Source organism: Lactuca virosa, chromosome 4, assembly GCF_052849685.1.
Source record: "Lactuca virosa cultivar CGN04683 chromosome 4, Lactuca_virosa_CGN04683_v6, whole genome shotgun sequence".
NCBI classification, from domain to species: domain Eukaryota; kingdom Viridiplantae; phylum Streptophyta; class Magnoliopsida; order Asterales; family Asteraceae; genus Lactuca; species Lactuca virosa.
In genome coordinates this window covers 135,848,821-135,920,909 of record NC_136429.1, presented here as the reverse complement: position 1 = coordinate 135,920,909, position 72,089 = coordinate 135,848,821, and the positions used below count along the sequence as shown (strand labels likewise).

At 35.7% G+C, this 72,089-nt stretch overlaps 3 protein-coding genes across 3 annotated transcripts; 1 reads left to right on the top strand and 2 right to left on the bottom strand.

The window, feature by feature from the left end:
- Positions 1-20,485: 20,485 nt before the first annotated feature.
- LOC145107440 (endoglucanase 24-like) lies at positions 20,486-23,822 on the top strand. Its single transcript, XM_079044336.1, has 4 exons — positions 20,486-20,994; positions 22,278-22,577; positions 22,658-22,819; positions 22,918-23,822. The coding sequence occupies exons 1-4, from the start codon at positions 20,566-20,568 to the stop codon at positions 23,524-23,526; spliced, it is 1,500 nt and encodes a 499-aa protein (XP_078900462.1). The 5' UTR covers positions 20,486-20,565; the 3' UTR covers positions 23,527-23,822.
- Positions 23,823-24,506: 684 nt separating this feature from the next.
- Positions 24,507-25,017, bottom strand: LOC145168512 (30S ribosomal protein S31). The gene has a single exon (XM_079087307.1). The coding sequence runs from the start codon at positions 24,944-24,946 to the stop codon at positions 24,662-24,664; it is 285 nt and encodes a 94-aa protein (XP_078943433.1). The 5' UTR covers positions 24,947-25,017; the 3' UTR covers positions 24,507-24,661.
- A 28,011-nt stretch (positions 25,018-53,028) lies between these two features.
- On the bottom strand, positions 53,029-55,705 carry LOC145107439 (ubiquitin fusion degradation protein 1 B-like). The gene is made up of 10 exons (XM_079044335.1): positions 55,582-55,705; positions 55,273-55,329; positions 54,876-54,953; positions 54,717-54,741; positions 54,588-54,620; positions 54,333-54,454; positions 54,096-54,226; positions 53,793-54,016; positions 53,454-53,713; positions 53,029-53,373 (listed from the first exon to the last, which is right to left on the bottom strand). Exons 2-10 carry the CDS (start codon positions 55,273-55,275, stop codon positions 53,278-53,280), a joined length of 972 nt encoding a protein of 323 aa, XP_078900461.1. The 5' UTR covers positions 55,276-55,329; positions 55,582-55,705; the 3' UTR covers positions 53,029-53,277.
- Between the last annotated feature and the right edge of the window lie 16,384 nt (positions 55,706-72,089).

Genomic DNA, 72,089 nt, shown 5'->3' with positions numbered 1-72,089 from the left:
AGAGTAAATTACACGAATGTTTCCTATGGTTTGGGGTAATTTGTATGTTTGGTCCCTAATTTAATTTTTTAACTCGGAAGGTCTATATTGTTTGTTTTTTGTGGTTTGGGTAATTTGTACGTTTGGTCCCTAACTTAATTTTCTAACTCGGAAGGTTTATATTGTTTGTTTTTGTTGTGCGTTTGGTCTCTGTCTTACCTAAAAACACTATTTTGTCATTGATTTTTTAATTTAATTAAATAAACACTCTCTCAACCCCACTTCCACCTCACCTTACCTTACCTTACCTACCCCATTTTATTTAAATAAATTAAAAAAATCAAGGGCAAAATAGTTTTTTTAGGTAAGACAGAAAGACCTTCCAAGTTAAAAAAATAAGTTAGGGACCAAACGTACAAATTATCTCAAACCATAGGGACCATTCTTGTAATTTACTCTAAAATAAAAATAAATTTATTATGGGTAACTGTAGCAGTAAAAGTGGTGGGTCCTTTAGCAGTTTATTGTGTTGCATGTGATTTTTAACTGTTCATCACCGGTTTGTCCGTTGTCGGCACTTATTTTCCCACTCTCCCGTGAGACTTTGTAAACTTTGGTTTAGACTCTCTAACTATGACCAAATATCGAATTCCCCCCTTAACTTTTACAAAACAATGTATTAAACCCCAAATGCTATTTTATTGATCATGCATGGTGTATTGTAACTATGTTTTGCATCTTATTAAAGTCACTAACGAAAAATAAACAATAGGATTGATCTTGACGGTGGTTTTAGCTGTAAAAAAACAATTCATAAAGTATTTTTTAGGTTTAAACTTTGATATCGTATTTTTTGTTATGATAAAATTATAATTTATCTTATGTATGTTGATAATGAAACCAATTGATGGTAATATCCAGCATTAAGAGTAATCATCTGAGATAAAGTTTGCATCTAAATTTAGAAAATATCGTATTTCATTTTCCAAAATATACTAGGTTATACTCGCAAACAAGTGATAGTTTAGGGGGCTATGTTAAAGATATATCTGCTGTCTCTCCCGTGAATCGTAGCAACTATCAAGTATAAAGTGTAACAAAAATAAAAAATGCAATATTAACTTTTAATATTCACAATAATACTATATATATATATAAAAGTTTAGGTTATTTTGTTTTTACTAACTATTGTACGCCAGAATGTACAGATCTGTACCACGGGATAGAATAAAATCAAAGGTCATGATCTGAGGGTTTATGATATTACAATAGGGTAACATGTACCATATAATCACACAAATTTCAGCATAAGGGCATTTTAGTCAATTAACCTATATTAAAAAGGAAATTTTCGAATTTTTAGGGATAATTAATTCCTTTATTTTTAAAAATCTGAATATTTTAAATTAATTCAAATTAAAAAATCCGATTTTATTCTATCAGAATGACAGAATGCCAACCATAAACTAGTAAATATATTTTCGATTTTATTCTTGCAGAATATATTTCCAATGCAGATATTTTTGATAATTAACCTGATTTAAGAATTTTAGATTATTATTCATATACATCTAAGTTGGGTCTATGATTTTATTCTTAATACACATCTGAAATAAAATACAAATTCATACATATTCTTACAAACTAATATCCTTATACATTTTAATATATTTATAAATATTCTAACAAAATATCATCAAAAATGAATAAAATTCTTAAAAAATAGCATTCTTGGATATACAATTATTGAACAAATACACTTGATCTTCTGCAGTGGTCCATATAATCCAATTTATCTTCACATATATACTTGTTGTTGAACTCGATTCCAAATATTTCTCTTGTATGATCAATATTGAATTCATTCTCCATGCAATTCTGAAAGAATAAGATACATTACTCGTTAGTATTAGCAGTTAAACAAAAATACTTGTTGTTAACAAACATTCTCAAAAGACATTCTAACAGAATGCATATATATATAAATAAATTCTAACAGAATACATTACAAAATGCACTTAAATCATAGTCTTTTTTTCTATATGCATAAACATTCTAAAGCATGTATAAATGTATTCTGTCAGAATTACTAGCAACACATGTTTTATGTAATATTTATATTCTCATAGAATGAACATATGTTTGCATTCTAATATGAAAAAAATCTCCAACTTAACCCTTTTCATGCAAATTCTGACAGAATGTCAGCTTAACCCTTTTCATCAAAGACTAATGACATGTACCACTACAGTTAGAATAATTCTTATACAGTGCAATTGACACATTCTTTTTTGAACAATATAACCAAATTCTTAAAGAATGGTGAACAAGAATTTTTACAATTCAAAAAGAATATGAATCACATTGCAGCGTAGAAAGGTAAAAGAATATCCAACGTATTTCTTAAACAATCTTTCACTATATACAAAAAAATATAATTCTCATTTTATTTTCTACTAAAAGAGGCCCTTAGACAAACTTCTAAAAGAATTCCCAATATATGCAATAACATGATGTGTTTCACTAACTCTACAAGCACATAGTCTGGAAAAAAACATTCTTTAACTTTTAAGATATTTGAAATCAAAATAATGGCTCCTTATTTATAAAAACTGAATTCCATGATTTTCTTTAATAAATAGAGATCACATTATAAGTACGAGCTGGATTATTCTATTTTGAAAGTAAACATTCAAAACACATAATAATACATGTTTCCAGTGATATTGTTGATACTTCCAACAAAACAAATTCTAAAGTACCAAATTCAAAAGAACTACTGACATTAAAAAAAATCATCGTTCATATTAATAAGAACTACTGACATTAAAAGAACTACTGATTGCCCTTCATTCAATACGGGCTGTTCAACAGGTATCGTAGTTTCTTCCCTATTCTGTTGTAGTAATCGTCTGGTCTCCTCCATTTGGCGATCTAACATCATATGCATCATTGCTTGTACCCCAGCCATCGTCATTGGCTCAGGTGCAGCTCCTACAACAGGTACTTGCTCAACTACTTGAGGTTGAGGCTGTTGATCCCTATTTCCGTTTGCATTTGCAACTCCACTACGAGTTCTTACCATTACAATCTATATACCGAATAAGGCGAATTTAGGTCTTTACCCTCGATAGGTATTTAAATTCCCTTATCACTCCGAAACGTTTACATGTTAGTTCTAATATCGTAATCGTACGCTTAGAATCCTACACACATAAGGTTTCCAAATCCGGTCGGCAACAGACCATAGATCCGAACAAATAATGGCATATATGGCAAACATATAGCATTTAGCACATAAAAACATTTTAGGCATTTTTCCTAAAATAAACTAGTGCTCGTGTCTAAAATATGGTAGACACTCATCTCACAATCATCACTTAGCATTCTAAGTTTAAGTCTAGAAATCCTACAATTTCTTAGTTCGCTTAAACTAATGCTCTGATACCAACTATGACATCCCCTAATTTCTCGGCCAGAAAAGACCGATTTCGTTTATGCTTTTTAAAATAAAATCAGAGTAATCCTTTTAAAAGGTGTTGCGGAATTTGTTTCCATAAAAACATGATAATTATATTATCAAATCATTTCTGAAGAAATGTATTTTATTCACTTAAACCATTGGGATGTCATCGTCAATACAGAAACATAAGCATAAACAAAACTTACCAACTATGACATCCCCTAATTTCTCGGCCAGAAAAGACCGATTTCGTTTATGCTTTTTAAAATAAAATCAGAGTAATCCTTTTAAAAGGTGTTGCGGAATTTGTTTCCATAAAAACATGATAATTATATTATCAAATCATTTCTGAAGAAATGTATTTTATTCACTTAAACCATTGGGATGTCATCGTCAATACAGAAACATAAGCATAAACAGAACTTACACTAGTGATCTACATCTCTTTTAATCTCTCAGTGTAAAGTAACTTCGTATCGATACCTGTGATACAAACAAACTGAGTGGGTCAGGCTTGGGAGCCTGGTGAGCATATAGGGTTTTCAACCCACAATAAATAATTTATTATGCTTAAGCATCAAACAATCAACCCAATTACCCAATCCCCATTATCTTATTTATTTCTTAAGGATTTACCCTAAGAATCAAATCTCACTCATTCCTAAGGATTCATCCTAAGGAATAGGCACGAAGTCCATCGCTGCCCAAGGTTCATACAACAAGCACTAACAAACGTCGATCAAGAATCGACTATCCTTCATCCAATCATTCCTCAGGATTGACCTAAGGAATTTATCCAAAGTCCATTGCTACTAAGGTTCATACAACAGGCACTACATCACATAGTCGCCAGGGATTTTATACAATAGGCACTACGTCTCATAGTCGCCAGGGTTTATACAATAGGCACTACGTCTCATAGTCGCCAGGGTTTATCTAATAGGCACTACGTCTCATAGTCGCCAGGGTTTATCTAATAGGCACTACGTCTCATAGCTGCCAACGTACTAAATACATAGCTACCAACGTACATCTATACTGTACTAAATTCATAGCTACCAACGTACATCTATACTATACTTTTATCCCTCATACTTTATCTACTCATGTTTTACCCAACATATTTGAAGATAAAATATATATACATTTTAAATCATTTTAAACATGTATAAAACATTCATTCAACATCCATCTCAAATAAACAAACAACATATATACACGTATCACGTATTTTATATAAAATACTTCATATCTATGTGTAAGATGAAAGTGACTATACACTCACCTGATTTAATGAAAATCGGGCAGCAATTCGTTTCCTAAAACGATCGTTTCTAATAAAACCGGGAGTTTTATTGAGAAACCGGGCTCTGCGAAAGGTCGGGCTTCAAAACCTAAAAGATAAATTTTTCGGGCTTCTCAGGAATCTCGGGGCGTGTTTCGGGCTTTGGAATAAGTATCGGGGCTTCGGGGGATGTCGGGATAGTAAAAATATGGAAAAAGGGGTCAAAAATGGCAAAATCCCATTTTTACCCGGGAGGGTTCGCAAGGCTCCTATTTATAGGAGAGGAGATCCGGAGCTTCGGCCGAGAAGGGACACGCGGCAGCGAGGGGGCGAAGCGCGTGGCAGCAGCGAGGGCAGGTGGCGCGCATGCGAGGGAGGCCAGGTGCGAGGCTCGGATTGGTCCACCACTTCGGACACGGGGCGAGTCAGCAGCCACGCGTCAGAAGGAGAAGCGAGAAGGGTGGCTCCTCGGATACGTGTCGGACCAGGAGAGGACCGGACTTCGGTCCAATCAGGAGGCGCCTATGACGACTTCGGACCAATCAGCGGGTGACACGCGTACTGCGGTCCAATCAGCAGCGAACACGTGTCCGACACGTGGAAGCCTCGCATGCGAGGGTGATGTGTCCAGCTCCAATCCATGCGAAATTTCTCGAAAAATGTGTCAAATCTTGTAAAATCCATAACTTTCTCATACGGGCTCCGTTTTTTACGTTCTTTATATGCACGCGTAGAGAAAATTATGCTCTACAACTTTCGTTTAGACTTCGTCGGAAAATTTTGACTTTATTTTTATATTATTATTTTTTTAACAGACCGGGACAGGAAATCCGGTAAAAATTTCATAACTTCTTCATCCGACGTCCGTTTTCGTCAGACTTTTTACCGTTGTGCTACTATTTACGAGACCTTCGATTCTCGTTTAGGTTGTGTCGGCTAAAAATCACTCGATATAAAATTCGAGTTTTTAGCTGTCTACTGCTAAGCTGAAACTTCGAAAAATCATAACTTCCTCATACGAAGTCAGATTTGGGCGTTCTTTTTATCGAGCTTCTCGGTTTAACGAATACTACGAGTTTCGTTTAGATTACTAAGGCTAAAAAGTAGTTTATCAAATACTCACTTTTTACGACATTCGGCACCGTGTCGGTTTGTCGCGAAACTTCGACAGGTCATAACTTCTTCGTTATAACTCGGATTTTGGCATTCTTTATATATCCGTAATCCTTGTCACGACCACTACATCTTTCTTAATAAATATCGGCTTTATCTAATATTTATTTTCGACGCTCATTTTTAGTCTTAATTAATTAAACCCTAATAATTAAGCATAAAACACATAATATTCACATAATTCCTTTTCATTTCTCCAAAATGAGTCACAAATGTTAACCTAGACTTTTATGTCAATATTAATGCCTAGCCTAGAAACACGGGCATTACAATTCTCTCCCCCTTAGAATGATTATGTCCCCGGAATCACACATCAGCAAACAAATACGGGTAGCGACTCATCATGTCACTCTCCGTTTTTCCCCAGGTGAGATTTGGCCCATTCGTATGTTTCCAACGCACAAGAACTAAATCGACCAGCTGGCGTCACAACTTCTTAGTCTTACGGTCAACGATTGCCTCAGGTTCTTCAATTAACCTCTTGTTTTCATCCAACCTTAATTCAGAAATGGGAATTATGTCGGGCACATCTCCCGCGAACTTCCTCAAATAACACACATAAAAGGTGTTATGAATACCCGCCAGTTCTTCCGGAAATTCTAGCTTGTAAGCTTGATTCCCGATCCTCTGAAGAACTTTAAATGGTCCAATAAATCGTGAACTCAACTTTCCCCTTCTACCAAATCTTATAAGTCCCTTCCATGGCGAGACTTTAAGTAAAACCGAATCTCCAACTTCGAATGATATCGGTTATCTTTTCTTGTCGGCATAGCTCTTTTGACGATCTTGAGCTGCTAACATCCTTTACTTCAATTCGGCTTAAGTCAAATACTACATCGAACTTGGTTCTCTGAACCACGTAACAAACTCATCGTAGTTAGACTCAATGTGATATGACCTCTAGGGTCAGAATAACAATCATCTTCTTAGTCATTACCAAAACGAAGGTAATGAAGTACTCGAACAATAACGGAATCAATTTCTAGCTTCTTGGTAACCTTGTGACTTTCCTTGATCCAAGTACGAGTCATGTGCTTCCGGTAGTATAGGCCTCTACTACCATTCACACCTACTCATACTCGTCCCAAGTATTGTCTCGCAGTTCTCCAAGTCAATATACAAGAATTTTCACATAGTCATTCAATTCATCAGATGACAAAACCAGGGTTTATATTATTTCTTAAAATAATTACACATAGGTTCGAGTTTACCCTATACTACGCCTCTAATAGGCTACACCACGAGTTATTAACTGCATTACTACTTTATGTCTTAGTTTTGGGAATATAAGGTCCTTACTCCTGATCCCTTATATTTCCATCTGCTTCATTAAGGATCATTTGGAATGCCTTTGGTTTTGGCGGTGTGTTTTTCTTTGGGCAGTCTCTAGAAATATGCCCTTCTTCGTTACATTCGTAGCACACCTTTTTGTTAGATGCACATTTGTTGGCGTAATGCCCTGTCTTCCCACATTTGTAGCAAGTCATCTCCTCGCTACACTTCCCGAAGTGTTTCTTTTTACACTTCTCACACCACTTACCTTCATCTCTTCCTCCAGATTTTGAGAATTTGCTTTCTTTGATGATCTTTGAAGATCCCTCATGCTTCCTTTTCTCTCCAACTTCAGCTCTCTCCAAACCTTTCTCTCTTATCTGAGTATCGACATTCTTAGCAGCCTAGATGGCGGCTTTCAGAGTGGCTGCTTGTTTGACTATCGGACCAAAGTCCGCTGGTAAACCGTGGGCAAACTTGTTGACCTTGGAGAGTTCAGTTGGAATTAGATAGGGAGTAAGCTTCATCTTTTCTGTAAAACTAGTAGCGTACTCGATGACGCTCATTCTTCCCTTCTTCAGATTCTGGAACTCATTGTTGATTTCCAGAAGGTCCTGCTCAGAGCAGTATTGCATTTTCAGTTGCACCACGAACTCTTCCCATGAAATCTTGCTAGCTTCCCCCTTGGGCATCGAATCAGCTAGTAACTTCCACCAGCTCAACACACCAGATTTCAACAGAGGAATTGCAAGTGCGGTCTTTTGTTTGTTGCTGCACTCACAACTTTCAAACATCGTCTCCATTTCGGAGATCCAATTCATGACTTCCACCGGTGTCGGACTCCCAGATAGACACGGTGGTTTAGATGCCATGAAATCTTTGTATTTGCACCCGCGTCCATCAACTCCTTCATCCTGGTTGTTTTGTCTAACTATCGGTGGGTTGGCTTGACCAAGAGTCCCACTGTAGTTCCCTCCTACTGATTGCCCTTCATTCAATACGGGCTGTTCAACAGGTATCGTAGTTTCTTCACTATTCTGTTGTAGTAATCGCCTGGTTTCCTCCATTTGGCGATCTAACATCATCTGCATCATTGCTTGTACCCCAGCCATCGTCATTGGCTCAGGTGCAGCTCCTACAACAGGTACTTGCTCAACTACTTGAGGTTGAGGCTGTTGATCCCTGTTTCCGTTTGCATTTGCAACTCCACTACGAGTTCTTACCATTACAATCTATATACCGAATAAGGCGAATTTAGGTCTTTACCCTCGATAGGTATTTAAATTCCCTTATCACTCCGAAACGTTTACATGTTAGTTCTAATATCGTAATCGTACGCTTAGAATCCTACACACATAAGGTTTCCAGATCCGGTCGGAAACAGACCATAGATCCGAACAAATAATGGCATATATGGCAAACATATAGCATTTAGCACATAAAAACATTTTAGGCATCTTTCCTAAAATAAACTAGTGCTCGTGTCTAAAATATGGTAGACACTCATCTCACAATCATCACTTAGCATTCTAAGTTTAAGTCTAGAAATCCTACAATTTCTTAGTTCGCTTAAACTAATGCTCTGATACCAACTATGACATCCCCTAATTTCTCGGCCAGAAAAGACCGATTTCGTTTATGCTTTTTAAAATAAAATCAGAGTAATCCTTTTAAAAGGTGTTGCGGAATTTGTTTCCATAAAAACATGATAATTATATTATCAAATCATTTCTGAAGAAATGTATTTTATTCACTTAAACCATTGGGATGTCATCGTCAATACAGAAACATAAGCATAAACAAAACTTACACTCACTTACACTAGTGATCTACATCTCTTTTAATCTCTCAGTGTAAAGTAACTTCGTATCGATACCTGTGATACAAACAAACTGAGTGGGTCAGGCTTGGGAGCCTGGTGAGCATATAGGGTTTTCAACCCACAATAAATAATTTATTATGCTTAAACATCAAACAATCAACCCAATTACCCAATCCCCATTATCTTATTTATTTCTTAAGGATTTACCCTAAGAATCAAATCTCACTCATTCCTAAGGATTCATCCTAAGGAATAGGCACGAAGTCCATCGCTGCCCAAGGTTCATACAACAAGCACTAACAAACGTCGATCAAGAATCGACTATCCTTCATCCAATCATTCCTCAGGATTGACCTAAGGAATTTATCCAAAGTCCATTGCTACTAAGGTTCATACAACAGGCACTACGTCACATAGTCGCCAGGGATTTTATACAATAGGCACTACGTCTCATAGTCGCCAAGGTTTATACAATAGGCACTATGTCTCATAGTCGCCAGGGTTTATACAATAGGCACTACGTCTCATAGTCGCCAGGGTTTATACAATAGGCACTACGTCTCATAGTCGTCAGGGTTTATCTAATAGGCACTACGTCTCATAGTCGTCAGGGTTTATCTAATAGGCACTACGTCTCATAGCTGCCAACGTACTAAATACATAGCTACCAACGTACATCTATACTGTACTAAATTCATAGCTACCAACGTACATCTATACTGTACTTTTATCCCTCATACTTTATCTACCCATGTTTTACCCAACATATTTGAAGATAAAATATATATACATTTTAAATCATTTTAAACATGTATAAAACATTCATTCAACATCCATCTCAAATAAACAAACAACATATATACACATATCACATATTTTATATAAAATACTTCATATCTATGTGTAAGATGAAAGTGACTATACACTCACCTGATTTAATGAAAATCGGGCAGCAATTCATTTCCTAAAACGATCGTTTCTAATAAAACCAGGAGTTTTATTGAGAAACCGGGCTCTGCGAAAGGTCGGGCTTCAAAACCGAAAAGATAAATTTTTCGGGCTTCTCAGGAATCTCGGGGCGTGTTTCGGGCTTTGGAATAAGTATCGGGGCTTCGGGGGATGTCGGGATAGTAAAAATATGGAAAAAGGGGTCAAAAATGGCAAAATCCCATTTTTACCCGGGAGGGTTCGCAAGGCTCCTATATATAGGAGAGGAGATCCGGAGCTTCGGCTGAGAAGGGACACGCGGCAGCGAGGGGGCGAAGCGTGTGGCAGCAGCGAGGGCAGGTGGCGCGCATGCGAGGGAGGCCAGGTGCGAGGCTCGGATTGGTCCACCAATTCGGACACGGGGCGAGTCAGCAGCCACGCATCAGAAGGAGAAGCGAGAAGGGTGGCTCCTCGGATACGTGTCGGACCAGGAGAGGACCGGACTTCGGTCCAATCAGGAGGCGCCTATGACGACTTCGGACCAATCAGCGGGTGACACGCGTACTGCGGTCCAATCAGCAGCGAACACGTGTCCGACACGTGGAAGCCTCGCATGTGAGGGTGACGTGTCCAGCTCCAATCCATGCAAAATTTCTCGAAAAACGTGCCAAATCTTGTAAAATCTATAACTTTCTCATACGGGCTCCGTTTTTGACGTTCTTTATATGCACGCGTAGAGAAAATTATGCTCTACAACTTTCGTTTAGACTTCGTCGGAAAATTTTGACTTTATTTTTATATTATTATTTTTTTAACAGACCGGGACAGGAAATCCGTTAAAATTTCATAACTTCTTCATCCGACGTCCGTTTTCGTCAGACTTTTTACCGTTGTGCTACTATTTACGAGACCTTCGATTCTCGTTTAGGTTGTGTTGGCTAAAAATCACTCGATATAAAATTCGAGTTTTTAGCTGTCTACTGCTAAGCTGAAACTTCGAAAAATCATAACTTCCTCATACGAAGTCAGATTTGGGCGTTCTTTTTATCGAGCTTCTCGGTTTAACGAATACTACGAGTTTCGTTTAGATTACTAAGGCTAAAAAGTAGTTTATCAAATACTCACTTTTTACGACATTCGGCACCGTGCCGGTTTGTCGCGAAACTTCGACAGGTCATAACTTTTTCGTTATAACTCGGATTTCGGCATTCTTTATATATCCGTAATCCTTGTCACGACCACTACATCTTTCTTAATAAATATCGGCTTTATCTAATATTTATTTTCGACGCTCATTTTTAGTCTTAATTAATTAAACCCTAATAATTAAGCATAAAACACATAAAACACATAATATTCACATAATTCCTTTTCATTTCTCCAAAATGAGTCACAAAGGTTAACCTAGACTTTTATGTCAATATTAATGCCTAGCCTAGAAGCACGGGCATTACAATTTCATCAAACGGTGTATGAGCATATAGAATATGCAAATTTAGTAAGAACAAAAATTATCGTTGCTTTTTCTAACTTTGGAAATTCAGGGGGACTTTACCATACTTTGAATTCAAAGTTTTCCACTAAAACAAGATTGGAATATAACATCATCTAAAATTTAAAAGAAATTATCTAAATAAATATTAATAAGGATTAGAGGAAATATGCAAATGAGTTCACAGTTGTCGACTAGCAAATGGATTCAACTTTTTGCCTAAGAAAAATGGTTGCTTTGAAAGGATTTTTCAACACCACATTAAGTCATCGACAATTGCAACAAAAAAAATTCAGTTACGCATCATAACAAGAGAACAGAGACCAGATAGGGAGAAGAGAGACATTTACCTGAGTTGGAGGCGTCGTCGGGAGGCATTGGCGGTGATGGGAAGCATGGGCGTCCATAACATGCAGGTGTCGATTGGAGAAAGGATGCAAAGAGGTAAACAAGCCCTAGGTTGAAACAGAGTGGTCGTTACCCCTTGAAGTTGGATGATTCAAGTTGGTTTAAGTGTGCACTCGATTTAAGGAGGCTGATCTTGGGGATGGCCTAATTTGCCAACATAGAGATTAAATTGAAATTAGGGATGATAAGAGTGGAAATTGGCTTACTGTTCATAACATCGACATCCTTCCCCCTTGGGCTGCGACGCCATAATCGTTGGCAAATAGGACCAACTCTGACACTGCTTCTCCCTTATGCATCATCTACTTTTCTTCTCCCGTTCCTTTTAGACTTTCTGGTTCTCGATTTCAATTTCACGAGCCCAGTTCTAGACTTCAATTACAGAGGTGGTGCAGGAATGCAAGATGAAACTGAAAGCTTTGATTTCGAGGTGGTGATGGTCGGCTGGTAGAGGAGCGACAGTGAAGTTGCCGGTTGAGGTGAGGCTACAGATTTTTGAGGCCGATCGTTTGAAGATAAAGAGGGGAGAAGACTAGGTTTTAGGAAGTTAATGAATTACCTTAACTAAATATGCAAAGATTATTATAATACCCATACATGATTTATTTAATGATTTATTATTTCCTTAATTTTCATTGGTGCATACATGCACACAGTGATTGCTAGAAACATTTGAACATAGCTCTCACTCTCTCTCTCTCTCTCTCTCTCTCTCTCTATATATATATATATATATATATATATATATATATATATATATATATATATATATATATATATTACTGAAACTAGGTGTGAGACCCGTGTATTACACGGGTTGATTAAAAAAGTTAAATATAAGGTGTAGACATTACGTAAGTAATTCAATCTATACTAATAAAAAATTATTATCATGCTTTAAATAATCGTGCTGAATATGAATGTGTAAAAATTAAGCATTTTTTAAAGTAAATTTTCGAAATAAATACAATAAATAGAGTAAACCACAAAGACCATTTTTGTAATTTTGTCTTAATTAATCTATACTAATAAAATTACTTAATATAAATTGACACATAAAATTCATAAATACATTAATAGAAATAAGAATTCACTAATGGAAGGTTTACTATATACATTAATTCACATTAATTAATATGATGTGACATTTAATAGGTGGAAGTTGAATAAAAAATGATAAAAAATACAAAAATGACAAGTGGAAAAAAATTAATTCTAAAATTCTAAGAAAATGACATGTGTCAATTTCAATAAGAAGTTGGCATTTGGCAAAATTATCTTTATTTATTGGGGTAGATTGTTAAGGTTGCTCGTTTACAAATTTATTGAAATAATTTTAATGAAGTATTTATATTTCATAAATTATAAATTGGATTATTGTTAGTGCATCAATCAATATTCAATGTTGAAAGTTAATACAACAGTTTAATCATAAATGATTGATTAATCAATTTTCTAATTTAAGCATGCTATCGGAAATAATATAAACGCATAATAAGTTAATAACAACGGGATTTTGAAATCCAAATTAATGTTTTAAATTTTAACATGATCATCCATCATTTTACCAATTTTGTCAATAACCAAATTAAAACTAGAACTTGACTTTCTATATAAGTTTGCATTTATTATATAATTATCGCGAGTTAAATTACAATGACCAGTTTACAATATTTGATTATATGATATGATATTTTAGATGTAAGATAATTATCGTTTTATGAAGACCTATACAATAATTATCATCTATTGAATAATAATGTTTTTATATATTTTTTTTCTTAATTTTTCGAAAAATAATTTTCACATAGCATGGTTCATATCAACGGCTATCTGATTTGAGAGATTTGTAGTCTAATTTAACATAACGCTTTTTCAAAACAAATTCCATATTTATTGATTAGTTACTTGATAAGTAGACGTTATCAAATATTTGAAGAGCCAATTAAGTCATTAATATAATTAACTAGTTTTTAACCTTTGAGAACCATGGTTATAAAATTAATCAAACTTTTACAAAATTAATCAAACTTTTATAGTAAAAATTTATAATTATTAATCAATTATTTTGAATATATAACTTTAAATAAATTATTAATTAAAAGATATACCAAAATTTTAGAGTTCGTTATAACTTCAAATTTAACATATAATTACAAAAAGTAAATATTTTTAAAAAGAATTTAAAATCTATTTTTAAAAACTTTAACGTTATTAATTGTGATAGTGAATTGTCTAATATATCTCAGAGACATAATATTAATAAGGAATTGTATTAAAATGACATATGACAAAAGGAGATTAAAGTTATTTTTTTGTTATTATAGAGATATTAGTTAGTTAATAACTATCATAGTAAAAGTTTAGGATTATTACAAAAATACAATGAGTTTTTTTCGAATAAATTTCAACTTTATTTTTTTTTAAATAACTCTTATATTTTTTTGAAAAAAAAAACACTCAAACTTTTTTTCAAAAAAAAAAAAAAAGAAAAGACAAAAAACTTTTTTTTCCTTGAAAAAAATCCTCACATTTGACTAATGTTTTTGGTTGGCTCATAATTCCTCTGATTTTCATGTTGTTGTTTATGGTATTATTGATAGCTTACAACATTAAAATCTGAATGAGACATTTGATTTTTTCAAAACAAAAGAAAATTGATATTGTGTCCAACTCTTGTTGGTAAAATACATATCAAAATCTATTTACAGGATACTTAAAGATTATGACAGGTGAAAAACATCGTTCCAGGCCTCATTGGTATCTTAAATTGTTTGGAGTTTGGAAGTTGTCTTTTTGTTTGATTCTGAAAAGAAGCTAAGATGCGAAGTTAGCTTAGACTATTAGTATTTGCCTGCTATAATCTCTTAGCATCATGTAAATAGATTTTGATATGTATTTTGCTAACAAGAGTTAATCTTAAATTGTTATGCATATTTCCAATAAAAACCAAACATACTAAGTCGGCTTAAACTGTTCATCTTTATTGTTAGCATTTACTTGCTACAATCCCCTAAGCCATAATCCTTAAATCATAAGCCATAAGTTTTAAGCCATAAGCCATAAACCCTAAGCCCATAATCTCTAACCCATGAACCATAAGCCAAATCCCTAGCATAAGGAGAAAATCTGTAAACCCAAAGTACTAAGCCCTAAAACATAAACTTTAAGTTTGTAATCCTTATGTCATAAACCATAAGCCAAATCCCTTAGCCATGAAGAAAACATTTGTAAACTTAGGCCCTAAGTCTTAAGTTATAAGTTATAAGTTATAAGCCATAAACCATAAACAATAAGTCCTAACCCATATTACATAAGCCTTAAGCCTTTAAACATTAAGCCTAAGCCCCAAGACTTAAGCCATAAGCCATAAGTTTTAAGCCCTAAAACATAAGATGTAATTCAAAAGCCCTAAGTCTTAAGCCATAAAGCATAAACCATGAGCCATTAGCCATAAGCTATAAGCCCTAAACCATAAGCCATAATCTGAAATCCTCGAGCCATAAACCAAAATTCCTAAGCCCCAAGCCATAAACCATAATCCATAAGTCATGTGCCTTAAGCTCTAACCTCTAAGCCATAATCATGAGTGATCCAAGATACCGAGCAAGCTTAGACCATTGTCTAAGATACTAAGTCAACTTAGACCATTGTTATTCACATGCTCCAATCTTCGTGCATCTATAAATAGATTTTGATATGCATTTTGTCTACTATAATTGGATACAACATCCGTTCTTTTGTTTTGGACAAAAAATGGCATATTTGTATATTAATCTTGAAGATTATCAATAACACCATAAATAACAACATAAAAAATTAAGAATTATTAGCCAAAACAAAAAACTTGGACAAAACAAAAAAAGTTTGCCAAATGTAAGGGCTTTTTTAGAGAGAGAAAAAATTAAAGGTTTTTCTAGAAACTTTTTTTTTTAAATAAAAATGTGTAAAACTAGAGATACACGTAAACCATGGTTGTTAAAATCACGATTATGATCGTAGGATCATACGATCTTATGATCTCACCCACGTAAATCGATCATGATCTTACTTGTATCGTTTTTTGGTAGGATCGCGGTAGAATCGTAAGATCGTAGGATCGTAGGATTGTTAATACTATATATATATATATATATATATATATATATATATATATATATATATATATATATATATATATATATATCTAGTATTAACAATCCTACGATCCTACGATCTTACGATTCTACCGCGATCATATATATATATATATATATATATATATATATATATATATATATATATATATATATATATATATATATATAGGGAAAAGATCAATTGAGAACACCTAAAAGGTTGAAAACGCGAGAACAGTTCTGAGCCAATCAATATATAAGGGCATATAAGTAATTGTATATTTTAATTAAATTAAAATAAAATAAAATTCAATCAAATTCCCTTAAATTTAGGATCAGTTACAAAAAAGAAAGAAATATTTGATTTTCTATTTTTCTTATTAATGGAATATAAAAAGCATTTTTACCAAAATTTATTTAAAAAATGAAAAAAAATCAAATTTTTTCTCCTATTTCACGTTTTTTTTTCTTCAAAAAAAATGAATAGAAATCCAACCCCAAATCAATACATTTATATTCACAAATGATTTTTTTTTCAAAAAACCTGAAACTACTCTAATCACAAATGAATACATATCAATTTACAAGTAATCAAATTCCTTTTTTAATCAACTGAAAATAAAAAGAATACCTCTAATCATAAATAAATACACTCGTTAACACATGATTACACTGCTATTCACAAATGAATACACTGCTATTAACAAATGAGTACCCTGCTATTTACAAATGAATAAATGAATACCTCTAATCATAAATAAATACATTCATCCACACATGCTATTCATAGATGAATACAATGTTATTCATAAATAAATACACATTCTAAATGTATTTATAAAGAGTGATCAGGAGACTTAAAGATAAGAAAGATGTAGTAGATTGCAGAAGCTAAGATTCGCAGTTTCGCACCCATCATCTCTGTCCAAGAATCCACACCAGCTTCACCGATCGAATTCGATCCTCCAAAGCCCTAATCTAGGACTTGGGGAATGACTACAAGTGAGATAATGGACTTCGATGAGTATGAGTACTTGGAGAAGACAATCGACAAATCCGACACCAAGAATGGTTCGTCTTCGAACACCAAAGACGGTCTATCTCTATCGACATCTCTCTCTCCATCCCTACACTACTTCTGTGATATTCCGACCGGGAAGACCTTTCCTCATGGCTACGGCTACAGCCATGGTCACGTTCTCTGTCTAAGTCCCTCTTACTCCCGTCGTTCTCTTCGTCCCCTTTGTATTTCTTGCTCCTTCTCCGTTTTTCTTCAATGCGGTCATCTTCAACATCTTTGCCATCATCTTCTCTTCCCTTCCGCTTCTGTTTCATCGGATTCAAGGATGCAAGTCTAGAATCTCCAAGGAATACCGATGAAATAAAATCGAGTTGTAGGAGAACGATTGGAGATCGAGTTGCAGGAGGCCGATTTGGCGTTGAAGCCTTGGAGGGTTTTGGTGATGGAGAGGTCTGATGATGATCGAGTTGAAGGAGGCCGCTTCTGTTTCATCGATTTAATGCTCTATGAGATTAGGTCAAGAAATAGAGAGGCAGAGAGTAATTATAGGAGTTTACAAAATTAGGGCAATGCTTATTTACCTTAATAGCCTTTATAATTTTCTTTAATTTAAAAAATAAAATTTAAATGTATTAATAATTAGAAAAATAACAATTAATGATAGCCACACATCTTAAAAATTAGATGGTCCAGATCTGTTCTCACGTTCTCAACCTTTTAGGTGTTCTCATTTGATCCTACTTATATATATATATATATATATATATATATATATACCAGATATATTTTTTTGGACTAACTACATAGAATACTCCTTTTAAATTGTTTATCGTTAAATAATGTATTAAAAAAGTTTTTTTTTCTATGTTTTAAAGTATTTTATTATTAAATGGATGACTAATTGATAGATGAATATTTATTTTTAATGTTTTAAAATGCTTTTAGTGCGATCTATGGATCTTACGATCACGGTCTTTCAAAACAAAAAACTATCATATATAAAATCTCAGTCTTAACAACCTTTGTGTAAACCTTCTAAAAAATCTCAGTCATATATATATATATATATATATATATATATATATATATATATATATATATATGAAAAAGTTCAATAGAGAACCATAATTATTGGTTCTCCAAGGAACCAAATCTTTTTTTTTTAAGTTCTAGAGCTTATTCTTTATCGAAAAAAAAACTAAAAATATCTAAATTCATAACTTAACATTGTGAATGTTAAATATATTTTTCGGATTAATCGTGTGAATTTAGATTCACATTGTGAATCTTCAAAGATTCACATTGTGAATTTGACGAAAAAAAATAATTTTTTTTATCGAATTTGATATCATTGGAAAAAGGATAAAAAGTTATGAATTTCTGTATTTTTAGTTTTTTTTTGATAAAAAATATGTTCTAAAAGTTGAAAAAAAGATTGGTTCCTTGGTTCATTGGTTAATTATGGTTCTCTATTGAACCTCACCCTATATATATATATATATATATATATATATATATATATATATATATATATATATCAATGTCTTTTTAGAACCAAAAGATTTGTGAGAACTTGCGAACTCATAATAAGGTCATCATTTTTCAACACCAAAATATCAATCCTCTCCAAATAGTGCGTCTAAGCAATATCGAAGTTAAAAAAAAAGATTTGACGATTTTTTTTGTATGACTGCTGATAAGCACAATCAGTAGTCATATGCACTGTTGATGAGCACAAATAGCAGTCATAGGGACTGTTGATCGCTCATCAGCAGTCCATATGGTTGCTGATTGTGCACATCTGCAGTCCATGACTGATGATTGTGTTCATCAATAACTCAGCCCTATATATATTACATGGGCGGACGCAGGATTTCACAGTAGGGGTGTAATGGGAAAGTTAGGGGTTGTACGATAGTATAAAAAATCAAAATTTCAAAAAATTTCAAAAAAAATTTCATTGCGTCCGTAAAAATCAGGGGTTGCCGGTGCCACCATGGACCCACCTAAAACCGCCCCTATATATATATATATATATATATATATATATATATATATATATATATATATATATATATGGGATAATGACTTAAAAGGGTAACATATTATTCGATTTGTACATATTTGGTCACTGAGTTTTTTTTTCGTCCACATTTACCCCTTAAACTTGTTAAACTGTACACATTCAGTCCTTATGACCTGTTACTCCAGGTTAGCCGGGAAAAATGACTTGATAGGGTAATATATTTTTCATTTTGTTCACATTTAGTCCTTAATATTTTTGTACATATTTAGTCCTTAACATTGTTTTTGTTTCAAAATAAGTCCTTTTTTTTGTACTCATTCAGTACTTATGAATGATTTCTTTAGGTTTTTTTCACGACATCTTACGTGAGACAATCATTGATGAGGTGCTTGGGGTTGTTGATGCTTATGTCCAATGCGATCTCGACTGCTTGGTTGCGTAAGTCTTGTGGTTTGGCTTAAGTCATGTATTTTGAACATCGTAACTTCTTCATACGATATCAGATTTTAAGGATCTTTATCCACATGTTCATTTTTTGAGTCTACTACAACTTTCATTAAGATTATTCCCGTTAAAATGTAATATATTTTTACTAACGATTTTATAAAAAAAAACATACATACATGCATTCATAAAAAACGTATGGACAGGGGAAGACGCAGTAATACATAGTAGGTGTTGACGAGATGAAATAGGTGTTTCCGATACATGGAAAATAGGTATAAACGAAAAAAAAAGCGAAAATTTTTCCACTGCGAACAGAAAAAACAGGTGTTGTCGGTGCAACACCGGGACCATACTAAATCCGCCATCGTGTATGGATATAAAAATCGTAAGTAAAAATATATTATTTTTTAATGGGAGTAATCAAAATGAAAATTGTAGTAGACTTAAATACGAACGCATGGATATAAAGATCGTTAAAATCTGAGATCATATGAAGAAGTTATGACGTTCAGAACACATGACCTAAGCAACCAAGTAGTCGAGATCGCGATGGATATAAGCATCAAAAGCCTCATACACCTCATTAATGAATGTCCCACGTAAGATTTCGTGAGAAAAAAACTAAAAAATCATTCATAAGTACTGAATGAGTACAAAAAAATAACTTATTTTACAAAAAAAAGGACTAAATGTGTACAAAAATATTAAGGACTAAATGTGTAAAAAGTGAGAAATATATTACCCTATTAAGCCATTTTTACCGGGTAACCTGGAGTAGTCGGTCATAAGGACTGAATGTATACAATTTAACAAGTTGAAGGGGTAAATGTGGACGAAAAAAAAAACTCAGTGACTAAATGTGTATAAATCGAAAAATATATTACTCTTTTAAGTCATTATCCCTATATATATATATATATATATATATATATATATATATATATATATATATATATATATATATATATATATATATATCAGCTTTTTTAGAAAATATATGAAAGTTATGGTTTAATATGAAAAAAAATATAACGGCTTTAATTAGTTTTCCTTAGGAAGAGAGTGAATATATAAACCCCTCGGCGACACATTCCTGATTCCTCTCTCATAAGTTAAGCGCCAAAAAGCAACCATGAAGCCTGTCGCTTCACGTTTCTTCTTCCCATTTCTTCTCCAAATTTCAGTTCTCATTCTTCGAATTTCTCTCTGTAATTCGAGCTATCTAATCTATGGCGAAGCGCTCTCTAAATCAATCCTGTTTTTCGAAGGCCAGCGCTCCGGTTACCTCCCCAAAGACCAGAGAATGAACTGGCGGGGGCATTCTGGACTCGGAGATGGTTCAACCGTCAATGCCGACCTCACCGGCGGGTACTACGACGCCGGAGATAATGTGAAGTTTGGTTTTCCGATGGCGTTCACGACGACGATGCTGGCGTGGAGTGTGATTGAATTTGGAGAGATGATGCCGCCGGCGGAGTTAAGGAATGCGTTGGTGGCGATTAGGTGGTCCACTGATTATTTGCTGAAAGCGGTGGCGCAACCGGATCGGATTGTTGTTCAGGTACGATTAGTAACTGCTATGTTATGAATTGTTTGGTGTGAGTGTAATTGATTGGTAGAGGTGAGGGCAATTTGGTAATATAGGTGAAGTGGTCTAGCAGTTGTTGAACCTCCTTAATGTGGCTATACAGGACAAAAATAATGACGGTGGGGTGGATTAAAGCTTTTCTTTAAAAATAATGCTAACATGTATGTCACATGTCACATAAAATTTACAACAATCATTAATAAAACACGATATAACATTCCATTTTAGTATAATAATCATATTCTATACCATCATTATGTTTGAGTAACGTTTTTTTTTTTATCTATGCATTTTTTTGGTTTACTCTCAATACAAATTAGTTTATATGTAAACATTCAATGGATGATTGCAAGTGAAAACTGAAAGTGATTGTTGATGTGTTATGTGTATATGGTGATGTGCATGGGCTATCCACTATCCAACTAGGAAAATCTGTTAACGGGTATTCGGTGCACAAAACCTGTAGCATGACCACATTTGTTATTTACTTCAACCAGTGAATTTTTATTATTATTAATAAGAATAATAATCTGTTATAATTATTATTATGATTGTCTGATGGATTTGGCATAATGGTTTCAGTTTTATTACGTGTGTGTTTTTTTTTTCTTTTTTATTAGATCGTGGTCAATGTTTGGTAATGGTTTTTTCTTAATGGCACATGACATAAGCTAGAATCTAAATATGAGTTTTTCTTTTTGGCTTATGCACAAAGAATAACTCAATAGAAAAACCAAAGAAATGAGTTTTATACTAACTTTTTATGAGTTTGTCCTTATTTATTTATGTTTTCTTTTTGATTTCTTCTATTGGTTAGTTACTTTTTTCAAATATATTTTAAAGATTATCTATCCAGACAACTATTAATAAAAAAAACATATGGTTGTTAAGAACGTTTAAGTCTTTAAAGGTTTTAAGTTTCTGTTGGTTGGAGTTGAATGTTTTTGGTCCTTTTGTAGGACAACCCGTGAGGCTAATGTAAGTGAGTGTGTATTATGTCTTGTGTTGGATTTATTAGCGTCACCTTCCTATCCACTTCTGTTGGTGGACCCCACATAAAGTGAACCCGTGATGTTTAAAAACCTTTCTTTCCTTAACTTTTTTAAATAACATTTCTTTTTTGCTGTGTTAAAAAAAAAAAACAAAAACAAAAACTACCAAATTATAACAATAAATACAATAGTTGAGTGGATTTTTTAAAGTACAATATGATAAAAACTGAAATAAATGTACAAATGTTTTTCAATTTATTGTAGGTAGGTGAGCCGATGAATGACCATAACTGTTGGGAAAGGCCAGAGGACATGGACACGGCTCGAACCGTGTACACCGTGAGTGCACCGAACCCAGCCTCAGATGTAGCCGGAGAGACCGCAGCGGCTCTAGCCGCTTCATCCATGGCTTTGCGGTCTTCTGATCCGGGCTATTCAGACACACTTTTAAGAACAGCCACAAGAGTTTTTGAATTTGCCGATGCTTACAGAGGAGCTTACAGTGATAATTCAGACATTAGGGAAGCTGCTTGCCCTTATTACTGTGACTTTGATGGATATCAGGTAACCAATTTATTGATTTACCTTTTGAACTATTAATTTTTTATTAAAAAAATTGAAAAGAAAAAACATTAATTTGGCAGGATGAGTTATTATGGGGAGCGGCATGGTTAAGAAGAGCATCTGGAGGTGAAAACTACTTGGATTACATACAAAACAATGGTAAAACACTTGGTGCTGATGAAAATATTAATGAGTTTGGATGGGACAATAAACATGCTGGCCTAAATGTTCTTGTTTCCAAGGTAAGCTCCAATAAAGCAATAACAAGTTATTGAGATATACACTTTAGGCCCTTGTAGTTATTGAAATTTCAATAAGCTCCTTTGGATTTGAAATGCAGGAAGTTGTGGAAGACAATTTGTATAATCTCCAATCATACAAAGCATCCGCGGATAGCTTCATGTGCACGTTAATACCCGACTCGTCTTACTCTCACATGGAATACACTCCGGGAGGCCTAATCTTCCGACCCGGTGGAAGCAACTTACAACATTCAACCACAATCACATTCTTACTATTAGTTTACGCAAAATATCTACAACAATCATCAACATCAATAAATTGTGGTTCCGTAAGTGTGGGGCCCACATTCCTTCGCCAGATGGCCAAACGCCAGGTGGATTACATCCTCGGGGAAAACCCTAATGGAATGTCGTATATGGTTGGGTACAGTGATAGGTACCCGCAACGGATTCATCACCGCGGGTCGTCCCTGCCGTCTGTTAGGGACCACCCGCAGTTCATTGGATGTAAAGAAGGATCGGTTTATTTTAACTCGTCGGGCCAGAATCCCAATGTTTTGGTTGGAGCTGTGGTGGGTGGGCCTGGTGAGGATGATGTGTACGATGATGATAGGGCGGATTTTAGAAAATCCGAGCCTACGACTTACATTAATGCACCGTTTGTGGGTGTGTTGGCGTATTTTTCGGCTAACCCTAACCCTAGTTAGCGAGTTGAGAGTTTTTATTAGTATGGAGTATATTGATGTTTTGGGTTTTAGAGAAGAAAGTCTCTCATCTTGTGCTAAGCCAAGAAGGAAGAGATAGGTTTGAGCATGTTTTTAAGTACAATGTTTGGGTGGTAATTTTATTTGAAGTTAAATGGTTGTTTATGCAGCTATTATGTGTAAGTGTTACATATTGCTATTATCAGTACGGAAACATAAGAACTTTGCTATTATGGATGAGAAAATGTAAGTACATTGGTTTTTATGTTAAAGAAATGTAACATCTTGTTGCTTTTAGAGCTTATATATTGCAAGTGCATTAACATTATAGGTCAGAAAGTTGAAGTACAATGCTATTATAGGTATAAAAAAAATAAAGTACATTGCCTTTATTATTAATAAGAATCATAAAATACATTGCTATTTCATGCGGTTTGCTCTTGACAAGAACATCTCTAGAATTCTAGTCAACATTTAAGTTTGATTAATTTTTTAAATTATAAGACCAGTGAACTATTCATTTAAAAGATAAATTTAATCAAATTGCAAATCTAAACTTTATAAAAAATTAAAAACAATCAACAAGAACATATCTAGAAATTCATAAACTTATGCTTCTTTTTGCCAACAAAACAGTGAATTGCTCATTTGAAAGAAATCATCTCTAGACATCTTCAAAGTTAGTTTTCCTTTAAAACAGATCAAACATACACGATCTATTCAGTTGCTAAATCAAAATCACCTGTGAAACATATTTTAGAAAAAATTATACTTATCGATATCTGATAAAGAGTCATACAAAAACAAGAGATATTCAAACATTCAATTCTTTTTGCCAACAAAATCAAACTGACACTTTGATTCAGTTTCGAAATCAAACCAACAGTGAATTGTTCATTTGAAAGATAAACTTAATAAAACTTCATAGCGACTACAAATCATCAGCAGAAAACATCAATACTGTTGATTTCGAAAATGAAACGTTATAAATCATAAACCAGTAGATTATTCATTTGAACGATGAACTACATCAAATTTCATATCAATACTTTATAACAGCACATCAACAATAACACTGCTACAATTCTTGAAAATTAAGATCATACTCAAAAATCAAAATAGGGCTACAGAATAGAAATCAAATGAGTTTAAAAGGGAGAGGCCACGGAGTTGACCTGGGGACCTCGAGCTTGTCCTTAATCCGTTGAATCTTCTTCTCCTTCTTCGGCCTCGAGTTTCCGTACGACCCTTTGAAAATCTTCCCCTTTTTCGTTCTCTTATCCCCCCTCCCGCACAGAACAGGTGACGGCGCCGGAGCAGACGACGTTGACGATGGTGATAATGAAGTAAATGCGTACCGTTGCTCAGCCGTTAGTAGTAATCGCTTCGCCGTTGTGCCCCATCGTTGGATCAACATTGCCATCTCTCTGATCGCTGCTGAAACCCTAGAATGTAAGTCGACGCGTACACATGATAACTTCGCCTTCCTCGTAACTATATTTCCACATATACCCTTCAGGCAATTCAAAACCTTTTCCTTTTTTTTTTTTAAGTTACAAAATTAACATTATTTATTTATTACTTTTATCGCATCCCATTTTTTATTTATTTTTATATAATAATTATTTTTTTAAACGATAAATATACTAAACTATTCATAAATTATTATATTTATGTCAACAACGGAACTTGAACCATCGACCTTAAGGATATAGAATAACACCGGACACCGCTGGGCTAGAAAACATATTTTTTTTTTAAACATAGTTAATATTTCTAAAGAAAAAAAGTAATCATTTTATTAGTTATTTATCTTAAATATTTTATTAGTCTCTCATATACTTATTTTAAATATTTTATTAGTCTCTCATATAATTTATAATTTTACTAAGGTATGTTATAACTTTATTGGATATTTTTTTCCAATATTATAAAAGATGATAAAAAATTTCATATTCATAGTTATAAAAGTATAAAAATAATAAAATATTATGTAACCGTGATGTTTTATAAATTTTTATTTTAAAAGTTTTAAAAATTACTTTTAATTTATATAACTTTTTAATAAACTTTATTTATTTATTTTTTTGTTTAATAAATCAAATGATTAACTACTAAAGAAAAATCTGACATCTAAATATAAGTAGATTATATAAAGTAAAATGTTACTAAATGTAAGGATGTGAAGTTTAAAGAAATTAAATTGTTATAAAAAACAATAAGTGTTTTGAATTAGCTTTTAAAACTTGTTCTTCAATAGTAAAAAAAAGAACTCAAAAACTTATTGAAATAGTAAAAAGCTTTAGAAAAATAAAACTACCAGAGGCTCATAATAGATGACATTTCAAAAGTTTTTTTACTTCATTAACTTTAATTTTGACAAAAAAACATTTATCAAATAATTTCACCAATGGTTTACATCTTTAGAAGTTTTTTTTTTTTTTCCTAAAGTTAACTAATTTATCATTTATCTATCTTAACAGTTTCATTATGTAAGATCCTATTTTTAGGGGCTTGGAGTTTTGAACTTTTTGGTAAAAAAAAATCTTGAATATAAAAATATTAAGTTGGAAAAAGGAAAGAATAAGATGGTAATGACAAAGAACGAGCAATAGATTGAAAAGACTTCTATATGCAAGAAAATATAATTTTAAGGAGTACTACCAGTGTTATCACTACAAGAAGGAAGGATATACGACATCTGAATGTCCCGAAGCACCCCTACTGTTTCAATTGCATGCGATATGGGCATGAAATCCTTAGTTGCCCACAAGTCATTTCAGTTTTCAGGAAGGGTTTAGACACATATATGTGAATTGCCCCAAGATGGAACCATCATGTACTTATAATTAAGCCTTATGTGTTTATTTCTTTTATCTACATATATATACAAGAATGTATATCCTAAAGGTACGAACATTATAGGAGGTGATGTATTATGTGGAACATGTTGACTATAGCTATGCCCAAACTTGATATTCGGGAAACTAAATGGTGAAGTCAAGACTAAGTGTTATGACGCGTGTAACATTATTGATACATAGTACTCACTTTGACCTGACGGGTCCTGTAGCTTCATGTGAATCAAGCTTTATAAGAGGAAAAGAAATGGAGTGGATGATTACCCATGAGTTGGGGATTTTAGTTATCTGACAGTTATCATGTAGTCAATCTAGAAGGCTAATAGAGTGGAAAAGGAAGGGTTTTCAATGTTTGGAGCGAAAGATATGACACCTCCAAATTTACAGTCATTTAAAAAAATTATTTATGCTATTTTTAAATCATAGTATTTCTTTTGTTGTGGAATTGGTCCCCAAAAATATTATTTCAATGTGAGATAATATTAACATTAAACATTTCCGAAGAAACATTCGATATTGATATTCTTTCAAAGCTTGGGATGTTATAACTAATACAAAACATAAACATAAACAAACCTTACATTAATTTACACTATTGATCTACATCTCCTTTAATCTCACGTTGTAATGTATCTTCGCATCGATACATGTGATATAAATAACTGAGTGGGTCAGGTTGGGAAACCTGGTGAGTACATAGGGTTCTCAACCCACAATAATATGGTTAATATGCTTAATTATCAAACAATTAACCCAATCATCCATCCCCGTTTTATTATTTATTCTTTCCCACGGATTTATCCTAAGGGTCATCCCCTACATCACATTTACCTATCATCCCCTATATCGCATTTCCTTATATGTTTGTGCTAAGTATTTTTCCTAAGGGTCGTCGCCTACATCGCATAGACAGTATTGTTTTGGGGATAATTTCCTTGTGAAGAGATCTAACAACTAAGTGATCAAGGTGGCGACTTTTTACCTCTAGATGGTTGCTACAACAGTGTAGATGTTGGATCCAATGTCTCCTTCTTGTTCCAAGCCTCTTGCTCCTCAAGCTCCTTCAAGGATTTCACCAAGATACACTCTCTTAGCCTCTCTCTCTCTCTCTCTCACACACATACACAAATGACACAAGCTCGTTTAGTGTTTCTCTCAGGGTGTTAAAGTGATAAGGGAGGCGGAAATGAAGGCTTAAGGTCCTTTAAATACGGCACAAACCCTGAAAATTAGGGTTTTCTCACTCAGCACCTACTCGTCGAGTTGGGTCCACCAACTCATCGAGTAGACTCTAAAAATCATGCGAGCCTCTCTATCTCTACTCAGCGAATTGGGGCCTCCAACTCGTCGAGTTTCCCTAACAAAATGAATATAATATAATTAAATTTACCCAAGAGTCGGGATATTACAATTCTCCCCCACTAGAATCAGACTTTGCCCTCGAAGTCATCCTCAGGAAATAACTCTGGGTACTACTCACGCATCTCGGACTCCGGCTCCCAAGTCCACTCGGATCCCTTCCAATGTTGCCACTGAACCTGAACCAAGGGCACCTCTTTATTCCTCAAGACCTTCACCTTCCTATCCAAAATCGCTACCAGCTTCTCAATGTAGTTCAAGCGATCATCAACCTGAATGTCCTCTAAAGGGACCACTGTCGTCTCACCGGCTACACACTTCCTCAGTTGGGACACATGGAAGGTGTTATGAATCTGACTCAACTCCGTAGGCAGCTCTAACCGATAAGCTACCTTACCCACTCGAGCGATCACTCTGAAAGGACCGATGTATCTAGGGCCCAGCCTGCCCGCTTCCTGAATCGGATCACCCCTTTCCATGGGGATACCTTCAGGAGGACATAATCCCCGACATGGAACTCTAGCTCTGAACGTCGTCGGTTTGCATAACTCTTCTGACGACTCTGGGCTGTCAGTAACCTCTGTCTGACCTGTTGGATCTGCTCTGTCATTTTGAGCACTATCTCGGTGCTCCCCATAACTCTCTGCCATACCTCTCCCCAACAGATGGGAGTTTGGCACCTCCTCCCATATAAAATCTCAAAGGGAGGCATACCGATACTGGAGTGATGGTTGTTGTTGTATAAAAACTCAGCCAAGGGAAAGTAGGTATCCCAACTTCCACCGAAGTCCATAACACATGCGCGTAGCATGTCCTCGATCATCTGAATCGTCCGCTCGCTCTGCCCGTCGGTCAGTGGGTGGTAAGCGGTGTTGAAATGCAGCCGAGTACCCAACTCCTCATCAAACTTCCTCTAAAACCTAGAAGTAAAATGCACATCCCGATCTGACATTATCGATGTTGGCACCCCATGTCGTGTCACCACCTCTCGAATGTAGATCTCGGCCAATTTCTCCGCAGAAGAGTTCTCACTTATAGCTAGGAAGTGAGCACTCTTCATCAACCGGTCTACAATCACCCATATCGCATCAACACCTTGCACAGTCCTCGGTAACTTGGTATTGAAATCCATGGAAATCTGCTCCCACTTCCATAGACACCTTTGTCGCGTCCCTCTCATGGGTCTTATACTCAACAATCTATTCGGGAGTAGCAGTGTTTTCATCAATCTCCTTTAGCTCTTTATCGAGGACATATTCTTTGTTCTCGTAGCGAATAACCATGCGAATATTTCGAATCCAATCATTGAAGTTCGATCCATCAAAGATGACCCTACCACATAAGTTCATGAGGGAGAAAGAGCCGGAAGGGATTAGGTTTGAAGCATTGTTCGAAGTAGACATCTGAAAAGAAAAACAAAGTTTAGATTAGATAAGGATCCTTAATATAACACCCAAATGAAATATTAAGGCTAGGACCCAACACAATATTCTACATTTTGGAAGAGGGATGCCATAATCCAATTGTAAAATATTTGAAGGTAGGTAAATAACGATTTACCAATTTCCACCATGAAAAACGAAATCGATTATTAAGTTTTAAATGAATTGAAATTCCTAGATTCTTTTGAGATTCATTGAACTTTTCAATGGCATGTTTAAATCTCGATTATGCCCTTCAATGTAACACCCAAATTTTCAAAACAATTTTTCACTTTTTAAAACCATATAAATTCATCCACAATTGCTTTCAAAAACAATGTATCAATTTTATCTCACTACAAATCCCAAGATCAAATCATAATAAACTCTGCGGGTGTGTGTACAGATCATGCCGGCGCCTTCCCGCGATCACCACTGGTACTTGAAACACATAACACATAACACCGTAAGCATAAAGCTTAGTGAGTTCCCCAAAATACCACTCTAACACATATTAGCCACTCGAGGCTATGACTCTGCTGACCCTCTGGTCAGTGTGTCTCAGTGGGACCTTCCAATCCCAACTCTCTGTGGGCTCTCTAGCCCTAACTCTATGGACCCAAAGGTCCTAACTCTGATAACTCTGGATCATGCATATCACATATCATAATAAATCTCAACACATAAATAGCATACAAATACACTGGCACATAACTATAGAACATAACACACATTAGCCACTCGAGGCTATAACTCTGTGGGCCCTTGGGCCCTAACTCTGTGGACCCTCTGGTCCTAGCTCTTTGGACCTTCCGGTCCTAACTCTGGTATACACACAGCATAAATCACATAGAAATAATGCCATGCCACAAATCACATAGATAACATACAATAACTCTGTCACATAACTCTGTTACCACTCTAGGTAAAGTATAGTGAGAAGACTCACCTCGGGTAACTCGGTAAAGCTCGAACTCTGTAAAATCAGGTCTAGCCTCCGCCTAATCATGTAAAATAAATACTCTCAATCAATACATCTCTCAAGGCTAGACTATTCCTCCTCTTAGTACTCTCAGAAGGGTAAAAGACCATTTTACCCCTCTCATAACTCAAAGGCCCCACTATAGACCAAACCCTAAAAGTCAACCAAAAGTCAACCCTCCGGGTTACGCTGCGCGTACCAGATGTGTACGCTGGGCGTACCCGGCAGTCTCTCAGAATCGGGGAACGCCACCCCGTACGCCGCGCGTATTGGGATTACGCCCGGCGTAAATCCCAATTTCAGTCCCTTAGCTCTTGAGGTCTTAAACAGTTAAGACTCACGTCCAGCTTTTAGATCTGACCATTTTTAAGCCTCTTAATCCATAAAGTCGATGACTTTAAGCCTTTGCATGGCTGAACAAGTCACTAACACCCAAAATATACCATTTCCTAACACTAGAAAGCCCAATACTCAAGCATGATCTCATATCCACGACCAAGATGGGAACTTTATGGATCTATAACACAAATACCACTGAAATGGGACAGATCTAGGTCCATGGAGCACATTACGCTCATAAAGTCTCCACCTTTGGGACTTTTAACTCTAAAATGGTCCATGAAGCAACAAACCAAATGAAGAGGAAAGTTTTGAACTTTATACCTCCAAATGCAACTCCTTCCTCTGTAGATCTCAGATCCAAACTTGCACTTCAAACTCTAGTCTCCACAAACTCCTCTCCTTCTTCTTCACTAGCACACCAAGGCACTTTTAGCTCCAAAATCACACACACTCACTAAGAACGATGAAAAGTTCTCTCTTAGGGTTTTACTCACTGCTATGGAGGCTGAGAAATGAGCCTTAGCATCCAATATATAGGGCACAAGTCAGAAATTAGGGTTTGCACCTGGACACATTACGCCCAGCGTAACCCTGAGTATGCCCAGCGTACTCAGGCGAGTCCGCGTCCAAAATAAGCGCATGAGTACGCGCATCGTACTCTTGAGTACGCCCAGCGTACTCATTTGCTACCAATTCCTCTTAAGGGCTTAACTTGACACTTTGAATAAAAGAAGGGCTAAATAGTTGTACCTGAATTTCGGGATGTTACATTCAAGTTTGTGACTGGGATACCGAGGATCACAAACAAGGTGTGAATAACCATGCAAATGTGATTGGTACTCTTAATGTTACATATCACTTGATCAATGTGTCGTTTAACCACACACGCTCCATTGATCCATGATTAACATCAAGCTACCCTTTGCCACCCTTGCTTGTCTCAAATTAGTGTGTCGGTTAACCACACAAGCTCCATTAATGACTTAGCAAGCTGCAAAGTGCAATTTCCATGGACTAGCACCATTTTCACATTTTTTCCTAAAGTAACTAAGATTGGGAATTTATAAAAGTTTAGTTACTTTATAATATCATTATACTTTTTAATGAGAATTAATGTTCTACCCTACCCGTTCGGCTAATGACCCTCCACCAATCAAGGAAGCGGTGGGTGAGAATGGACACTCTTCAAGACCTTTGGAATTCTATAACTTAAAAATTAATGTTTCATGAATGATGACTTTTCATATTTCTCAACTTGAGGAAAAGTTATGAAACTCTTCAAGAAACATTTAGATCAATTTAACTAATAACATTATCATATAATTTATCATTTACCAACTGACCAAATATTATTCATATAATTTCAAATTTTACAAATAATTAGTTTTTCACAAAATCAAGTAATTATCTTAAAATTTGACAATGATTATGTTATTGGATGGGGATAAACATTGCCATATCAGTAAAATTGAATTTTATGAACCAAAATAGTTTGTGGTAATGATCCTAATCCAAAACTGGCAAAAAAAAAACTCGAAAATTCTGCCATCTGATGATCCAACTCGTCGAGTCCCATTATGGACTCGTTGATTTCATCATCATATGATCCAACTCGTCGAGTTCCATTATGGACTCGTCGAGTTGGCCCTGGCAGAATCCAGAAATGCAATTTTTTCAGCTTTGAAAATTACACAATTGCATCAATATAATAGAAAACACTCATGGCTCTGATACCACTGATGAGTTTTATGTACTCTAACATTCCTATGGTGCACATACAACCCTAATGCTTTGGATCTAAGTTTTCTCTAATTATACATGCAATATTGGTTTCCAAAGCATGAAGCCTAAACTAGCATACAAAATTTGATATATGAATCATAAAGCTAGTTAGAAGATTACATTTTAATGTAGCTAGTAGAACTTTGGCCTTAAGAGAACTTAGCACCCCAAGTGTTGTGCCTCAAACAAGTCACAAATACCAATAAACAACTAGATGGATATGAGAGAGGTTTAGGAGACTCAAAATTGGATTCTTCCTTTAGGAATGCAAGTGGTCCCCGATTTTAGGCTTAAAGTTACATATATATAGTGTAGAATTTCAAGAGTCATGAGTAACCCTAATTCTTACACTTAAGCTTATGATCCAACAATTGATTTGGATTAAAACTTCATGGACTAACCCATAAGCTTAGCCCATCAGTCCATCACAAATCAATCATGGATCATTAGCCCAATCCATATGTATTAATTTAATTAGTCTTTTTTGATCACTAAATTAATTCAATTAATTATTGATCAATACTAATTAAATAATATGATTTCTCAATTAATATATTATACTTATAATATATCAATAAATCACAAATAACCTCTCTCTCAAATATTCATCTCTCAAATTGTTCTGGTGAAGGCAACCCGAAATGGACCATGCTACTATCGGGTTAAGTACATACCAATTATAGTTATGGGATTAGACACCTAATCCAACATAGAGTTGTTAAACAACTGTCAAGAACATTCTAAGTTTTACCAAAGACTGGTTGCTTGTGGACAGTTGGAAGTATGACATTATCTGGAAGGACCATAGTGATACGTTTTGGATTGAGATGATTCTTGGTCAGAATTGATGGTCATATGGGAATATGGAAATGTTTCCATAATAGGATATGTTTGCAAAATCTACATATGAGTTGGAATGTAACGACCCAAAAATCATGACATAAATTTTTTTGTTTTTAGGTTAATAAAACGTTAGTACATATTTTTCCCAAAGACCAAAGTAACAAAGCTTTAACATGACATCATCAGATCAGAGTAATTCGCAGATTTCGAAAACATGCGGTATGTGCCATGCAATAATCCAGAGCTCTTCCAATTGAAAATCAGAGTACCTGAAACATAAACTGAAAACCGTAAGCACAAAGCTTAATGATTTCCCCCAAAAACCATACCACATACAACCACAGATTATCATGCAACATACATGTAGTTGCCATGGGCTCCCTCATGGTCTTTGTCTGAAATGTCATGGGCTCCCCCCATGGTATTCACCTGGAATGTCATGGGCTCCCCCCATGGTATTCACCTGGAATGTCATGGGCTCCCCCCCATGGTCTGATATCCAATTGCCACGGGCTCCCCCCGAGGTCTTCCATGCAAGTATCACAGAGACAACTAGCATACTACATAACACAGAACAACTATCATACCACATAACACATAATGGGCAGGCATCGGTGCCTTTGACCCATGGATATAGTGAGGAGACTCACCTCGCACTGAAGAAGCTCACTGAAAGAATCCCTCGCTGCTGCCCTGACGGCTTCCCGAACTATCAATACCAACAACACACCCAATTAACAATTGGGTTCCAATCCATAATTACAACTCAATGCCTGGGGTAAAAGGACCATTTTACCCCTCATATATCCTTGTCCAAATTTATAACCCAACTACAATCTGAAAGGCCCAAAGGCCCACAAATCAACCATTGACCAAATTTTCCAAATTGGTCCTAACCCCCTTACATGGCCTTGCCTTAAGGCCCAACTATTCTTTTTAGTCCAACACCTGAACTCTGATGGCCCATAATAACTCAACTCTCAAACCCAAAACCAAAGGACCCATAAAGGCCCACTAATGGCTCAATTTTCCAAATTGGGCCCAATCCCATATGGGCCTTACCCTAAGCCCATACCTCCCCTAATTACAATTCAGATTACCACAATTACCCCTTAGGACAAATTTTCTCAAAGTCATAAATCAAAAGTCAAAGTCAAAGGTCCAAGTCGACCCAACTCGCCGAGTTGTCCTTCAATTCGTCGAGTTTCTCCACTCACTGCACAGATCGGGAAAACTCACATCAACTCGTCGAGTTCACCAATGAACTCACCGAGTTGACTAGAAATTCAACCTCTTATTGCATTAAGCTATTTCCATCGAAACCAAGGACTCCCAATCTCAGATTTCTTCCAAAATGATGTCTATAAGGGTAAAGTTTCCAAATTTACCCTTAAAAACCATCCATAAAGAGCCAACTCAAACCTTAAGCTCATTAGAGTGAGTCTTAACCCATTAAGCTCTTAAACTCTCACAACATAGACCCAAAACACAAATCTGAAGTCCAAAGGTTGGAAACTCACGTAAATTTTCCAACTTTACGTCCATGCAGGCTGGAAATGCTCTCTAGAGCTTAATAGAGACTTAGTGAGGGACTTATTGCATGAATGGGACATAAAAACTAATAAAGTTTGCAACTTTAAGTTAAGAGGAGTCATGAAGGGGTAAGATCTAACTTGTTAACCCTTGGAAACCTCAACATCTTGGACAACCCAACCAAAATCCCAAAATCATGCTAAAACTTCAAACAAAGTGATCTAAATGAATACAAGGCTAGATGTCGACTTTATACCTCAAAAGAATTGCAACAAATGGAGAGTTTCTGGATCCAACTCCTTCCTTCCAAACCAAGCACCTTCAATCTTCAATCCCCTTCCAAAGAACACCAAAAACCCACTCTCCAAGCTCACTACTAGCTCACACACTCAACCTTGAAGGATAACACACAAAATTAGGGTTTTCTGGACAAGGAGGCTGGTAAAAAGGCCAGCCAAGAGAGATAATGTCTTTAAATAGGGTGCCAAACCCTAAAATTAGGGTTTCCTCCACAGCCGCCAACTCATCGAGTTGGGACTCGCCGACTCGTCGAGTTGAAACATTAAAACCCGCGGACACAAAATTCTCGACACAACGAGTTGGAGCTCCCCAACTCGTCGAGTTCCCACAAAAACTCCAATATTTTGAGAAATGAATAATACCTGGACCAAGCTTTACATGGAAACTTTAATGCAAGAGGAGTGTTTAAGAAATGTACCTTGAATTTGAAAGTTCATAACCATGGAATTTTTTCTCGTAACAAGTTCCAGTAAAAAATTCTGTAATATCGAAGGCTCAGTCTCTGTGACTTTAGAACCTCGACATCACAGAAGGACAATGCATGTAAAGATGAAATTCCACTACATCTTAGACAACGATAAGAATTTGGAATTGTGAAATGAGCATCGTTGGAGTGATGTCCAGTCAATCTGTTCACAAAGGAAGGACCATCGAGAGGCATAGTATGCATGTTCACAACATGGCATGATTGATGTTATTTAATTCAAGTTGTTAGTTGATTACGCGAAACAATATACAATGAATAAATTCGTAATTGTTATGGTGATTAAATAATAAGGATTTGTTTATGATCAATGGGTATGATCCCATAGTTAATTGATTTATTATTATGTTTCACTTTACATGTTTTACTTTCTTGAGCAATTTTAATATTATTCAAAATTTCACAGTCCTTCATACTTTTGGAAGTAAGTATTTAATTAAGACTGTCATGAATAGATTGTAGCTTGTCAATTGAGGTTAAGACATTGCAATTGGAATTGCTACAATATTCATGATTACTTTGAAAATAAAGATTTTAAGTATTGGATAAACCCATACTTAGAGATTACTTCATGGATTCAATCACAAGTAATTCTAAGTTGATAATATCTTATATTCTTAAAGCAAATATATATAGTTCATAGTTTAGAAATCAGTTGTGCATTGGTTTGCGCAAACGCATCTCATAATTGGATGTTATAAAGGGTTATTCTATTTGTGATTTGATATGTAAATATTATGACTATATGGTCAATGTAATTCGTTCTTTTTGCATGAATAAGGAAAAACGATATCTTTGGGCCCCTCGGTAATTTTAGTTGATCTATAAAAACTAGGCGCCTGATCCAGACTAAATTGATGTGTTCAACTTTGTAGTATGAATTGATCACAAATTAGGAAATCGGGACACATAATAAATGAACATGAGGTTGATCATTTAATCCATGACCCAGTTTATAAGATATCTTGTAGAACGAAGGAATATATGATCACTTATCTTAGGGCCAACGTTTGATTTGAATCAGAGTTTGGAAGTGGCTTTGGAAAACACTCTTTGTTGTTTAGTTCAAGGTCTATACTTGCAATTGTAGTTACACACTTATCCAAGTGGGAGACTGTTGGATTAAGGTGTCTAAGTGTCACACCCCCGAACCAGACGGCGGAAACGTCCGAGGGCTCGCGTGACTTAAATTGAAATATCATCACAATGAATATACATGAAACATAACACATTCATCACCAAACATTACATAGTACAACTGTCATTGTTTACATCAAGTACAAGGTTTACATTACATGATTCCAAATTATAAAGTGTTTGGTGATTAGCAACTACAAAAGAAACTTTCAACACACTGGATGCTTCCTTGTCAAACGATTACCTGAGAATACAAGTTATTTTGAAAATGGTCAACATATATAATGTTGGTGAGTTCATAAGTGTGTTTGATGTATAGTAGTTTATGTCATTCGTAAGACCCAGAAAATCCGATATTTTCTATATTAAAACTTTTCTTGAAAATGTTGTGATGATCCTGTAAGTATATGCGTGAATGATTTCAACACGAGTATAAATGAGTAGTTTTTGCATTATAGTTTTTGAAAGTACAAATGAGTAAGATTGGTTCTGTCACACGCATAAAATTCGAGCCAATTTAAAACTTTTTAAATCATTTGAAACCATTCAGTTATTACAATTTGTTTTCAAAGTAGTTTAAACATCAGAGTTCCCAGAAATCATAATCATCAATCGAGGAAGTGTACGGTCACGCCTTCGCCTCCCCGCGGCCATCCGCTGAACCTGAAACAATAAACTGAAACTGTAAGCCCGAAAGCTTAGTGAGTTGCCCCCAAAATACCAACCTCATATAACCATAATCATATCATATCAACGATTACATAACAACATGCATACTGAACCCTCAGCTTGACTGGACCGCCTTGCAAGGCCTACAGTCTACCTGGATCTATCTCGAGCCTTCGGTATGACTGGACCGTCATGCAGGTTCACAGTCCATCCGGACCGCTCGTCGGGTATGTTGGCCTCAACCGCACGAAGCAGGACCCCGCCTCAACCCACCCATCAACAATAACCATGTGTACATAAATAACATATACTGGCATATATATAACAGTCATACCGATCTAACATATCATCAATCATAGCAACATCCTATAACCAGGATACCGACCTAACCAGGTCACTAACATAACATTATCCTATATACCAGGATACCAATCTAACAGATCATAATAGCATAGCAACATCCTAAATGGGATACTGACCTAACCGGTCACTAGCATAACATCATCCTATATACCAGGATACCGATCTAACAGAATCATAATAGCATAGCAAGATCCTAACCAGGATACCGACCTAACCGGTCACTAACACAACACCGTCCTAACTACCAGGACACAGATCTAACAAACCCATAAGTATATCATGCGAATACCCGAATACAAATCCGATAAAGGGTCGGCCTTGGTGCCGTAGACCCTGTTGATATAGTGAGGATAACTCACCTTGCAACTGCCGAACCGAAACACGAGAACACTGGCCCGAAGCACTGCTCCAAACTCCAACACCTGATGCCAACAATGAACCATGACATAAATATCCAAAATACCATAACACCCCTGAAGGTCAAACAGGTCAAAGTCAAAGTCCTAGCCAAAGTCAACCTTCCTGATTGACTCTACTCGCCGAGTCAACCCGTCGACTCGCCGAGTTCCCAACTTCAGAAAACTCTTATATCACAACTCGACTCACCGAGTCACTCCATGACTCGTCGAGTTTAACGATCTCTGAGTCCTATCATGACCAACTCACTGAGTCACCACTCAACTCACTGATCTGAGTCTTAACCAGAAGAGGTTGGGGTTTTGCGTTCTGACTCGCCGAGTCCAAGAACAGACTCGCCGAGTCCACGGCAATCTTCAACAGACTCGCCGAGTTGTTCCTCCAAATCGTCGAGTTCATGCCTACCTTCAACAGACTCGCCGAGTCCAAGAACAGACTCGCCGAGTCTCTTCAGTCCTTTATTCATGCAGAGACTTTTCGAGTCATGCAGGGGCTCCAAACTGTAGATCCACACTTCTAGGTCATGACTCTCACGTAAAGTTGCAAACTTTACGTGAATACAAGGTGTTATATGCCCAAATCACTCTAGGGCTAAGGTTTAAGACAATGATGCTTCACCAACAAGCCAAGGGCTGGTACTTTGTGAGGTTCTGGACCAAGACAAGTCTAGATCTGAAGTAGCAACCTCAGATCTAGACCCCTAACTCGAATTAGATCCTTACCATGCCAAAATGGCCCCAAATATCATTCTAGAATAGATATAAATGCAATAGAGTCAAGGTAACAGCTTGTTACCTCTAAAATGTGCCCAAGCTGAAGTAGATTCTGGATCTACGCAAACCGTTGATGCTCTACACTTTGATTTACAAGCCTTCTTTGCTAGAATCTCCTTCCAAAGCTTCCAAGTTCACTCCATAGGCTCACACACGATTCTAGGGTTTTCTGACTCTCAAGGGGTGACAAAGAAGCTGAGGTGAGGACTTAAGGTCCTTTAAATAGGGTGCAAGCCCTGAGATTAGGGTTTTCTCTTCCCAGCACCAACTCGTCAAGTCCAGCTTCCGACTCGGCGAGTTGGTCACTTAATTCGTGACCAAAACCCGATCCGACTCGACGAGTACTCGCACCTACTCGTCGAGTAGCTTCTTCAATGTACACTTTAAGCCCTTATATCATATTTCTGAAATTTGGGATGTTACAGGTTCCCCCGGAAAACCCGATATTTTCCGATAAAAAAGTTGTGATTGTTTTGCATTATTGTATCGTCACATCGAATGAATATGATTTCCCTTAATTAATGATATCGGATTTCTACGTGAGTCGTTGTAACCATGCATGATAATGACTAGTTCGTCTGTTTTGGCATTATAATGAACACCGAAATTTGATCTTAAGACTTTGTCACCCTAGACTGACTGAGTCTAACTGTAGCGAACAGCTTAGGTGTGGGGGAGTCATCCCCGTATAGATCTATACACAAACTCTCGCTCTCCCTCCAGGAGACTTTGATTACAACTACAGACTACGACCGACACTTATTGGTGTCACCCGTTATTACTCACTTAATCCACATGAATTTGATTAACCTTGATTAATGATCTGATTCTAGTTTACTTGAAGAGAAGGTAAGCCTAACAGACAAGGAGAAGATGACTACTAGGCCCTACTAATTTCGTATGTTATTTAAGGTTGTCGAGTATACGAAAAGGCGCGTTGGCCCATTTTGCATAAGGTTTATTTGGACCTTACTAGCAATGCTAATGGGCCACTGAGGCCCAATAGCATGTAAAAGCCATTGAGGGTCCCTTAAACACGTAATTGGGTCACAAGAGGCCCAATAACATGTATTATTTATGTTGGGCCCAAAAGTCATGTTAATGGGTCATGAAGGCCCAATAATCATGATTAAAATCTCTCAAGCCCAACCATTAGAATATTTACTTGTTTTGTATAGTATTAATGTTTCGAGTTGTTAAATCGATACGTCGTAAAAATCACGAATTTGTTTTATAACGATTTATAGATTTATAAAAATAGTTATTTTTCTATTTAAAACCCATAAGTTATAAAGTTTTGTATATTTTGACCCAATTATTTTATTATTAATACAATTGACCCAAAAATATTAGTTTGACCTATTCAGCCCTTTATTTTGGTAAAGTTGGCAATTTTAGTCCTTTTTATAAAAAGAATGACATATTAGGTCGTTGAACTATTTTTCTTGACATTTTTGACCCAAACACTTATTTAAATAATGTTTTAAGCCCAAAAGTAAATTTTTGGAAAGTTTCAAGCCTTTAGTTAAAAGATTTGCATTTTAATCCACACTTTTCGCAATTTTTACACTTTTTACCCAAAATCTAAAATCTTTGCATTTCCAATCCTTTTTGGAAAGTAAGGTCATTTTAACCCCTGAAATAGATTTATTTACTTTTATACCCATTGTTTTGAGAAATTTACAAATTCAGCCCCCTTAAAACCTTATTTTTCGCAAATTTGGGCCTATGGGTCGAAAAGCCCAAATTTTTAGCCCAATAGGCTACAATTTACGTTTTTAGTCCTTTGAAAAGCATAATGTTCATAAAAACTTCTATTTTAACTGTTTTGACATTTTGAGCCTTGTAAAAACCGTAAATGACAACTTTTTCCCAAACTTTTGTTTATTTGACAAAAATAGTCCAATAATAAGTTTTATGTTGTAGTGTGTTATTTTAAAGCTTGTATAGTAGTTTATCTTGACATGTTAAGTGAAATATGACCTAGATCACATATTTTTCCTTCTTGAACTATAGATCTCGAAATATCTTTCATTTTTAGCACATGTTTACCACAAAAACACAAGAAATCACACATAACATACAAATACACATAGATCTTCACATTTTACTTGTATTCTCCCCCATAAATCATATGAAACTGAAAATAGAGGGGTATGAACTCACCTTGCTTTGATGTTCACGGTTTTGAAGAAGATGTGAAGGAGATTTTTGGTCCTAGCAAGCCTCCTAGAGTTGATTTCGAACCTAAGAAGCTCTAGGAAGCAAAATCACCAAAACTTTGCTTAAAAGAGTGATCTATCAAGAGAATGGAATGATAAAACTTGGAGGTGTAAAGACTTACCAAGAATGATGATTATCTTGTGAAAACCTCTTGAAACACAAGCAAAAGTTTTAAGAATTTTGGATGAAGAATATGGATGAGCCTTGAGAGAATTTGAGATAGTTTGTTGTGATGTGTGTGTGTTTTGGTGATCCTCGGCCGAGAGTAGAAGAAGAGAGGGGAGAGAGAAGTGATGAAGTGATGGATGCATGGGGAGGAGGGAAATCTAACATGGATATCCAAGATGTAAAAATGATGTGTCTTCCTCCCATAATTCCCCATTTTTCCTTTTATTCATTTTTCTTTTCTCATTGGGCCGAGTTGGGCTAAAAGTGAGGGAAAGGAGTCATTTTGGGCCCATGCTCAAATTTAGGAGGCTTAAATAAAATTTTTCGGCCCATTGGGCCTCTAAGGCGTCTCACGGCCCAAATGACTTAAAAGGTTAGGTTTTATGGCCCATAATAATCAAATTAGGTTAGTTATGGCCCGATAAGGAATTTAAATTACTTATGGCCCAATAAGGCCCATTAAAAATAAACTAGTCCATTTTAGGCTTATAAGGCCCAAAAAGGTTAAGTCTCATGAGAGTGGGTCCAATTAGTGCCCATTTAAGAATTCTAAGCCCAAAATAGTCAAATCGGAAGCTTATTGGCCCATTAGGCCCAATAAGGAAATCCTAGTCCATAATGGACTTAAACTGGGATTTCTAGGGTTTCCAATCTTTTGTTGACTATTTGAAGTATTGTATAGAGTATTTGATGGAATTTTGTTGTCATTGATTAAGCATCGTACATTGCTTTCAAGTTTTAGTTATAATGTTATCCTTGTTTAATGTTTACAAATCATTAGAATTTCTAGTTGTGACATCATCCCCCCGTTAGAGGGAATTTCGTCCTGAAATTCTTTTCGAAGCTAGAGTTGAAAATGCGAGAATAGGTGAGGGTACTTTTGGTTCATCTGGTCTTCGCATTCCTATGTGAATTCCGGTCCACGTTTCGCGTTCCACCGAACCTTCACTATTGGAATGCGGCTTTGCTTAGTACGCTTCACCTCCATGTCCATGATCTCAACTGGTTCCTCGATGAACAGGAGATTCTTGTTGATTTCGATTTCTTCCAATGGAATGACGAGAGTTTCGTCGGATAAGCACTTCTTCAAATTGGAAACATGGAACACGGGGTGTACACTGCTGAGTTCAGCAGGTAGTTGCAGTTTATAAGCCACGGGACCGATTCGGGCAAGAATCTCGAACGGTTCAATGTACCGTGGGTTTAGTTTTCCCCGTTTCCCAAAACGAATCACCCCTTTCCAGGGAGAGACTTTTAACAACACCCGATCCCCGACTTGAAACTCCAAGGGCTTTCGCCGTTTATCGGCATAGCTCTTCTGTCGGTCGCGTGATGCTTGAAGTCGAGATTTGATTTGAACTATCTTCTCTGTCGTTTCGCGTATGATTTCTGGTCCTGTTAATGCATTGTTTGGTGTCTGCCCTCTTGCCAGTTGAGTGTCGCCTACCTCTGTCCAACACAACGGTGATGTACATTTACGACCATATAATGCTTCGAAAGGAGCAACTTTGATGCTTGTGTGATAACTATTGTTGTACGAAAACTCAATTAAAGGTAAGTGAGTATCCCACGACCTTCCAAAGTCTATCACACATGCTCGATGCATATCCTCAAGCGTTTAAATGGTTCGCTCACTTTGACCATCCGTCTGTGGGTGGTAAGCAGTGCTCATGTCGAGTTGTGTACCCATAGCCTTCTGTAGCGATTGCCAAAAGCGTGAAGTGAACCTACTATCTCGATCTGAGATGATAAATATTGGTACTCCATGGAGTCTCACAATTTCCTTGATGTAGATTCTTGTTAGTCGCTCCATCTTATATGTCTCCTTTATTGGCAGGAAATGAGCGGATTTTGTCAACCTGTCGACTATTACCCATATGGTATCCAATCCACCTGTTGTCTTGGGTAATTTGGTCACAAAGTCCATAGTAATCCTTTCCCATTTCCATTCGGGTATTCCCGGTTGTTGTAATAGTCCCGAGGGCTTCTGATATTCTACCTTCACCTTAGCACAAGTGAGGCACTTGCTAACGTATGTGGCAATTTCTGCCTTCATGTTAGGCCACCAATACTGTTGCTTGATATCCAAGTACATTTTATCTGAACCCGGATGGATGGAGTATCGCGTCTTATGAGCTTCATTCATGACTACTTCTCTGAATCCCCCAAGTTTAGGGACCCAAATTTGGTTCATGAAATAATATGTTCCGTCCTCCTTGACTTCGAAGTTCTTTTCCATTCCACGTAACGCTTCGCTCGGTCTGTTTTCTGTCTTCATGGCGTCGAACTGGGCTGCTTTGATTTGTGAGGACAGATGGGATTGGATGGTTATTGAAAGAGTCTTCACACGAAGATTGGAGTATTCTTTCCGACTCAAAGCATCAGCTACCATGTTAGCCTTGCCTGGGTGGTACTTGATTTCGCACTCATAATCGTTAGCAGCTCAACCCATCTTCGCTGCCTCATGTTTAACTCCTTTTGATTTAAAATGTGCTGGAGACTCTTGTGGTCGGTGAAAATGGTGCACTTAGTACCATAAAGGTAGTGCCTCCAAATTTTCAAGGCGAAGACCACAACTCCCAATTCGAGATCATGGGTGGTATAATTCACCTCATGTGTCTTTAATTGTCGGGATGCATAAGCTATCACCTTACCACGCTGCATGAGTACACAGCCTAAACCCTGATTCGAAGCATCGCAGTAAACTACGAAGTCCTCTGTTCCCTCTGGTAGTGATAGTACTGGTGCACTACAGAGACCTCGCTTCAGAGTTCGGAAGGAAACCTCCTGCTTTTCTGTCCATTCAAATGGCACACCCTTTTGTGTAAGCATGGTAAGTGGCTTGGCTGTTTTGGAGAAATTCTGAATGAATCTCCTGTAATAGCCTGCGAGACCTAAAAATTGACGAATTTCTGTGGGTGTCGCTGGGACTACCCATTCTTCAATGGATTTGATCTTAGAAGGGCCCACATGTATCCCTTCTTGGCTGACAACATGACCCAAAAAGTTCACGCTACGGAGCCAGAACTCACACTTAGAGAGTTTCGCGTATAGCTTTTCAGTTCATAGGGTTTCCAAGATTTTCCGAAGATGTCGGCCATGCTCCTCTTCACTTCGAGAATAGAACAGGATATCGTCGATGAAAACGATGACAAAGTTGTCGAGGAATGGTCAGCAGACTCGATTCATCGGGTCCATGAATGCGGCAGGGGCATTCGTTAGACCAAAGGGCATTACAACGAATTTATAATGTCCATAGCGGGTTCGGAAAGCGGTTTTGGGAATATCCTCTTCCCGGACCTTGAGCTGGTGGTAGCCGGACCGCAGATCTATCTTAGAGAAGTAATTTGCTCCCTGGAGCTGGTCGAACAGATCGTCGATTCGTGGAAGTGGGTAGCGATTTTTGATAGTGAGCTTATTCAGCTCTCTGTAATCGATACACATCCTAAAGGATCCGTCCTTCTTCTTAACAAAAAGGATCGGAGCTCCCCCAGGGTGAGAAGCTTGGTCGGATGAATCCTTTACTCAAGAGCTCGTTGAGTTGGCTTGACAGTTCTTGCATCTCCACAGGAGCCAACCTATAGGGTGATTTGGCAATGGGCGTAGCTCCCGGTACCAGGTCAATTCGGAACTCGACTTGTCTTTCTGAGGGTATCCCCGGAAGGTCTTCGGGAAAGACGTACGGGAAGTCGCAAGCCACTGGGATGTCTCGAATATTGACCTCTTCCTTGGACTTATCCACTATGTGTGCCAGAAACGCCAAGTCCTTCTTTTGTAGATACTTTTGTTCCTTAATGCACGAGATAAGATGAAGGTTCGTGCTGGGTTTGTCTCCGTATATAATTAGGGTTTCGTTATTAGGGATATGAAGGCGAACGGCCTTCTCGCGACACATAATTTCGGCATGATGGGGGCTCAACCAGTCCATTCCGACAATCACATCAAAACTCCTAATAGTTACAGGCATCAAGTTTATTTGAAAGACATGTTGATTTAAAGTTAGGGTGCATCCTACATAGATTTCCCCAGCTGATTCTGTTTTCCCATTAGCCATCTCCACCGTAAAGGTTTCATCAAGCTTTTGGGGTTGTTGTTTTAGCAAGTGTTTGAATTTATTACTCACAAAGCTTCGCTCTGCCCCGGTGTCAAACAGGATGCATGCATATGAGTGGTTAAGGAGAAACGTACCGGTGACGACAGCGGGATCCTGAACTGCTTCTCCTTGCCCCGTAGTCAACACTCTTCCTGCTGCTCCTGTCGCCTGGTTGTTTGCATTGGGACAATTTCGTCTGAAATGTCCAGTCTTCCCGCACCCATAACAGGTATAACTGGCTCCATCCTTGTTGTTGTTGTTGTTGTTGTTATTGTTGTTGTTGTTGTTGGGCATCTGGTTTTGTGGAAACTGGGTCCTACAATATTTTGCTGTATGGCCCTTCCGGTTGCATCTTGTGCACATCATCTCTCTGCATTCCCCGAGGTGATGGTAGTTACATTTGTTACACTTGGGAAGATTCCATGTGTACTGTTTCGGAGTATTCGGCATGGATGAGGCTGGAGCATGTGGTGTTGTGATAGCTTGGGTTGCTGCATGGACAGTCACCGTCTGTTGCTTCTTAGATGATTCTGAGTTCTGTTTACCTCTTCTCTTGTTGCTCTTTCCTTTAGGTCGTCCTCAATCATTCCATGGGCCACTAAGACCTGATGAAACTGAATGCCCTGATGCTCCTCTTCCATGGTGACTGTGATGGGGAACACGTAAGGAGGGTATATAAATAAACCCTTATTAATCCTAAAATATTTTTAGTTGTTATAAAAATTGGGTTGCTGCGCTCTTCTTGTTCAACAATAGGGCATGCCTTAGGTTTACTGACCATCGCGATCGTTCCAGGGCGTGTGATAGTTGTACTACGAAGAAATGTAGTTGATCAGGCTACATTCGTCCTTAATACAACTGTGAACAGTCCTGGCTTAACCGGGATGTCAGGTTCTCCCAATCATCTTATTTGATTTGTTATTATGTTCATTTTTCTAAGTCGCGCAAATAAGAGTGTTTATTAGCACATTTTTATTTGTTTTGTTCAGAGTTATTTAGTCCCTTGCTGGGTTTATAGTTGCATATCAATGTGTGGTTAGATATGTCAGTTCACTATAAACAGAGCTCTGATACCAACCTGTCACACCCCCGAACCAGACGGCAGAAACGTCCGAGGGCTCGCGTGACTTAAATTGAAATATCATCACAATGTATATACATGAAACATAACACATTCATCACCAAAAATTACATAGTACAACTGCCATTGTTTACATCAAGTACAAGGTTTACATTACATGATTCCAAATTATAAAGTGTTTGGTGATTAGCAACTACAAAAGAAACTTTCAACACACTGGATGCTTCCTTGTCTAACGATTACCTAAGAATACAAGTTATTTTGAAAACGGTGAACATATATAATGTTCGTGAGTTCATAAGTGTGTTTGATGTATAGTAGTTTATGTCATTCGTAAAACCCAGAAAATCCGATATTTTCTGTATTAAAACTTTTCTTGAAAATGTTGTGATGATCCTGTAAGTATATGCGCGAATGATTTCAACACGAGTATAAATGAGTAGTTTTTGCATTATAGTTTTTGAAAGTACAAATGAGTAAGATTGGTTCGCCCGGAAAACCCGATGTTTTACGATAAAAAGTTGTGATTGTTTTGCATTATTGTATCATCACATCGAATGAATATGATTTCCCTTGATTAATGATATCGGATTTCTACGTGAGTCGTTGTAACCATGCATGATAATGACTAGTTCGTCTGTCTTGGCATTCTAATGAACACCGAAATTTGATCTTAAGACTTTGTCACCCTAGATTGGCCGAGTCTAAATGTAGCGAACAGCTTAGGTGTGGGGGAGTCACCCCCGTATAGATCTATACACAAACTCTCGCTCTCCCTCCAGGAGACTTTGATTACAACTACAGACTACGACCGACACTTATTGGTGTCACCAGTTATTACTCACTTAATCCACATGAATTTGATTAACCTTGATTAATGATCTGATTCTAGTTTACTTGAAGAGATGGTAAGCCTAACAGACGAGGAGAAGATGACTACTAGGCCCTACTAATTTCGTATGTTATTTAAGGTTGTCGAGTATACGAAAAGGCGCGTTGGCCCATTTCGCATAAGGTTTATTTGGACCTTACTAGCAATGCTAATGGGCCACTGAGGCCCAATAGCATGTAAAAGCCATTGAGGCTCCCTTAAGCACGTAATTGGGTCATAAGAGGCCCAATAACATGTATTATTTATGTTGGGCCCAAAAGTCATGTTAATGGGTCACGAAGGCCCAATAATCATGATTAAAATCTCTCAAGCCCAACCATTAGAATATTTACTTGTTTTGTATAGTATTAATGTTTCTAGTTGTTAAATCGATACGTCGTAAAAATCACGAATTTCTTTTATAACGATTTATAGATTTATAAAAATAGTTATTTTTCTATTTAAAACCCATAAGTTATAAAGTTTTGTATATTTTGACCCAATTATTTTATTATTAATACAATTGACCCAAAAATATTAGTTTGACCTATTCAGCCCTTTATTTTGGTAAAGTTGGCAATTTTAGTCCTTTTATAAAAAGAATGACATATTAGGTTGTTGAACTATTTTTCTTGACATTTTTGACCCAAACACTTATTTAAATAATGTTTTAAGCCAAAAAGTAAATTTTTGGAAAGTTTCAACCCTTTAGTTAAAAGATTTGCATTTTAGTCCACACTTTTCGCAATTTTTACACTTTTTACCCAAAATCTAAAATCTTTGCATTTTCAATCCTTTTTGGCAAGTAAGGTCATTTTAACCCCTGAAATAGATTTATTTACTTTTCTACCCAATGTTTTGAGAAATTTACCAATTCAGCCCCCTTAAAACCTTATTTTTCGCAAATTTGGGCCTATGGGTCGAAAAGCCCAAATTTTTAGCCCAATAGGCTACAATTTACGTTTTTAGTCCTTTGAAAAGCATAATGTTCATAAAAACTTCTATTTCGAACTTTTTCCCAAACTTTTGTTTATTTGACAAAAATAGTCCAATAATAAGTTTTATGTTGTAGTGTGTTATTTTAAAGCTTGTATAGTAGTTTATCTTGACATGTTAAGTGAAATATGACCTAGATCACATATTTTTCCTTCTTGAACTATAGATCTCGAAATATCTTTCATTTTTAGCACATATTTACCACAAAAACACAAGAAATCACACATAACATACAAATACACATAGATCTTCACATTGTACTTGTATTCTCCCCCATAAATCATATGAAAACCGAAAATAGAGGGGTATGAACTCACCTTGATTTGATGTTCACGGTTTTGAAGAAGATGTGAAGGAGATTTTTGGTCCTAGCAAGCCTCCTAGAGTTGATTTCGAACTTAAGAAGCTCTAGGAAGCAAAATCACCAAAACTTTGCTTAAAAGAGTGATCTATCAAGAGAATGAAATGATAAAACTTGGAGGTGTAAAGACTTACCAAGAATGATGATTATCTTGTGAAAAGCTCTTGAAACACAAGCAAAAGTTTTGAGAATTTTGGATGAAGAATATGGATGAGCCTTGAGAGAATTTGAGAGAGTTTGTTGTGATGTGTGTGTGTTTTGGTGATCCTCGGCCGAGAGTAGAAGAAGAGAGGGGAGAGAGAAGTGATGAAGTGATGGATGCATGGGGAGGAAGAAAATCTAGCATGGATATCCAAGATGTAAAAATGATGTGTCTTCCTCCCATAATTCCCCATTTTTCCTTTTATTCATTTTTCTTTTCTCATTGGGCCGATTTGGGCTAAAATAGAGGGAAATGAGTCATTTTGGGCCCATGCTCGAATTTAGGAGGCTCAAATAAAAATTTTCGGCCCATTGGGCCTCTAAGGCGTCTCACAGCCCAAATGACTTAAAAGGTTAGGTTTTATGGCCCATAATAATCAAATTAGGTTAGTTATGGCCCAATAAGGAATTTAAATTACTTATGGCCCAATAAGGCCCATTAAAAATAAACTAGTCCATTTTAGGCTTATAAGGCCCAAAAAGGTTAAGTCTCATGAGAGTGGGTCCAATTAGAGCACATTTAAGAGTTCTAAGCCCAAAATAGTCAAATTGGAAGCTTATTGGCCCATTAGGCCCAATAAGGAAATCCTAGTCCATAATGGACTTAAACCGGGATTTCTAGGGTTTCCAATCTTTTGTTGACTATTTGAAGTATTGTATAGAGTGTTTGATGGAATTTTGTTGTCATTGATTAAGCATCGTACATTGCTTTCAAGTTTTAGTTACAATGTTATCATTGTTTAATGTTTACAAAGCATTAGAATTTCTAGTTGTGACACTAAGCCAGTAACTAAATTTGTATATTCTTATAATTAGAAGCAAAGTCTTTTTTTGGGTTGCCCTCATGACTAGAAATAGCTTGAAATTATATTAGGAGAGAGAAGTATAATTTGTTAGATTATTATATGATTAATAAACTAATTGGAAATTATTGGAAAAATGATTTGTTAATATACTATGTGATTAATATATTATTGGAAATGGACAGTTGATTTGTTAATTTATTATGTGGTTAATAAATTAATATGAGATCAATTGTTAAATAATTAATTTGTTAATTTATATGATTAATAAATTAATGTGAAATCAATTAGAATTTAGTAATTATTAATCAAAATTAATTTGGAATTAATTCGAGATTAAATGGAATTAATTAAAGGTGCAAGGGATGAATTGTAATTGTTCAATAGTTAAAAATAATAATAATAAGCGATTCTAGAACCCTCCATAGTATGGATGGTTTTGGAGGGTTTCCTAAGGTTTCTGAAAGCCTCTTGGTTGCATAAAAGTAAATGATTTGAATTAGGATTAAATCTATTGTTTAATCAATTCAAATCTTGCTTTGTCTGGAAGTTACCTAAACTATAAATAGGACCCCTTGGTTTGCAATTTCCATTCACCATATTACCTAAAGGAATAGGAACAAAATTCCCTTCATATTTCCTATCTCCTCCTCGTTCTAAGGTTTTTGGTTTTGGGTGTGAGCCATTAGAGGCATCATCCTTTTGGTGCTTGCTTTCCAAGGAACTTCAAGAGGATTTGATTTTATTATTTTCTATAATAATCAAAAGGTATGTAACCCTAATATTTATGTTAATTTTGATTTTCATAGCCTCTCTCTAGGGTTTCTTGATGTTCATAGGTTATTGCTATCAATAGAGAAAACATAGATCCATTCTAGGTTGCATGTGAACTTAAGGGTTTAAGTGTTTTTCCGACACATGAAATTTTTTTATAACCTAGAAAACCCATAAGTTTTATTATTAAATTATCGTTTAAGGTATTAAACATGTGCATGCATTTTAGGATGGGTGTCCGTTTGAGTCCCTTATTATATCCATACGAGATTGACCATTATGATGTAAGATGACAGTAAGTGATTCTAGAAAATCCTTACTATGCACAAGCGTGATAACTACCCCTTGTGTGGTGTTTATGTGATAGTTCATTAATACCTAGTCTATGATGTGGACTTAGGAAATGTTTGTTTGGAATACTTTCTTTCTTTCAACCTCCCCATTAGTTGTGTTTGGAATACACTCATTCATGACTATTTGATGTATGTTTGGAATACACTCCTTCATACTCAAGTCATAACCATCAAACTTGTGAGATTCGACTCCTTGAGATAAACTTGGGTTTTGGGGATAGTTTCATGTTGCATGACATTAATGTTGCTATTTACTTATCCTATTTTTGAACTATGTTGATTTTTGATTTTGTTTAACTAACAAAAGTTAGTTAAGATTGTTGGATATTTTGAAAGTTGATTTGGGTCATTAAATCTCAACCTATTCAAAATGGTTTTATTGAACTTTGGAGCCCTTTTAAATCATAATATGTTGAAACGATGTTTGATAAGGTTTGGGTAATAAAAACCTTGCATTTTTGGAAATAATTTTTTAGAGGTTGATTCAGATAAGTTAGATTGCTATCTTTTACTCAAAATGATCGAATCCACCTCGGGTATTCTCACTAGAAAAATCTATTGCCTAACTTGTTTTGACATATGCTTAGGATAAAGTTAGAGTCAATAAGTAGAAGACTTTAGCTTGGATTTTGAGAATACCACAACTTGCGCGTTGCGTTTAAACAAGTGTTTTGATGTGTCTATTCGCTTCTTTCATATTTAACTAAGTTTATTATCTTGGGACCAATGAAAGTTTCCACAAACTTTAACTCTGAATATTTTATTTTGGAAATCCGTGATTGAAACCGTAACTTTTCACAATTTCTTTTAAATTATAATTTTGAAAAGCATAAATATTTTCTTAAACATGTTTTCAAACAGACCCTGGATGTTTTATATTAACCTCACTCGTACAATTAATTATTTTACATACATATGTCATATTTTTTTAGGAAAAGAAGATAAGTTGAGATTATTATTAAAATAAGACAAACTACATATTTGGTCCTTGCTTTTGGCAAAAACAACCACTTTATATCCTTTTGAAGAATTTTGGACATGGTTTAAAATGAACATAAGGTTTTTTTGGCTAACCATGTTAAATTTTACAGTTAAGTCTCATATGAAATGACACATTTTCTTGTCGCATGGATTATTTATGTAATTTTATCTATTATTTATTATTGTTTTTATTTAAGTTATTTATATGTTTCATGATTTAGATTTTTTTAACGTTTTGTTCGAATATATTGTTTAACTTTTTTTTTTTTACATTTTGTTCGAATAAAATTTTTAAATATTTCTTTGACGTTTCGTTTATATTTTTTTTAGATTTCATGGTCATTATAATCATAATTCGTAACATAATCCACTTAAATCATTTTTTTTCTTTTTGTTATTTGAATATAGATAAGTTATATAATTATGATTCTTTAATTAAAACAAATAACTATATAACACATATAATGTTATATAATTATGATTTTTTTTAACTAAAATATATAAGTATATAACAACGATAATGTTATATAATTATTATTTTTGTAAAGCTTTTTATAAACATTTTTTGTAAAAAAAAATGTAAAAAAGTTTGTTAAACGTGAATAGAATTAATATAGATTTTCTATAGAATTATTTAGTTTAATAGGATTAATATGTAGGTTGATCGGAATCCGAAACGGGTGTCAAGTTATACATATGTTAATCGGAATCCATATAATTTGAAAAAGAACAAAATGACTGAAAAAAAAAAACGAAAACATTACACTTAAATCCGGTAGACCAACCTCACCATTTTTGCCTAGGATCTCGGTAGTTGTCGTTTTTGTTCCGAATAATACTCGTCCAAAATCACATTCTTAGGTCAATGTTTCTATAGTATTTTTCCCCAAAGAAAGGGGTTTTCACGACTTCTTTTCTAATGGAGCTTCATAGAATTGAATCAACCCAAAGAAATATAAAAACTTAAAAATCTAACAAGGATGAAATTCATGTTGAATCACTGGTTGCAAGTTGCAACCAATAATCAATCTCTCAAACATCAAGAGACTAGGGTTTGGATTCTACCTTAAAGAAACATCTTTTTCTTCTTCTCATTTTGATACCGACCAACACACGACTTTTTTTAGGATAAATTAGGTTTATGTAATCAACCACGAGCCACATAAGTGAAAGGACACAAAGTCGATGTAAATCTAGGGAGACATTTGATTACCAAAACGTTTTAAAAGGAATAGCATGCAAAATTGACACTATTTATTTTAATTACTATTAGGATCTAAAAGGATGAACGTAACATTATAAGTTCATATCTTTTGATAAATAACACCTCACAATATTAGAAACTTCCCATTCACTTTTAATAAATAAGATAACATAACATAACCCATCAAAGCAAGAAAGGTCAAGCTTTATGGTCAAAGACTCAACTGGACTGGACACGACTCGACTCTGTATGTACTTTTACAAGGGAATCAAAAGAAGAAGATTAACTGACAATGACAAATGACAATAATTAAAACACATACAAACATCCCAAAAGAATCTTGAATGTTTTCAGACAACACAAATGACTAATTTAACCTTTAACCTTTAAGTGAGTATTTCTTCCCAGTGAAGGCTTGGAACTTTGGCTCATCTTTCTTCTGATCCTGCTCTTGTTTAGTCTCTTTTGCAACTTCCTAAAAACACAACACTTGGTTTGATTAAATCAATGGAATGGAATCACAAATTCCAATTCCAATTACATCGTCTAAATTACCTTTTGTTTTTGAGGTTCAGCACTTCGGTTAGCATTAGATCCAAACACAAGTTTTCCTTGTGACTGACGAGAACTGCTTTGTGAGCTCGACCCCGTTGATGGTGGCGGCACTCCGCCACCGGAAACCGCCACTTGCTTGTCTTTGGTGGTGGAGGCGGCGGAAACAGGTGGTGGCTGGTATTTTAAAGGCTTTCCATCCAACCTTCTTCCTGATCCAGTAAATGGATTAAACTTTGGCTCTTCAACTGGAGCAGCCTCACCTACAACACCACAAAACAAAAATAAAAAAATATATATATAAATAAAATTCAAGAAGTTGAAAGAAATATTAAATAAAACCTTCTGATGGAGCTTTGGTTGAAGGGATAGAGGCTACAGGTCTCTCAGGCTCTTTGTAATCAAGAGGAGGGGCAAAATCGACCTCACAATCAGTTTCAATTATGGTTATTGCATGAGAAGGCTTTGATTCAATGATATCAATGTAGTATTTCTTGTTGTTATATGCCACCATGATGCTATCTCCTGTTGTCAAACAAGAGAAGTTCCTCAATGTTGTCTCCAAGCTGCATCAAACAAAATTCAAATATTATTTCAGAAAATGGAATATGGAGTTTAATAAATTAACTAGTTTTGTCAACTTACATTGCTTTTGGGTTAGAGATATCCAAGAAGTCCTTTGTGTGTGGTTGTAATTTTACATATGTACCCTTTGGGAGGGTCACATTTTTTACACGCACAATGTCTCCTTCTTGTAAAAGCAGATTTTCCATCATCTACATGGGAAAATCAATTCTATTAATGAGTTGCACTGATGTCAAAAGACATAAATAGCCCTATAAGTCTATTATTTTTAAAGGAAAATGAAAAAAAAATGCATACCCAATAAGGCATATAAATCATGCCTTCTTCTGCAATGAATTCCAACACCCCACAATGTGAAATCCTCTCAGTAGCAGCATTTCGAAGCTCAAACAACATTGGATAATCAATGTGAAGAGAAGCTGAAATAAAAAATAAAAATAAAAAAAGTTAATTGTCATCATCTTATACATAGATATTAAGTTTTGGGCTATAAATAACTTCCACCATGGTTTTATGTACAATTTCAAAGAAAATTTAGTATGAGAAACTAACCAAGGCGATCAAGGGCAGAAGGAGGCATTATAACTAAAACAAGAATAAAGAAATGTCAGTGATTGAAAAGGAAACTTAAAGGAGAAAACATACAAATATACAAGAATACAAATAACAAATACTACTCACTTTTATCACCATTTTCTAACTGAGGCTGCAAAAGCAAAAAAGAAATGTAGAATTAGAACAATAGTATAATTCAAACATGTGTGAATTATAAATTATAATCATACTTCTTGTGCACTTTGCATATGAATAATAAAATAAAAATGTTGAAGCTTCTTAAACCTTATCAATAAAAGATGCAGGGTAGCATCGATATGTTTGCTCAAAGGATGTTCCATGATAGCCATAACCATCAAAATACTGCAGCTCAAAAGCAATACAATTAGTATAAAAATGATATAGAAACTCATCAGCATAAAAAAAAAAATGATAACCTATCAAGAAAATATCCACTAACATCTTTATCTACACTAAAAAAGGTTATATCCAACCAAATATAGTACATATAAGATTAACATAACTTCATTTATTCTCCAGGGGATGTTCATTTCATATCAATTTAGCCCTTTCGATCACCAAAAGTGAAGTGTAGATTTTTTCAAGGTTAATAATTTTGTATAGAAGGCTAGAGATTAGAACTGGCATATAAAATTATAGAGTATGATCACAGGATACATACCATATTTACTCTTCTTACTGAACAAACTTGACAACAAGAAATCGAATATCCAGCAACCTGATTAAAGAACAGAATCTACGATCAGAGAGCACATAGAAAATCACACAGATAACTAAATACACTACAAACGTACGAATTTATATGTTTATTTAATCATATGAAATGAGATTTCTTTATATAATCGAATATACAGCTACCATCCCAGCATTTCATCCACAATTCAAAATTAAATACACCTAAATAATGATGATAAAACAAAACCCGAGATTAAGAATCAGAAAAACATGAAATTCAGGAAAATAATCTTACCAGATGAAGAACGACAGATTTGGAACGCAAAGACTTGGAGAACAAAAAACCCTTCGAAAGAATTTAATCTTAGAATTCGGATTGATATAGATTTTGGAAAAAGAGGAGATTACGCTAACATGCACCTAGTGCGTAGTGTGCACGCTAGTTGCATCCGGGCTGAGCTAAATTAAAAGCTTTATATAAACACGTGTTTTAGGCCCAATTCATCAATAAATAGGTTATTAGATAATTGTATCTGGGCTTCAATTTGGGTTAAATCAACATGTGTTGTAGAAAAGGTCCATGACACATAATATGTTAAGCATCAAAATGAACCAAATATACATTCGCTAAGATAAGAAATGTACAGAAATGTATAAATTTCCCATTTTACTATGCATCAACTATAATCAACCGATAGGAAATCACCTTCTTATACTACAAACTTTTCTAAAGTCTCCCACAAAATATATATCTTATATATTTTAAAAGAACTTCTTGCTAAGTTGTCGCAAATAGAAGACATCTACCTCGCATAGAGTGTCTAATTGAGATTGATTTTGGAATAATCGTCTTTGGGATGCCAGCACTTTATGATGTGTTGTTCAATTATAGGTGGATCTTCGGTTGGTTGCAGTTACATTTTAGCTTCATATGAAACATCATCATGAGTGTTCTTCTTCATTGCGAAGCAATATGTGTACATAAACTCATCGGAATCAATCAACATTGATATGATTTTAATAGATCGTGATGTAGCAATATGAGATATCTATGTTTCCTTGCTTTTGTTTGTATGAGTATAATTTTTTCATTCGTTTGTTTGTATGATAATATAAGGTAAACTGTATTTATGGTATTATTAAAAATAATCTTATACGAAAGTGTGATTGATTGTTGAAGGAAGGGGATGTATATATATATATTTTCAGTTTCTTTTGGTGATAATGTTTCTTGTTTAAAAATGGTAAGTGACAACTATAAAGTAGTGTAGGAAGATTTAAATTGTTTGGGTGTTTGTTGACAATGAGTGTGTCTGATTTCTAAACAATTTATGGAGCTTATTTATTGTTATAATATTTGAATAGTAGAATGTTTATTTACAGATTATAAAATTTTAGATATTTGTGGAGCAATTATCACATATTAAAAATTGTTAGTATGTAGTAATTGTTGAAAATTTTTAGGGTTCACTTTGTAAAGATCTAGATCAGAAAAGTTCAAGCCCTCGACATTGAAAAGAAGTTAATGTTCTAAATAACGTGAGACGTGGGCTTGACGGCAAGGTCAAAGTTAAGTCATGGCAAGCATTGGCGAACCGTGACGTTTTTCAAGGCGTGACTATATTATATACATTAAAAAAGATAAATCATATAATTATTGAATATTATCAAATACATCAAGTTGTTAGAAGTGATATATTAATATTTAATATAAAAAAATTAATAAAAACTCAGTTATTTTAGGTTCGATCAGAAAAATACAAAAAAAAAAAAAAAAACAAAAACAAAAAAAAAACTCGCACCTTGAAAAAAACTTGCAACATAACGCGATAAGGCGCGTCATGACATATTATTTGGGCGTCACATGTAACAAACTCGCATTGGATGTCTTCGTAACGGCTACACCACATCATGACACGCCTTGAGGCACGCTTTTTAGAACCATGACTGAACCGATTACTTTCCGGCTCAACATCGCACATATTCAGCGACCAAGAATTTTTCAAGTTGAACTACAACACCGAATGCAAAGTCGGTGGCATCGAATATATGTTATCGATATTGATATATCATTATTATATATAAAAACCTTTTTATTCTTGTGTCGATAAAATCAATTTTACAACCTTCATTGAACGCCACGTCACCTGCATTCTAAACGACACAATTGACATCAAAGTCGATTCACACCGCCTCGTTTTCTTCTCCGGTGTGTCGTATCCGGTTCCCGTTACCTTCCTTACCATACAACCGCTGCTCTTATACGAAACTCCGAAGACGCTTGGTTTTCTCCCAAAAGGTATGTGTATTGGAAATTTGGGTTCTGATTTTGCTACACTCGCTTATGATATTCAACTACACCTGCAAACTTTGCTCTAACTTGAGAAATTCAATAGACTTTCAGATTACGATCTAGGGTTTTATATGAATCCGTAAGCATTTTCTCATCGCATTTTGTTTTGAGTTTGATTTTCCATGTATTTTCTCATCGCACTTTTAATATTCTAAATTAACATGTTGTGGCATGTAGAGTCAATGTTGCCACTAATCTTTATCTCGGAAGTTGCCACCTATTGTTGGTCATGACACAAAAGTTAGATCTTCCTATTTTGGAGAAGTTTTAGTAAAGTTGATTACATGTTATCTTTCATATTTCTTTTATAAAATTATGTGGGTTATCTCTATAACACTTCATTGTTGTTTATATTTAATTAGGAGTCTGTGATTAAAAATTTAAAATAATTGTTTTCATTTAAACTTATTCAGTCCATTCACAATATTGAACAAAAGGTTTTTTTTTTTTTTAACTGTATAAGCATTCCACCACAAGATTATAATGGAAATTATGTAGTCCAGGTGAGTTTCAGATTGGTTTGAAGTGTATCTTAATTTGATTTTCTTAGAATGTTCTTGAAGTTGTGCTTATTTTTTGAACAATTTTCTGGAACACTTGGAGTTGGAAAGCCCAATTAAAACTTGGTAATATTTCAAGAACTAGAATGGAAAGTTGCAATATAGCCCGATTCAGTTCATTTAATTTTTAATGACATGAACCTTTTTCATGATTATAATTTATATTACAATTTTTTATTTTAAAAGTAACTGTTTTCAAAATGGTATGAATTTGTTACGTTTGGTGATGAAAAAGTGAGAAGAATGGATGTATTGTTCAACCAGGATCCTGCGAATTGGTGGTGCAACCCTTAAAAAGGCACATACTTAATAAAATTAGAGGCATCTTGGACTCCCAACCATGTGAGCCTTTGTGGTCAGAAACATTGCTAACATTTCATGGCTATCCCTATATCAAATTGGTTGTTTTCCTTTCTTCTATTCCACTTCTCCCAGTTCTTGATCCCTTTTCCATTGTAACATCAAAATCAGTAAAACCATACGCCCTAATGAAAAATGAACATGTATGATTAATTAAATATATTGACCCAAAGAGATTTTGGCCCAACGGTAAGGAATGACTCTCTCAATTGAGAGGTCATGGGTTCGAGTCTTGTTGGAGACATATGTGGTAATTTAGGAGTAGATTAGTTTTCCGTTCAAAAAAAATAAATATATTGAACAGTTGAACCTTGAAAAAGGCGTACCACAGAAAAAGAGGTTTTTTGTGGAAGCCAGTTGGAGGCGGTTCTGGTTCACTTGCAAAACTTTCAAGGACATCTTATTGTCTTTGAAGCCCAAAAGTAGAAATTTAAAATGGTTACTATAATAAAAATAGAAGAGCAATTGACGATCATTAATATTAGTTTTTAGTTCTCTGGCCAGACCATGCGAAACCAAGGTGCACAATGTTAAACTGATCCTTTATATAGAAATGTAGTTCCATATTTTTTCTACTTTTATTACTTTCGATTACATCTTATATTTTGATTTTTTTGTTTTCTTATAAAAACATTCGAAAATCTACCTGGTCATTGAAGTTTCGATTTTTTTTTCTTATTATAGCATCCTGCTTACATTTCTTTCTATTATTACATCACATTTTCAAATTTTTTTCTTAGCAAGTCATTGTACTATGAAGAATCTATACAACCTTCCAGAAGTGAAAGGCTCTTTATGCAATGATATTTACTTTGACAATGCTATATACTTCAAAATGTTGCAGACATAAGGCCGTTATATAGTAGCGAAGTTACTCTATCTTGAATCACATGCAGGAGTTGGCTACTTAGATTCAACACCACATGCAGGAGTTGGCTACTTAGATTCAACACCACATCAGATTTGTACATAACCGGTGATGCTAGAACTCAAAAAAGGGGAACTTTTTTGAGAGATCGGGAGGCTCTTGCTTATTCTAGCATCACCGGTTATGTACAATCTGATGTGGTGTTGAATCTAAGTAGCCAACTCATGCATGTGACTCAAGATAGAGTAAATTCGCTACTACCAAGTTAAAGAATCGAGATCAATTACACATTTAATGACAATTTAGTAATACAACTGGTAAACTAACTCGATAAAGTATTCGTACATTTGTTCCAAAAATATATGCTGATAAAAAGGGTCTTCCATTATAATTTACATGTATAGGACTGATCTCTTTTCAGTGTTACTGGGAAGTTCTAATAATTTTGTAGGAAGAGGCTTCATGTCTCAAAGATGAGAAGATACACAAACTCGCGACCTAGGTAAAGTGTCACCTGGGTGATATTTGAACAATTAATAATTGTATTTCGATTTTATACTACTAGACTATATTGTCAATTGATGAGGTTAGCCGGGTTTTAAATTATTTTAGATTAAGAACTTTTTTGCATTACTAAAGTAGAAAATAATATTTTAATTATCAAATGGGCTGTCACAACTAGGAATTCTATGCTTTTGTAACAATAATGATGATAACATTTGTAACCAAAATTTGAAAACATGCATGATGTTTATTCAATGACAACAAAATTCCATCAAAAACTCTATACAAACACTTCAAATAGTCAACAAAAGATTGGAAACCCTAAAAATCCCGGTTTAAGTCCATTATGGACTAGGATTTTCTTATTGGGCCTAATGAACCAATAAGCCTTCAATTTGACTATTTTGGGCTTAGGACCCTTAAATGAGATCTAATTGGACCCACTTTCATGAGATTTAACATTTTGGGCACTAATGGGCCTAAAATGAAATAAAATATTCTAATGGGCCTTGTTGGGCTATAACTAACCTAATTAGTTTTATTGGGCCATAATTGATTTAATTAGCCTTAATGGGCCATAAATGATTTCATTTATCCTAATAGACTTCAATTGGGCTGTGGACCCTCATAAGGGCCCAATGGGCCGATAATTAGGAATTTGGGCCTCATAGGATCATAACCAAGCAAGTAAGGCCCAAGCCACTTCTTCTTTTCTCTTCTTTCTCACCTTCGGCCCATCAATAAAAAAAAGATTAATGAGGAATTATTTAACCATGACACCTAAGAATTGTTTAGAGGTAATCTATGCATTACCTCTCATGTTTTCATGCCAAATCCTACATGTAATACCCAAGGACCTCTTCCTTTCTTCTTCTTATTACCTCTCGGCCGAGAACAATAAACCCACACCACCATCTTCAATCTTCTTTTCAAACTCTCTCAAATACTTCAAGAACATCTTTCTACTTATCCTCAAAATTTCGAGAATTAGAGGTGATTCAAAGAGATCTTTCACTTATATCACCATCATTGGTAAGTTGTTATTATACATAAGTCTTGATTTTCATTCATAAGTTAAGAACACCTTCTTATATGGTTTCATTTGGTGATCATACTTCCTAGAAGTCCTCTAAGTCCGAAAGTTCTTTTCAAGGAAGTGTCTAAGGCCGATAACCACACCATCCTCTTCATCTTTCCTTCAAAACCGAAACCACAAACCCAAGGTGAGTTCATACCCCCTTGTTTTCGGTTTTTACTTGTTTTTGGGGGGAGAATACAAGTGACATGTGTTGATCTATGTGTGTTTGCATGTTATATGTGATTTCTTTGGTTTATGTTGTGATAATGTGTTAATACTTATTATATTTCGAGATCTATAGCTAAAATGTGAAAGATTCATAAACAAAAACATAATAAACAACATACATCATAGATCTAAGAGTCCTTAAGTTTAAGAAGTGAAAAACAAAGCCAAAGATCTTTACAAGTGTCATTTTTGCAAAAATAACAAAGATTTGGTTGAAAGATGATAATTTTCGGTTTTATGAGGGTTATAAAGTATTTATTTATATAAAAGCTGATTTTTATGAAAATAATACTTTTCAAAGGGCCAAAAATATAAAATTTTGCTTAATGGGCTTATATTTGGGCCTCACAGATTTTTGGGCCCAAAATTGTGAAAATGAAGAATTTTAGGGACTGAAATTATAAATTCATAAAAGTATGAGTCTAAAACATAATTAAACTATTTCAGGGGCTGAAAATGACCCTTTCTGCTAAATTGGACTAATAATGCAAAGTTTTTAGATTTTGGGCCAAAAGTGTAAAACTTACGGCAAATGGGCCAAAAATGTAAATTTTTAACAAATAAGGGCTGAAAATGTCAAAAGTTGTATTTTGGGCCGAAATAATAATTTAAGATTTTATTTGGGCCGAAAATGCCAAGTTAAATAATCTAATGGACTAAAATGTCATTTTTCATCAAAAAGGACTAAAAGTGTCATTTTGCACCATTAAGGGCTGAAAATGTAAATTTTTTATGAAAAAGGGACTGAAATGGTCAAATAAACATTTTGGGCCAAATATGTAAATTTCTAAGCAATTTGACCAAAGATATAAATTTTTACAACATGAAGGTTTAAAAATGGTATTTTTATAAAAACTAAGAATATTGTTATAAACCAACATTGAGTATTTTAACATCGAAAGTAAACACTAAGTGTAAACCAAATCCCATACTACAACTTATATCGATAAACCTATGAATGATACGACGGTTGGGCCCAATGTTTCCTATTCGTACTTATTGGGCTTCCGGTGACCCAGTTACACGATTATTGGGCCCAATATAATCAACACATGTTTATTGGGCTTCCGGTGACCCAATTACATGCCTAATGGACCCTCATTAGCTTTTACATGCTATTGGGCCTTCGTGGCCCATTTGCATTGCTAATATGGTACAAATCAATTATCATATGCTTGATGGACTAACGTGTCCGTCGCATACTCGACAGTCTGTAATAACATACATGATTAGTGGGTCACAGTTGTCCTTTTTCGTGTTTGTTAGGCTTTATTCATATTCATGTAAACATCAAACGGGTTGTAATCAATGTTATTCAAATTAATGGGGTAATAATAGAGATTTAGTGAGAATTATCGGTTGGCACCAATAAGTGTCGGCCGTAGCCTGTAGTTATAACCAGAGTCTCCTGGAGGGCGGGCGAGAGTTTGTGTATAGATCTATACGGGGGTGACTCCCCCACACCTGAGTTGTTCGCTACAGTTAGACTCGTCCAGTCTAGGGTGACAAAATCTTGATCAAAACCGGCGTTTGGTAAAATGCCAAGACATGCGAATTAGTCACTATTATGCATGGTTATAACGACTCACATAGAGATCCATTACCATCTAAATATTCATGGGAAATCATATTCATACACTGTGACGATGCAAAGTGATTTATACAATAATACAAAACTATCATACTATTTAAATTGGAAAACATCGGGTGTTCCGGGGAACGACATTATTCACTTCTACATACAACAACTACAATACAAGGAACAATTATGAAAGGCATTCACTTTTACATGTTTTGAAATCACATACACATACACTTATGGGATCATCACATATTTTTTTTGTAAACAGTTTTTGTTACAGAAAATATCGGATTTTCTGGGTTTTACAAACAATACAAACTATTTTTATATCAAACATGCTTATGAACTCACCAACATTATATATGTTGACCGTTTTCAAAATAAATTGTATTCTCAGGTAACCGTTAGAATGAAGAATCATCAAGCGTGTTTCTAAAATTTCTTTTGTGCAATGTCAATCGTTAAACAATTTATGTTATGTGACGTTGTAATGCAAAACAATGTACTTGATGTAAACAATGATGGTTGTACTATGTAATGTTGGTGATGATGGTGTTATGTTTCATGTATATGCATTATGCTGATATTCCAATTTAAGTCACACGAGCCCTCGGACGTTTCCGCCGTCTGGTTCGGGGGTGTGATATGGACATTCTTTAATCTCCATGTTTCCTAGTGAGAAATTTGCCCTTTAGTTTTTGTTTATGCTTTTTATGTATCCGTTTTCTTTTTAGTTAATCTATTTAAACATATGGATGTTTGTGGAATTATTTATATTTCATTGATTATTTCTTTTCCTATGTTATAATCATTAGTTTTCCTTTATCATTAGAGGCGACAAGATGAACACCATGTTTGTGAGATAACTAATGTGAACTAAAACCTAGCCCATGTAGTGGAATGACACCTATATCTTTGAGTTCTCATTTGCTAAAATCATGAAGTAGCAATCTACTCCCTCCTCTGCATCAACAATTGGCAACATATGGAATCCTAATTTTCAGTCACCAACAATTGACAACCATCCATTACGATAAAGGTTTCAGTTTATGATTCTGGAAAAGTAAGCTTGTGCAATGGGTTTTGACCAGGTAAGACATTACAAAGTTTGTGATTGTTCTTCCATGCTGTTGAAGGCAAAGATGTAACCTCTTACAATGTACTTTAATTGATATGTCAATAATAGCAACCTACTTTCATGTTTACGTGTTCGAACATTATACGTTGAAAATTCTACCAAAATATCCACATATTGAGGTTGATATATGCAATTTTTATTGTGGTTATTTGTACATGTGTAAATTCCAGAAATATAGCAATGCACTTTACCCTTTGTGCCATTATAGGCAACATACTTTATTTTTTTACGAATTAATAGCAATGCATTTGTATTTGTTTACCAATAATAACATTTTTCTTACATTTTTTTAATAGATAGAATCAATATGGAAAAAGTAGGAATGGAAGTTCATTGCTATTTGTTGCATTTAGCCTTATATAAAATTCAAGAAAGAGCATTTTAATTTGTTTTGCGGATTGTTTCTTACTTGATCTTATGGTATTTCAAGGAGTTACCAAATATACCCTTCACATGTCGTGCTTAGCACGGGCCTCAAACATACCTATACCTAGTATATATATATATATATATATATATATATATATATATATATATATATATATATATATATATATATATGTTCATGTCAACATTGTTTTTAGAGTGCATTGAACATAATTCAAAGAAGTTTAAATCGTAGATAGTTGTTTCGATACCGACCTTATTTTCTCTATAAGCAATTCTCAAGGCCAAACATTTTATCACTATTTTTTCAATAACGTAGTTTTTTGCATGGAATATGTTTTTTTACCTTTATTGATTGTCGTTCTACATTAAATCGATATTTGCATGTGTTAGTTAATGTCATTTGTATATTGGTAATATTAGCACAAAATAATGTAATTAAGATATTTCAATAACTTGAAAAGAATCATTGGTAATATAATTTATTTTATATATATATATATATATATATATATATATATATATATATATATATATATATATATATATATATATAATATGACCATCATGATCTTTCTTTCATCTTCAAGGGCTTCCAATACATCTTTATACAAAATTGTCTAAGACTTTCTCATTTTCAATTTCTTCACTAATATATAAAATTGGGAAATCTTTTCTGTCAAACTCAATAGTTTGATCAAGTTCGAACGAAATGTTCCAAATTTTCAAACCAAAATTTTCTTTTTAAAGTATAAGCAAGCAACTCAACCATTTTCATAAAAGACACTAGTACCCTCAATTGGATGGGTAACTCTCATGTTATCTGAAAATGATTCATCAGAAGGAGAAGGAGAATTAGAATAGACAGACTCATCATATGAAAAGGGTCCCAAAAGCCTAGACATTGGACTTTTAGCTAACTTTGGAAGAATCCATTTTGAAAGGAAAGATAGATTCATAGAATTTTATATAGATTCAAGTCTAAGAACTTTATATCATTTTTTTAGAAAAGTATCCCAACATAACACATTTTCCGTCCCTCTAAGAAAACTTATCATTATTATTTAATTTTGTAGCAAAACAGAGACAACCAAACACTCTAAGGTTTTCAAAATTAGGAGAAGTTTTACAAATCAATTCATAAGGAGAATGAACATTATTACAGAAGTATGTGTTCTATTAATCAAGAATATAGAAGTTAATACATCATATCCCTAATATTTAAGAAGAACACCCGAATGAAAAGTTAAAGATCTTGAAACATTCAAAATATGTCCATATTTCTGTAACATCCCAAAAACCCAGAACCAATTTTTTTTATATATATTACATAAACATCAACCAAACGTGTTAATCTAACCCATAAGAAAGTCATAGTGTATCAATAATCATCCAAAATACATCAGAGTCAATAAAGCAGAAAAATCATGGTGTATGCGATGTGATCATCCCGAGCTCTTCCCATTCGATCTGGAAGTACCTGAAACATAAACTGAAAACCGTAATCACAAAGCTTACCGAGTTCCCCAAAATACCACATACCATACATATCATACATTCATCAAGCCCTGCCCGACGTCCATCAGGCCCACGCCTGACGTCGGGCCTTGCCTGGTATTCATTGGACCCCGCCCGGTACAAATCTGTCAGTAACATGCGATGAGCCCCACCCAACACACTCATCAGACCCCGCCTGGCATCGGGCCCCGCCCGGTATACATACAAACATATACAACACATGCAAGAGTCACACATACAGTTAGCATACAAATAACAATAATCATTAGGGCCTACATTTGTGCCTTCGACCCGTCAAACACTGGGATGAGACTCACCTCAACTGCTAACAAATCAGATAAATGTTCGGACTACTGATCCGGGAAATCTCCAGACTAAATATGATCAAATAATACCCTAATTAATAATTAGGTCATAAACCATAACTGAGAGCCCAAATCCATAATCTCGACTATTAGGATAAAAGACTATTTTACCCTTCCCTTAAGTGGCCCAATAACCGTGGCCCAAACTCAATGGCACTTAAAGCCCAATAATAGCCCAAATCCTAAAGAAACTCAAACCTCAAAACCCTAGAGTCCAAAAGTGGCCCAAATTCAAAAGAAGCCCACATCACGACGTACGCCCTGCGTACTCGCCTATATGCCCCGCGTACGCGCGTTGACCCGAAAACGGGCTGATGACCAGTTACGCACAGCATAATAAGAAGTACGGTCGGTGTACTAGCCAGTGAGCCATTCTTCCACTTTTTGACTTAATCTATTAAGCCCTTAATGTCCAACCAACTAATCTACTTCATTTTAAGGTCTTAACACATAAAGTTGGCGACTTTACTCACTTGCATGCCTTAATGGGACCCAACACTATGCCCTAGGTCGAAAACTTCATATAAAGGTCAATAACTCAAACATGGGTGAACTTAAATTTCCAAAATCCGATTTTTATGACTCCATGCACTCCTAAATGTTCAAAAGGACAACTCAAATGGTCTGGAGTAGTCCATACGCCATAAGACCAAGGTTTTGGGACAATAAAGTGCATAAACATGAACATAATGAGATATAGAACATAGAACTCCAAGGTGTGAACTTGATACCTTCTAAGGATGCACACGAAGGTGTAGAATCTTGATCCAAGGGCTTAAATGCACCACTGCTTATTCAAAGAACTTCCTTTACCACATAAAAACACCACAAGATCACTAAAAGGCTCAAGAACACTTAAAAGAGGGCTAGGATTTCGTGAGATATCTTCTATGGTAAGGAGGCTGATGAGGGGAAAGATATTTAGTCCATAATGTTGCTTAAATAGGGTCCAAACCCTAAAAATCAGGGGTTGTCCCGGACAACGTACGCCTCGCGTACTAGAAGTACGTGCAACATACGCGTCTCTCCTCAAAAGTTTCAGTTTCACACCCCTGGGACCAAATTTGCAAACTAAATTAATACCAAGGATCAAAATGAGAAATACATGGAATCCGAGTGTTACAATGCTTCCCCACTTGAATTAGACTTCGTACTCGAAGTCTACTGCCGCAAATAACTCAAGGTAATGCTCTCTCATCTCTTCCTCCAGCTCCCATGTCCATTCTGAACCCATTCGGTGTTGCCACTGCACCTTCACGAGATCCACAACCTTGTTTTGCAGTGTCTCCGTCCTCCTATCAGGGATTGATACTGGTCTCTCTATATAGTTCAGGCGATCATCCACCTGAATGTCCTCTACTGGAACCACTGCAGAATAATCAACCAAACATTTCCGCAGCTGAGAGACATGGAAAGTACTATGGATCTGACTGAGCTCCTCCGGCAGATCCAGACGATATGCAACCCTGCCCACCCGGGATATCACCCCGAAAGGACCAATGTACCTGGGGCCTAGCTTACTCAGCTTCCTGAATCGGATGATACATTTCCAAGGTGACACATTCAGGAGTTACATGTCCCCAACCTGGAACTCTAAGTTTGATCGGCGTTTATCTGTGTAACTCTTCTGTAGGCTCTGTGCTACCTGAAGTCTACCGCGGACCTGCTGAATTAATTTCATCATCTTTAATACCACCTCCCTACTCCCCATAAACCATTGTCCGACCTCACCCCAACATATCGGGGTCCTACACTTCCTACCATAGAGCATCTCAAAAGGAAGTCGATCAATATTGGCGTGATAGCTGTTGTTATACGAAAACTCCACCAAAGGAAGATACGTATCCCAACTACCGCGAAAGTCCAGTACACATGCCCACAACATATCCTCCAATGTCTGGATAATCCGCTCACTCTAACCACCAGTTTGCGGGTGGAAAGTCGTGTTGAAGTGCAGACGAGGACCCAACTCCTCGTGAAATATCTTCCAGAACCTAGAAGTAAATCGAACGTCCCTATCAGAGACCATAGAAACCAGCACCCTATGTCATGCCACAACCCCCCAAATATAGATATCGGCCAGCTTCTCCGCCAAAATACTCTCCTAGATCGGAATAAATTGCGCGCTCTTGGTCAATCGATCCACGATGAACCATATCGAATCCACTTTGCGTGTCGTCCGAGGCAATTTGGTGATAAAATTCATCGTAATCTCTTCCCATTTCCAAACGGGGACTTCCAACGGCTCCATTTTGCTGTGAGGTCGCTGATGCTCGGGCTTGACTTTCTGGAAATTCAAGCACATCTCCACATACTAGGCCACATTTCTCTTCATACATGGCCACCAATAGTCAGGCCGAAGATCTCTATACATCTTCGTCACTCCGGGATGAATAGAGAAACTCGACTTGTGCGCTTCCTCCATTAGAACCTGACGCGCACCACCCCAATAGGGAACCCACACCCTCCAATGGAGGGTCAGTAATCCTCAGCTATCATAATCAAAGGAAGCCATCTAACCCACTATGCGCTCGCTGTTCTGATGTTCTTCCTTCATAGCCTCAACTTGAGCCTCTAGAATCTGCTCTAAGAGTGGGGTAATCATTGTCATCCTTAAACACAAATCTTTGATCGGGGCAGCAACCGCCTTGTGGCTGAGAGCATCGACCACCACGTTGGCCTTCCCCGGGTGATAAAGGATCTCACAATCATAATCCTTCACCACGTCCAACCATCTACGCTGCCTCATGTTCAGATTCGAGTGATCTATCAGATACCTCAGGCTCTTGTGATCCATGTAAATAGTACAACAAACCCCATAAAGGTAATGTTGCCAAATCTTGAGGGCGAAAACCACCGCCCCCAGATCCAAATCATGCATGGGGTAATTAGCCTCATGAGGCTTCAGCTGCCTTGAAGCGTAAGCGATTACATGAACCTGTTGAATCAAATATCGTACCCAAACCTGTGGTTAATGCATCACAATACACCACAAAGTCCTCAACACCCTCCAACAAGGTCAGAACCAGCGCCTCACACAATCTCTGTCTTAGAGTCTCAAAACCTGCCTGCTTCTCAGGCCCCCAACGGAAAGTGACAATCTTCTTCGTCAATCGGGTCAACAGAACCGCTATCTTGGAGAAATCCTAAATGAATCTCCAATAGTAACTTGCTAATTCCATGAAACTTCAAATCTCAGATGGAGACCTCGGAACTTCCCACCTCATCACCGCCTCAACCTTGGCCGGATCGACCAGAATGTCGTTCAGGTTGACAAGGTTGATGGAAAATGTAGATTACAAAAACAATGCTCTAAGAGGAAAAGCATTTAACAATTAAATGATTAGGGCACATGCAACCTAAAGAGGATATATGTCTTTCACAAAAAGGCAACATACTATGAACTATAAAACTATTAAAAAAACTTAATGAAATCTGAATTCATAAAAGAAGATTACATTCCTCTTGATTTGTTGTAATAAACAAACCTAAAGCTTTATTCAAATCTATTGGAAGCGAGCACCAGAAATCTCGTGCCTTTGATGGTTCACACCCAAACCTGGCAACTAGAAGACTTGAAGAGAGATGAGAAGAGAGATCAAATTTTTAGCCCTTGCTTCTAAGAATGGAGTGGCCAAAAATTGAAGCCTAAGGGTTCCTTATATGGTGCAACTTGGAAACCCTAGATAACCTAAAATGAATAAAATATTATTTTATTCAAATTGGTAAATATCCAGCTTCCTATTTATTTGTAAGAAATATTCCAAATGCCCTGGAATATCCGAGAATTCGTCCAACCCTTCCAATGAAGGTTTTGGACTCTTTCTTGTTCAAATATTGAACAATTGCACTTTAACCCTTGCACTTTTAATTAATCCAATTAATTCTAATTAATTTATGATGAATTCTTAATTAAATGTTACTATTTCTAATTAATATATTGTTTTCATAATATATTAATAAATTCATTTATTTCTATTTATTAATCATATAATAAATCAATAAACCGGTCTCTCTCTCTCTAACAGTCATCCTATTCAATTACTAGGTTTGAGGGCAACCCAAAAGTATTTTGCTAATAATTCAGGTATATACTAATTTAGTTATTGGCTTAGACACCTAATCCAAAAAAGGTGTCCCAGAAACTGCACTTCGTGCAACCAAAACTCACATTTTGAGAACTTTATATACAACCTTTCCCTCCCCAGAGTCTCCAATACCTCTCTCAGATGCTCCTCATGTTGCTCATGGGTCTTGGAATAGACCAGGATGTCGTTCATAAACATAATCACAGACCGATCCCACATAGGCCTGCATACGTGATTCATAAGATCCATGAATGCGGCTGGAGCATTTGTGACACCGAAACGGATCACCACGAACTCGTAATGACCATAACGATTCTGGAAGGCCGTCTTCTGCATATCCTCCTCTCTGACCCTCATCTGGTGATAACCTGAACGCAGATCAATCTTAGAAAACCAAGATGCACCCTGAAGCTGGTCAAATAAATCGTCAATCCTCCGGAGTGGATAACGGTTCTTCACTGTTAGCTTATTCAGCTCCCGGTAGTCGATACACATCCGATGCGACCCGTCCTTCTTCTTCACAAACAAGATCGACGCTCCCCATGGTGAACTACTTTTCCAAATAAATCCCTTGTTTAATAGCTCTTTCAACTGTGTAGACAACTCTTGCATCTCTGGGGTGCTAACCAATAAGATGCTTTGGCTATCGGAGCAGCACTAGGAACCAAATCAATCCGAAACTCCATCTGCCTCTCTGGAGGCACAACCAGCAAATTGTAACACCCGGATCAGGTGCGCATTATCTTTAATATTTTGAAGTTAAAAGTTTCAATATTTTCCCTTCTCACGACGAGAGGAATGCCTTCTCACGTCGTGAGGAGCGATTTGGACCCGTGCATCATTTTAAAGCTCACGACGTGAGCGGTCTAGTGCTCACAACGTGAAGGCGACTGATGACCAAAACCCCTAAGTTTTTGGTATTTAAAGGAATGAGATGGCTAGGGTTTCTCACCCTCCTCCTCTCTCACTCTCTAAACCTCCATAAACCCTGATCTTACTCCTCCCTAAGATCCTTTGTCAGTTGGGTGCATTTCTAGCTTGAAGAAGAAGAAAAGAAGAAGAAGGAAGTGCTCTAGTGGTGGTGTGGGCAAAGAATATTCATCATCACCATCTTTTCCTAGACCCTTGTAAGTATCAAAGGCTCCAAATTTATTGCTTATCATGGATAGATCTTGAGTTTTGTCCATCTTATTGATGTTATTGCATGCTTGCGTGGAGTAAATCCATAAAGTTGGAAACTTTATGGATTATAAGAGTCCCAAGAGTATTATATTGTTCAAATCTGAAATATGGTATGGATTTGAGGCATGCATGGAAGTTTGAGGCTCATTTAGTCCCTTTTTACCCTTGGAGCTCACGATGTGAGAACGGGTGCTCAGTGGTGATGCATGTTCAGGTGGTTCTTTGTCTGACTTGACTAGCTTGGGTCGAGTCGAGTGGGAATCAGACTGGGTTCGCTGTCACGACATAACCAATGCCTGGCCACGACATGAGGTGAGTTGACTTTTACCAATTTTGACCAAGTTTGACTTAAGGATATTTTGGGTATTTCATATTATGTTTGAGATTTGGGTCATTCAGATGATTAGGTGTCGGTTTGAGCTGAGATTCGGAGTCAGGACCTCATCAGCTAGTGTTCAGTTTCTGAGGTGAGTTTTCCTCCCTATATGTAACAATTGGCAAAAATATAGACTTTTGTAAGATAATATATATTGATATTTAATAACGAATATTGTATTATCCAAGGACTTGGAGAGAATTGGGTGCAATTTAG

Coding starts and splice junctions, on each gene's coding strand:
- LOC145107440 (XM_079044336.1), top strand. CDS start 20,566: ATGAAGCCTGTCGCTTCACGTTTCTTCTTCCCATTTCTTCTCCAAATT. Junction 22,578..22,657: donor GTGACTTTGATGGATATCAG/GTAACCAATTTA, acceptor TTAATTTGGCAG/GATGAGTTATTATGGGGAGC. Junction 22,820..22,917: donor TAAATGTTCTTGTTTCCAAG/GTAAGCTCCAAT, acceptor TTTGAAATGCAG/GAAGTTGTGGAAGACAATTT.
- LOC145168512 (XM_079087307.1), bottom strand. CDS start 24,946: ATGGCAATGTTGATCCAACGATGGGGCACAACGGCGAAGCGATTACTA.
- LOC145107439 (XM_079044335.1), bottom strand. Junction 54,621..54,716: donor GTTAGAAAATGGTGATAAAA/GTGAGTAGTATT, acceptor TTCTTGTTTTAG/TTATAATGCCTCCTTCTGCC. Junction 53,714..53,792: donor AACCAAAGCTCCATCAGAAG/GTTTTATTTAAT, acceptor GTGGTGTTGTAG/GTGAGGCTGCTCCAGTTGAA.